General features: G+C 47.0%; 1 protein-coding gene, 2 long non-coding RNA genes and 1 pseudogene across 3 annotated transcripts; 3 read left to right on the top strand and 1 right to left on the bottom strand.

Moving 5' to 3' along the window:
• Window positions 1-13,836: 13,836 nt before the first annotated feature.
• Window positions 13,837-14,502, top strand: LOC149360999 (uncharacterized; the record flags this gene model as incomplete). The annotated part of the gene is made up of 1 exon (XM_089567972.1): window positions 13,837-14,502. A coding segment is annotated over exon 1 (666 nt), but the record flags the coding sequence as incomplete, so codon positions are not given.
• Window positions 14,503-14,527: 25 nt separating this feature from the next.
• On the top strand, window positions 14,528-19,874 carry LOC149360998 (uncharacterized; annotated as a pseudogene).
• Window positions 19,875-20,117: 243 nt separating this feature from the next.
• On the bottom strand, window positions 20,118-58,117 carry LOC149360996 (uncharacterized). Its single transcript, XR_016288368.1, has 3 exons — window positions 57,906-58,117; window positions 29,727-29,849; window positions 20,118-20,245 (listed from the first exon to the last, which is right to left on the bottom strand). It is a non-coding gene; the product is annotated as an uncharacterized LOC149360996 (long non-coding RNA).
• On the top strand, window positions 34,947-42,198 carry LOC149360997 (uncharacterized). Its single transcript, XR_016288893.1, has 3 exons — window positions 34,947-35,230; window positions 36,037-36,217; window positions 41,237-42,198. It is a non-coding gene; the product is annotated as an uncharacterized LOC149360997 (long non-coding RNA).
• Window positions 58,118-72,089: the final 13,972 nt, after the last annotated feature.

Here is a 72,089-nt window from a genome sequence, read left to right as displayed (position 1 = left end):
CGCAAACCTACCGAGCTGTTGCGTCGCATGACCGCCCTGGCTGGAAACTTGGCTACTTCCTAGGACACCGCGCTCCTGCGGGAACTCTTCCTGCAGCGCCTGCCTCCGCAGGTGCGCATGATCCTGAGTGCGTCTTCGTCTCAGACCCTGGAATCCCTGGCTACGCTAGTGGATAAGATCATGGACGTCGGCTTTCTCTCCGTTGCAACACTTCATCGCCCTCCTGCCCCTCAGCTATCGAGCCCAGCTCCTGACGATTGCTATACCCGTCTCACTGCTGCTCATGAGGAGCTAGCCCGGAAGGTGGCGCAGCTTACAGCTGAAGTTACAGCCCTTCATGCTCGCCGGCCGCATTCGTCGTCTCCACCCCACTGTAGCAGCCCCAGTTTTTCTGGCAATCGTTCTCCACCCTCGATCACCCTTTGCTGGTTCCACCGCCGGTACGGCTCTCGTGCACGCCAATGCCGCCAGCCCTGCTCCTTCGCGGGAAACGGTCCGACCGAACACTAATGGCGACCAGTGTTCTCGGCCCGCGATCCAGTCACCTTTTCCACGTCACTGACCGTGTAACCAAAGTCCGCTACCTCATCGACACTGGTGCCGAGATCTGTGTTCTTCCGCCTACATTGGCTGAGCGGTGCCGTCCTTTAGACTCTCCTCCTCTGACCACAGTCAATGGATCCACTATACGGACATATGGCCAGAAGTCGGTAACGCTTGACCTTGGACTCCGTCGTACCTTTCGCTGGGAATTCGTTAGCGCGGACATGCGTTCGCCAATCATCGGCGCCGACTTTCTATGGCACTACAGGCTCCTAGTTGACATGCGGCAAAACAGAATAATGGATTCAGAAACTAGCCTAGTCGTCCAAGGCGTCTCTTGCCGCGCTCCACCACTCCGGCTCCTCCAGGCGCACAGCACCGTTTCCGACCCTTGGTCCAGCATCCTTGCTGAGTATCCAGATGTCTTCCGACCCCCGTCCCTCCAAGCTCCAGTCGCTCACAACGTGACTCATCATATTGTGACGACTGGGCCTCCTGTGTTTGCTCGCGCTTGTCGCCTAGCACTGGATCGCCTCGCTGTCGCCAAACAGGAATTTGAGCATATGCTAGAGCTTGGCTTCATCCGCCCCTCCTCCAGTCCTTGGGCGTCGCCTCTCCACATGGTGCCCAAAAGGCCGGCGACTGGCGGCCGTGCGGCGATTACCGGGTCCTCAACAAGGCCACAGTCCCTGACCGCTACCCGATTCCCCACATCCAAGATTTTACATCGGCTCTACATGGCTGCACAATCTTCAGCAAAGTCGATCTTGTGAAGGCATATCATCAGATTCCTGTGGAACCGTCGGATATCCTGAAGACCGCCATTATTACACCTTTTGGCATGTTTGAATATCTGAGGATGCCTTTCGGTCTTCGCAACGCGGCCCAGACTTTTCAGCGTTTCGTTGACCAAATCCTACGTGGCTTGACGTGCTGCTTTGCCTATCTTGACGGCATTCTCATCTTCAGCCCTACGGCAGAGGCCCACAAGCTCCACCTGCGTCAAGTGCTCGAAAGACTCAGCTGCTTTGGTCTCGTGGTCAACGGACCGAAAAGTGAGTTTGGCGTTGCTGGGTTGGACTTTCTCGGCCATCGCGTCAACGCCCATGGCATTCGCCCCTTACCAGCCCGTGACACCGCCATCAGTCAGTTTCCCCGGCCCACCACCACCCGACAACTGCGCGAATTTCTTGGCCTCGCCAACTATTATCGGCGCTTCATTCCTCACTGCGCTGCAATACTGCAGCCTCTCCACGACCTTCTCTTGGGCCACAGCAAACCGACCGCTCTTGTTGCTTGGACCGATGCTGCTGACCGCGCATTCAGCGGCATCAAAACAGCCATTGCCGGAGCGACGCTCCTGGTTCATCCTAAATGTGACGCGCCCTCGTACGTCATGGTTGACGCATCGGACACTGCTGTCGACGCGGTCTTGCAACAGTTCGTCGCTGGTGTTTGGCAGCCAATTGCCTTCTTTTCCAAGAAGCTTGCGCCCCCTGAACGCCGCTACAGCACCTTCGGCCGAGAGCTACTAGCAATATATTCAGCCGTGAAGCACTTGCGACATTTTCTCTAGGGACGCAGCTTTCATATCCTCACTGACCACAAACCTCTGATGTACGCGCTGGTATCCAGCAGTACCTCCTACGCTCCTCGCGAAATCAGGCAGCTCGCCTATACATTTCCGAATTTACCTGCGACATTCGTCACGTCAGCGGCAAGTCCAACATAGTTGCCGACGCTCTTTCTCGTGCTGAAGTCAATGCGACGGACAATGAACGGCCAATCATCGACTTCACAGCTATGGCTGCTGCTCAACGAGCCGATGCCGAGTTGCAACGGTTTCACACGCACGACACCTCTCCGGTGTTGGAGGACGTCTTGCTCCCTGACTGCGCCGTTCCCCTCGTTTGTGATACATCAACCGGTCGTCCTCGCCCCTACGTGCCTCCACCATACCGACGAACCGTCTTTGATGCCCTCCATTCTTTGGCCCATCCTGGCATTCGCGCAACACAGCGCTTTGTCACGGCTCGCTATGTCTGGCCTCGCATCAACGTCGACGTTCGCCGCTGGTCGCGCGTGTGCCTGAGCTGTCAGAAAAGCAAAGTGCATCGACACACTGCGACTCCGCTTGGCATGTTCCCGTCCCCGGACGCTTGCTTCAGCCATCTGCACGTCGACATTGTCGGTCCCCTTCCTCCCTGCGGGAAGCACCGCTACCTGTTAACCTGCATTGACAGGTTCACGAGATGGCCTGAAGCGATGCCCCTTCTGGACGTAACGGCAGAGTCGATCGTAAGAGCACTCGTCACACTGTGGATCAGCCGCTACGGTGTCCCTTGCACCATTACGACTGATCGAGGTCGTCAATTTGACTCCACCTTATTTGCCAACCTATCTCGGCTCCTCGGCGTCAATCACATCAAGACGACCTCTTGCCACCCGATTTCCAACGGTGTCATTTGAGCGTTTTCACCGGCAGCTGAAAGCTTCACTTCTGGCGTCTGCTTTTCCTACGCCATGGATTGAGCACCTACCCTTCGTCCTGCTTGGTCTCCGCACTGCACTTTGCAGTGACTCTTCTACCTGTGCAGCAGAGCTAACGTTTGGCACTACTCTCCGTGTCCCTGGCGAATTCTTCGAGCCCTCACCACCCATGCCTGCTGATGTCTCAGATTACGCCTGCCGCCTACGTAGCGCTATGAGCACTATCGTTCCACCACGTCAGGGCCAGTATTCCCGTCGTGTCCACGTCCCCTCCGACCTTCAGCGGTGCACTCACGTCTTTGTTCGCCACGACGCCGTACGCCCGCCCTTACGGCCACCATACGATGGTCCGTACCAAGTGCTCCGGCGTGCTCCTAAGCACTTTCTCCTGCTCATCAACCGCCGGCAGGACACAATCTCAGTTGACCGCCTTAAACCTGCTCATCTTGACACCGACGTCATCGCAAACTGTGCCGCTGCATTCCCTCCCAACTATGCCAGTCCTCGTCATGTACGATTGGCGCCAGGAGTATCCGCTTTTCGCCATTCACTCCTCGCTCATGGCTTCATCACTAGAGGGAGGGCCCTGTAGCGTGCCATTACAGAGGCTAGAAGGTTTTCCTAGTGTCGTGAACGGCCGCCGTATCAAGGGGCCCCTGTGAAACCGGTTTGGATGCACAGCGTAGATGGCGCTGCAGCTGCCAGGCGTGCGGCTTTTGGCGCGCTATGCAAGCCGCGCCGTTCGCCCAGCCAGTTGGCAAGTGCGCACGGGCGATTTGTGACATTGAAGGTGATGCCACACATCACGCAATCACATGTGCATCCAAACGCATTCGAAAAAATGCGAGTAAACCTTGCATTTCAGTTGTTCAGTCAGGAGGTACTAAAGGGTATTTTCTTTTACCGGGACCATTTGCAAAGGGACAACGTCAGAAACATCGAACCGACAGAACGGTTTGTAAAACTAATGGAAAGACTAATTTTTATAATGCCATCTAGAATCCCATCAAAAGGCCTTCGCGCTGATTCAAGAAGTGCACAGTTCTTGAATGAGTTCATTGTTTTTCTCAAGGAATGGGAGGAACATGCTGCACAGTATGGTGGCGGCTTTTTAAGTGCAGGAACTGCCCTTGGGCTGCGTGTAACGCTGCAAAGCACACTGTCGCTTGTAAAATACCTGACCACGTCGCTGCAATACAAGTACTTGTTGACTGCAAACCTAAGCCAAGACAGGATGGAGAATGTATTTGGGATTGTGCGCCAGTGCTTCGGTTGCAATGATCATCCAACTGTGGGGCAGTTTTTGATAATTATCAACAACCTTTCTTTCTACAGCCTCGCAAAGCCTCCAAAAGGAGCAAACGTACCTGCAGAAGTCGTGACTGCCCTCTTGCAACCATCTGTTGTTCCCAAAGAAAAAAATGAACGAATAACTGAACTTGTCGATAATTTACTGGATGGCGGAAACTTGGCTTCTGCTGCAGAGCTGCTCGAGGAGCACAGCAGCCTGAGCGTTCATCAGGGCTGTGTAGACAAAAAAAGTTACAGCAGACTAATTTTTTATGTAGCTGGGTATGTTGTAAGAAAAATCGTTAAAAGATTTTCTTGCCCCGAATGTGCAACTTGTTTCAGCACTTCGCCTTTGCAAGCCGAGTCAAACAACAATGCCTCACTTACTCGAAATTTTGACCATGGAGGCTTAGTTTATCCATCAAGGCCAATTGAACAGCTCATAGCTAAGCTTGAGGACGCATTTACGGTGTTTTTCAGCCGCAGTGAGCTACACGCAGATAGCATGGTCAGCTTTCTGCATTTTCTTCAGGGACGTGAGCTTCAAGGTGTGGGCTGCGCGGAGCATGGATGTCGAATTACGACAGAAGTGGTCAAGTTTTACGCCTTGACAAGGATGCATTTCCTTGTAAAGTCGGTAAACAAAGAGCGCGGCGCGCAGCGAGAAAAGAAAAAGTTGCTGAAAATGAGGCGCTGTCAGTAGCCTCGCACAGGGCGCTTCGCATAAAAAAAGGCATTAGTGCAGTGTTGTCATGGAACCTTGTGTAATAAAGACGTTCCACGCTGCAATTTGTGCCGCTTCCTTTTCTCATTTCGGTATCATGTACAAAATGCGTTTTTACGCTTCTTTACGGCGCAGTAGGTGAGGCCCGATGTGACGCTTGCATTTGCTCCTACCGCGGCACACTGTCGGTGTTACAGCTAGCCCGTGTCAAATCTAGATCAGGAGAGAACCTATGCCAGTGTTTGCACCGTCTTTAACACTTTAACGCCTTGTCAAAGCAGTGATAGCAACCCACACACGATCGACCGACTGAACCAGCGAGCACTACCCATAGGGGCTTCTTGCGCCCGCCCGCACGCCAGCGGGCGGCAGCGCCATCTGCCTTGAGCATAGCAAGTTATTTCAGCTGCGCCCGCCCGGTCGCGACACTAGGAAAACCTTCTAGCCTCTGTAGTGCCATCGTGGTCCGGCAGCAGAAGACGACTACTGACCCGTACGCCTGCCAAGCACGCGCAGACTGGATTTCGTGGCTGCTTAACTGCAAGGCCGGTGGAGAGCTGTTCCATTCTAGCCTGGCTGAGCGCGTCCAGCCGAATATATTTGTGGAGACCCGACGACGACTTGTGTCTATGATTCGTCTCCACAGATGTATTTTAGTTTCTTACCCATAATTTGAAAGTAGAAAATGCAACAAAAGTCAGGCACCTATTGTCCTTAATGACTGGAAATGGTTGTGTCATGCAGGGCAACAGAGAAGCTCCAGCCATCACCGAACAGGAGCGAGCTCCCTCAGTTTGTGTCGACCTCGAGCAGGCCGGCATTCACAAGGTTGCCTGAGCCTTGCCATTCTACCATTTTTCCTATTTGTACAGTTGAAATGAGCACCAATGTGTCACGGAACGATCTGTAATGTGCGCTATTAAGTGGTTCTGCTATCTTTGCATGCATTGCAAGGCATGCCAACAGGGGAACTAAAAAAGAAGAAACACCGAGAAATGCCAACACTGTCTTCTTATCAGGCTGCCATGGTTCACCTTTCAGTCGCACTGTCTGTTCACCTTCTTGATGCATCACCATCAGTACACCCAGATATTACTTTACACCAGCTATTACTTTAATTATACCTGAAGTTGTCGGCCGTGTCTTGTATTCCCACAAAACGCAACAAATATGTTATTCTTGCACTACTTCTACTTCACATAATGCCGTTTTTAAGCAGTGCCAGTGAAATGCACACTGCATTGTGGGCAACACCAAACTTGTTTGCTGTACGGTACAAATGTTGAAGCATTCCGCCTTGCGTGCAAGTTACACGAGAGAAAAACAACAACAGACAAAAACAAATGCTGCATCCTGTTTCAAATCTTTCAAGTGAAAAGGCCATCTGCCAGCCTTTGTCACTTTTATTCCCAAAACTCCATGTTCCACATTTTTCAAAGATGAAAAATGGAGCCTGATCACAGTTGTAGGACCAAGTGGCCCCAGGCGGAAAACGTTGCCTGTAGGCTCCTGTCAGTAAGCACAGCAGAAGTCCCTCCTCCGCAGGAGGACTGGAACCAGAGTGGTGTCTGAAGATTCAGGTGCAGGTGTATTCTTGTGCTTCTTTCCTCAAGTGTTGTGAATGTTTGCAGCGTTCGATTCCATATGCTTTTTTTTTGTCGCGTTTTCTAGCTCTAAAGTATTAGACAAGGTTTTTTCCTTCCTTCTGGAGCCTCCTTGCTTCTCCAAGCCAGCCGGTGGTCACGAACACACACCCGCACGTAGCAGGATCCCTCGCAGTTTAACTGTGACAGCAATGAAACGATGTATGCATACTCGCACATCACGATCAATGATTTCTTCTCTTCATTAATTTCTCCATGGAAGAATCATTTCGGCCAGCACAGGAAAGGCCCAGCAGCTCGAAAGAGAACCATGAGTTGTCTCAGCCAAGATCGGCAGTTTGTGGTCCCATTTCAGAGCCCATGAGCAAGGCAAGGGTGCAAAACCACCGGCTCAGAAAAATCACTCATGCACTCCAGTGGAAAACCTGTATATTCAACAACAAGCACTGCCAATAAAAGATGCAATGATGAGAGCAATGCCTCTTTGAAGCAAAAGTTCTCGGAAGGAAAATGTTCACAATTTTGACCCATATCTGTGGGTTGCATTCTCGGAGGTGGGCCGCATTCTCACGATGACTGTTGACTGAACAGCAAAAACGAAAGAATTGCTAAGTGCAGCTGAAAGACATCTAGCATACAACGAAATATGCATGTCCCACAAATGTGCCAAATATGGATATGTTTTCAATTTGACGAGAAGCTATTATGTCTTTAATATGCATCATTTTTGTCACTTTTGTTTAAGGCGCCGGTTCTCAAAATGATTCCCTGCAAACATACTGACATTAAAATTTCAATTAAATATTCAGGCGCCATCTCCACATCCGATCTTAAATAGAATGACCATGTCACTTACCTTCAAACGAAATCATTCTGTACACTAGGATACCCAAGAAGGTCCTTGCAGCAGTCAACATATGAAATCAAGCTAACAGCTCATAAAACGTTCATCAGGCCAATCTTGGAACAATGCAGCAGTCGTACGGGATCCGCACACCCAAGCCAATATAATGAAACTCGAAAACATTCAACGAAAATTTGTTAGATTCATTTTTAATTCTTATAGCTGGAAACATCAAGTGCCGTTTTAGATAAAGGAAACTTCGGAACACTGCAGGGAGGAAGGCATCGTGAAAGACTAAAATACATGCATCTAAGCTACCATGGTAAGCTAAAGCTAAACAGAGATCTCCACACTGAACGCATCACTTGACGCCCGACACGATCGTATCATGCTAAGGAACAAATACTTCGCATTCAGGACTGATAGTTTCAAGAACTCCTTCCCATGAACCGTTCCGGAATGGAACAGCCTGAGCATAGATGCCATGGAATGTTATTATGCCTTGGAATGTTAACATTCCAATCTTTTTTGGAGATGCTCTGAAACTTTTTTTGCTACAAGCAAGGAATTTACTTTTTTTTACATTTCGCTTTCTTTCAACTTTTGGTCTTGAATTGTCCACCATTCTTCATTTTGCCCGGGCAATCGCACATATTTCAGAATTTTGCTTCTACGTATGCATGTCTGCATTCATAAAGTATCTTGAAATGGCCAAGCGTCCGCTAAAGCTGGCTACCTGACGGACGTGCCTTCTTCTGCCTATGTTGTACACAGTCGCCGACTGATTTTTCGGACTCCGAAAATTCGGACATGCTCGATTATTCGGACTGCTTCGTGGCGCCGCCACTCTCCCCATAGACCGTAATGTATAACAAATGCCGAAAGTTCGAACATCTAGCAACCTCTCGTTTGATATTTTGGACACTCCTTGAGCCAACTAGACCGGCAGCACATGCCCCACCGACGCTGACCGATGCGTGGTGAGATTTGCTCAATGCCATTTTTGGTTTGAGTTGAGCCTCCTTGCTGCCCCATGAGGTGGCAGAACTGCGAATTCCCGCTCATCATCATCGTTTCCGCGTGGTTCGGTAGAGCGCCTACACCAGTTCTGGCCTCAGCTTAGTAAGCCATCTCAAGGCAATCCAGCAGCGGCTTTATTTGTTTATCCGTGTGCGACGGTGGTGGTCGGCCAAGTTTTTAGTTTGCGCCATTTGTGAGACTGGTGCCTGTGTGACTGTGCTAACTGTGTGGTGGTGGTTTCTGTGTCGAGTTTGTGGTGGTTCAACGTGGCATACGAAAACATCGTGTCAAGTGTCTAATAGCGCCGACAGTGCCCGCGCAGCCTGCAGTGGGGAAAGCCGGCAAGCATGGTAAATATACCACAATGTCAATGGCGAAACAGATTGCCATTGTGCAACAAGTCCAGAGCAGTCAGTCTCAAAGTGAAGTTGCCCGAGAATTCAGTATTTCAAGGCAAACGTTCTCAGATTACATCCGCAACAAGGCAAAGATTCTCGGCGAAGCGACGAAGTCTTCCTTCAGCTTGGAAAGAAAAAATTTTAGAGACGGCAGCCACCCGAAGCTCGAAGAAGCTCTCCACATGTGGTTGCGTGCCATGTTCGCCAAGCAGATTCCTGTCTCTGGAGACCTGAAGCAGAAGGCAGAAACGCTTGCTCTTCGGATGAACATCGAGGGCTTCATGTTCAGTGACGGGTGGCTCCGCAATTTCAAAAAACGGTACGACCTCGGTTTCAAGAGGATGTGTGGCGAGAGTGGTGCCGTCGACCGGACCGATGTAGCATATTATTGCTTGGAGACTCTGGAGTCGGTGTTGTGCCAGTTTTCGCCGGACGATGTTTTTAACTGCGACGAGACGGCTCCTTTCTATAAGATGCTACCCGAAAAGACCCTTTCTGTGTCTGGCGATCCTTGCCACGGCGGGAAGCACAGTAAAGAGCATGTCACCGTAATGGTAGGCAGAAACATATCGGGGACGGAGAAGCTTCCGCTTTTGGTGATCGGAATAATCGAGAAACACAAGGCGTTTCAAGGGTGTGAAGTCGCTGCCCGTGTGGTATGAAGCCAACACACAAGCATGGATCATGCAGCAGCTTTTCAGTGATTACATCCGCAAACTCGACAGGAAGTTTAAGTCGCAAAACCGGAAGGTACTCTTTGTAGACAATTGCGGTGCACATGGGCATATCCACGGTCTCGAGCCCATCAACTTGGAATTGCTGCCACTGAACACCATGAGTGTCCTCCAGCCAATGGACCCGGGCGTCATAAAAAATTTCAACGTCCTGTATAGGACATGCCTCCCGAGCCGCATGATCCTCTGCGTCGAAACCGGCACGCAGTACGCGGTTAGCCTTCTGTCGACAATAGACATGCTTGCAGATGCCTGGAAAGCGGTGACCCCTGTCCCTCAGCAGAACTACTTTCGGCAAGCTGCATTTGTCACACCTGATGAAGTGGATGCCGTGGTGCCCCAGGATCTGTCGCCATCCGATGTGCTCCCTACTGACGCCGAAAATGTTCTTCGGGACCTGCGCAGTGGTGGCATTGCGATTATGGACACCATTTTATCTGACACCTCAGATGCTGACAGTGCTGCGCTGACATGCACAGAACTCGACGATGATGAGATCATTCGGCAGGTTTCTGCTGCCCCGCCGAAGGATGACTCGGAGTCTGAAGATAACGCACCAAGTGCGCCACTGCCGTTGCATGATGAGCTTGTACAAGCAGTGACTGCGCTCTCAGCCACCTATAGTGACCGCACGACCTTCTCCGAGATTCAGGCTGATCTCATTGCATGCAAACAGAACAGGGTACAACGGCGCATTCACGATCTCTCCAAGCCTACTCCCGAGACCGGATAAGTGCATGGAAATAAACGATTTGTTTCTTTTTCTGAATTTGTTTTTTCGGACACCTGTTTATTCCAACATTTCCGCGGAGGTCCGAATAAACGGTCGGCGACTGTACTTGCAAAGTGGTAATCTATCTTCAATGTGCACACCTGGCGCATCACTCGGGTACAAGGCCTAGCTCTATGTGAGGAGCGCAGCACACTTCGTTATTGTTTCTTCTTTTTTGCTTATAATCATTGCCTAGTGTGATACTTTCCTGTTTTCAAGTGCGCTGTTTGTTGGCGTTCTGATATCGCATTTTCTTCATTACTGCACTGTGAGTTTGTTCCTTTCAATCTGCTTTTAATATAACCCCCACTCCTGCCAAAGGCCTTTTTTCAAAGGCTGACAGTGTTCCTGAAATAAATAAATAATAAATAACGCAGAAGCAGCGCTCCTTTTGGTGCAGTAGATTTTCCCAAACACGTCATTAAAGCGGTTCAGCCGCCAAATTTTGAGGCCATAAAATTTTGTTATGGGCTGCTTATGTATCTAAAACCCCTGTCACACAGGACGTTGCATGTCATTCGCAGCAAATGACATTACGTGTTAATGGCGTTTTTTTTTGCTGCTACACGGTCACAGTCAATGAGATTCACAGCTAACGTCATTCGCCCATTGAATGAGTTTCCCGAACTCATGCAAGCGTGACCTGTGTAATCTCAACGACAGCGGCTTGGTAAAATTTGGCAGAATTTACAAGTGAAAACAAAATATAATCAAAGTAAACGCTTTTATTAATTGCTGTAATGAACTTTTGAATCGTTTTTCGATGTAAAACAGGGTATTTGAAGCGATTTGCACAACTATACTCTCTTCCCAGTCGCCGACGGCTACTATAGAGACGGCCATGTTTATTTACAAACCGTCCTCGCTGTCCTCAATCTTTCTTTGAACAGCGTGATCAGAGATTACCATCATGGAAGACAACTCTGCAGCTTTGCCAGCCCAGCACAAGACGCACTGGACCGGCGACGAAACGCGGGCGCTGATTAAAGTGTGGCCAGACCACCTCAGCGATTTGCGCCGCGCAAAGCGCAACATGCGCGTATATATTGCTATCAGTGAGTGCCTGCAAGTGCAAGGGGTTGACAAGACCGTAAAAGAGATAAAATCGAAGACTGAAAACCTTGGAAACAGATACCGGTAAGTGGCGCCTTTCATTTTATTTTGCCCTACAGTGCGCTGCTCATTCACCGTGCTGTTTTCAGATGCGAGGGTGCACACCTGCATCGTCGCACGCTGTTTAGTGTGGAGTATACACCAACAGACGCAACTGGCGGTTGATTTTTTTCGCGTGCCAAACCTCTGTGGGTATTGAGCAGCTTGTGCTGTAGCGCCACGTTTTAAAACAGTACGGAAAACATTTGTCGTTTTGTGTTTCGCCGTTCACTCGGCGGTAATTAGAATGTGTCATTCTATATTCATGCCTTTAGTCGTGATTGAACATACACCGCTACGTAGTAGTGATATCTGCATTTACTTTGGTTTGGTTTGGTTTATGGGGGCTCAACGTCCCAAAGCGGCTCAGGCTATGAGGGACGCCGTAGTGATGGGCTCCGGAAATTTCGACCACCTGGGGTTCTTTAACGTGCACTGACATTGCACAGTACACAGGCCTTTAGAATTTCGCCTCCATCGAAATTCTGCCACCGCGGCTGAGATCGAACCCGCGTCTTTCGGGTTCGAGTAGCCGAGCGCCGTAACCACTGAGCCACTGTGGTGGGGAAGTAAATGCGCACCCACCACGGTGGCTCGGTGGTTCATGCATTCGTGCATAATTTTTATCGTACAACTTCCATTTTATTTTAATTTTCTAATTCTTTTTGCAAGGCATCTTGGTTTTACATTGTGTCTCAGATGACAAACTTTTTCTAAACTGTTCCCCGTGGCGACTGCTTGGTGCATAAAACATGTGCACATGTATTAGTTTTGCACAGAAGCATTGTGCTGCCGAAATATTTACTTGGAATTCACTCCCCTTGACTGGTCCTAATGGAAGCAGTAGTAAAAGTGTAAGCACTGAAAGTACATACATGCAACACATTGCTGGGCAGATCAGCAGTGACTGCACGTTGAGAAGAGGCGACGGTTTTCCTAGCAGCAGTCATGTAGAGTCCTCTGCAGCTTATAAACACCACTGCTACAAAGTCATACATTTCATGCAGGTTGCTGAGCCGAAAAACAACAGGGCAAGGCGCCATGACATGGTGTTTTTATAAAGAAATCGCCAGGTTCCTTGGCCGCCTGCCTGTCAATGACAGCAACCTTGTAGAGGAGACCATGGGTGGTGATGGTGCTACTGTTGAAATGGCTAGCTGTGCGTTCGCCTGTCTTACTGCACGGTTCTTTCCTTTTGCCTGCTCGAAAGTTTGCATAGCCCCCGAAACTTCTTCAGGCCTAAGCCATTTCTTGCCTTCGTGTAGGCGAATGTGCTCAAGGCCTTCCGCACTAAGGCTCGCCTTCATCCGGTCAACTAAATGAGTCCAACCACTTCATCCTTTGTACTCGCTTGACTTGAACGGAGGTAGTATTCGGAGTAGGTATTTACTCGTGATGCAAACTGTGCCCGTTTCCTCTTTGCGCTTAGACGTTCCTTCAAATCTTTCTAAGTACTTGGGCGGGCTTAGCTGACGCTCATTCAAGACCGCTGCCTTCACTGCCTCGTAATCACAGCATGCTTCATCTCCCAGTCCACACAAGTACCTGACTCGCCCCGTTAGTCGGAGTCGCAAACATTCATTCAACTTCATCAAACCACATAGGTAAATCTGAGTCGGCTGGCAGCCTTAGTCTCTTAAGGACTTCAGCACACTGAGTGGTCAGGTCCAGGCCTGCCTGCCGCTGCTTGTTTAGACAGGTGAGGACTGCCTGGCAACCCCAAACTCCAGTGCAGCCCTCCTCATTGCTATGCGCTCCTCTGAGTCCAGTTTGAGTCTTTGCAGCTCAAAATCTAACTCTACGTGCCGCAAAGCATAAGCTTCCGTTCTATGTCAGCTGCTACCCTGAAGAGCTCACTGCCTGTCTTGACTTGAGTTGTCTTGCCCTGGGGCGCTCTGCTTTCTACTCCATTAACCACTTCATCCGTGGATGTTTTCTATGCTTCCACCAACGTTTTTAGATTAGGTCAGTTGGAAAACTCCCCGTCGGAGGCGGCCCTAACTCGTATCCTAGCTGAGCAGTGGCGCTGGCATCGCGTTGAGATTGGCGTGGAAAGAGGCCGTCGCCCGCTGCAGCCGTGCCAGCCGAGTTCGGTGCTTTGTTTGCTGTGCATTTTTTCGGTGTCGATCGCTGGTGCGCGCTCAGAACAGTTACTTCGCTCGCACTGTGTCTTTCTGTGTTTCTTTCTAGGAATGTGACATGATGATCGTGTGCCGGCCTAATCTAAAAACGTTGGTTGTAGTCCAAGCTTCACGCATTATCAACATGCCAACGTCGTACAGCGCGCTGGGCTGCCGAAGTGGATATGCTTCAGAAGAAAAAACGTGCGGTCTGCGCCACTTCTTCAAACCTCCGAATGACCCCGAAGTGCTCAGGGCGTGGGCAGCTGCCATTCCACGAAAAGCCTTCAAGGTGACAACAAAGACGTACATTTGCGATGTACATTTTGAGCCGGAGGACCTGATCACTTGCTACGAGCACACCGTTAACGGTAGCACTGTTCGAATTCCACGAGGACGGTGGACTCTTAAGCCAGGTGCGGTGCCACGAATTTTTCCAAATATTCCTGTGCACATCTCAAAGCCAAAGGCATCGAAGCCGGGAAGGAAACCCCCGAAACGAAGAGATACAGTGAATCACGATGTTCCCTTGTCGGAAAGTAATAATGCGTGCTACATAAACTGCGAAAATGTCGTTCCCGATGAAACTGGGACCCCTTCCGAAGCAGAATTGGAGTCAGATGAAACAACTTGGATTCCTGCATTCCAAGGGCGCTCAAAGTTTCAGTCCTGGAATGTGGAGCTCGTGACCGAGGAAGTAATTTTCTTCAAAACTGCTGCAAGCAACGGTATCGTTACTATTGACAGGGCTGTAGTTGTGAAGAAATACTTCACTGTTGCTGTGAGCTCAAGGGGAAAGCTTGTTCCTCCGTGTGTATATACCAGTAGAGCAGTTTATGACGGCGTTGCATGTTTTAGCAGACCGGTGCGATTTTGGCGAATTTAAGCAACGACTTATCAGAGACAGGTTCGTCGTCGGACTGACAGACGAAAAACTCTGAGTCGCTACAGATGGACTCTAAGGTGTCTCTTGCATCCGCCGTTGCAAAAGCACGCCTTAGAGAGACGGTTCAGCAGCAGCAGGACCTCCTTCGCAACTCCACGGCAGCCCAAGCCTCGAGGGTACCTCTTCCCTGTGAAAATGTGACAGTTGGCTCCGCAGCAACAGTCGACGCCGTGGGACGTAAAAAGCCTCAATGCGGGAACGCCGGCACTTCAGTGCGTCATGATGGACGCTGCATCTACTGCGGTAACTCCTTGCATCCACGAACATTTTGCCCAGCAAGGACAGTTAAGCGCAATTACTGCGGAGTAAAGGGACACTTTGCAAAAGCATGCATCAAAAAGACTTCCACGGGCAATGAACGCAAGGTACGAGTTTCTTCCGTTCAAGCGGACACGGCACAAATTTTTGTGGGAGATATTGGAACGCCAGGTGTAAAAGCGCGATGCATTCAAGTATGTGTTAACTCTGTTCCAGTGTTTGCAATAGTTGACAGTGGGGCCAAAGTTACCGTGCTTCTGTAATTTTTTTCCTGGTCTCCCTGTTAAATTAACGAGAGCAAACGAGGTTTTCTCAGGTGCGAGTGGGTCACGCCTCAATGTTTTGGGCAAATTCGAGGCAGAAATCGCTTGGAAGAGGAAACGTTCTCGCCAAACATGTTATGTCGTCACCCCGATACGACATGTTCTTCTCGGTTTGCCCGCTCTGGAGGCACTAGGAGCCGTGACGTTTGTTGATTCAGTCGTGCAGAAGGGTTCTACCGGTAGCGTTCCAGGCCCCGAAGTGTGCAGTAATCTGGGCGCAATGCCAGGAGAGTATCAGATTCAGCTTCACCCAGATGCGGTTCCGTATGCTATAACTGCTCCACGCAGAATTCCAATTCCGCTCAGGTAACGCGTCCGCTTTGAACTCGAAAAAATGGAGCGAATGGGCGTTATTCGCAAGGTTGACGGGCCTACGGAGTGGCTTGCCGGCATAGTACCAGTGGTAAAGCCGAGTGGGGATGTCAGGATCTGTGTAGACCTTACACAACTGAATAAGTGTGTTCTACGAGAGAAGTTCGCCCTCCCCACATTGGATCAAGCTCTAGGTTCTATAGCCGGTGGAGAACTTTTTGCTAAACTGTACAACATGAACTGGTGGGCGAGTTGGTCTGACATATCTAGTGAAGCAGCGCAACGGCACAGGGCGAAATGGGAGAAAGGGACAAACACAGGGACGAACATATCAGGTTGATAGGCTTACAGACGCAAAATACCCCCTTCATATTCTGGCATCAGTAGCAGAAGGGATTTTGAAAAAGCTGAAGGAGGGCAACGCTGTCCCTCATTCCAAAGAAAGAAATCTGGCAGTAATACCTTATGTCCATGTTGTGTCCCACAATTTGAAGAGAATAGGCAAAAAGGCTGGAGTAGATGTTTTTTCGGCTCCTGTCACACTGAGTGGCTTGTGTGCGAGAGTTAATCGCCCGGATAAAAGATCGGAATCTGGTCATAATTGCAAGAAAAACCACAGGATGAAGTATGTGCCATGCCAAGACAACGTGGTGTATTCAGTCCCGTTGACGTGTGGTGGTCCATACATCGGCCAAACTGGCCGGTGTCTAAATGAAAGAATTAAAGAGCATGCAAACAATGTTAAGAACGTGGCCCGCCACATAGGTATTCACTGTCGTGACTGTTCATGTTACCCAGAATTCAAAAACAGCCAAGTAGTTACCAAACACAAGGATAAGCTTACACGAGAGATTATTGAGGCATCTGAGATCATGAAGCTGGGTGCGAAGTGTATCAGCACTCCTTCCGTTGCCATCTCGATGAAAGAGCACAACTTCCTGATTTCAAATGATCGATGCACACGCGATACAGCTGCATGCGCAAAGTGACTGGGATTGATACTTTCTGCTGTTCTCTGTTTCTTTGTTTTTTCTAAGGTGCAACAGAGTATATATATGCTGTTAGCAAAAAAAAAAAATCAGCGCTGTGTTCGTCCCTTTCTCCCCTTTGGCTCTGTGCCGTAGCGCTGCTTCACTAGATTTTTTCTAAACTGGACGCTAATTCTGGTTTCTATCAAGTACGCCTAAGCAAGGCTTCGGAGGAATTTACTACCTTCATTACACCATTTGGGCGGTACTGTTTCACCAGGTTACCTTTCGGAATTACTTCAGCACCTGAGTATTTCCAGAAAAGCAAAAGCAAAAAGGAAGTGTGAGTTCCCCAATGAACATGGTCAGGAGGAGCCAGGTATGTCAGTCAGGGACGTGCCTGCCAATGTAAACAGCTGCTCGGCCGAGGCAAAAGCTGAACGCCAGGTGCCTTCAGCTCCAGTCACCGTGACCAGGTCACGAAGAGAAGTTCGCCCTCCCGTTCGCTGGGGATATGATGAGTAACCTTTTGTGTGTGTGCGCGTTCTCTGGCTGAGCCATGCGGAGTGTTTATGTTGAATAGAACAAAACTGTTGTTGTCTGGTTGTAAAGTTCGCACATTTGCCTGTGAAGTAGTTAGTGTCACAAATGTGATAACGGGATTTCTGATGTAGTCCAAAAAGGGGATGTGCTGACATGCGTCTGCGTTCGAGTGACGTGAGAACTGTGACGTCATTGCCTGTATATATTTGGCGACAATAAACGTACGGGCGTCTTTTGCTCTGGGCGAAAGACGCCCAGACACAGACCTCGCTTCTTCTCTATGCATCTCCACTCGGTTGGAACGCTCACCCCGATAGCGGCCAGACGCCGCTACGACATCCAGCACTGTCTACTCTCTCTGCTGTTCTCGCAACTCATACGATTACCACTACTGTAAACGAAGGCGACCCAAATCCGGACATACACCTCCTGAATCTGTGGGCTCTTCGTCGCCAGGCTGATCATTACGCTTGTCATCACCCCGGGGACCCCTCGGCTCTTCCCTCTCTTCACCGAGCTACCGCACGTGCGCAGCGTTATGCAAAGCGACCAGGCAGGCAACGCTGGGCTGCATGGTGTGCCCGCCTGTCCTCTATGCAGGGCAATCGACATCTTTGCATTGTGTTTCACGCCATGAAGCGCACTTCTCAAGTAGCTGATTACACAGCAAGCATTCGCCTCGCGCTGAATGTGAATGAGGATACATTTGCACAACAGGCGGCCCAACAGTTTTTTCCACACTATCACTTCACCACTGCATCTCCTCTTGACTTATCAGTTACAGAGCCCTCAGATGAGATTACTTCTGACTTAACCATGGCAGAATCGCTGGCCTCCATGGAACGCTTCAAAACTACCACTTCTCCTGGGCACGACGGCATACCTAACTCTTTGTTCCGTAACTTGGAAGAGGCTGCTTTGCAAACCCTGCTTGATACTTCCATCAAGTGTGGCATTCTGGCGTCATGCCTGGAGAGTGGAAGCATTCTACTGTGGTCCCAATACCCAAGTCAGGTCAGCCTCCAGTATCTCTCTCGGCCTTTTGTCCAATTTCTCTCACGCCTACCATCTGCAAGCTTTAACAAACCTTCTCGCCGCACGCTTGACGTGGTGGCTGGAATCCCACAACTGTCACCCCGATTCCGAAATCGGTTTCCGTCCGCAAACTGGAACGGAGGATGGTCTTGCCACTTTGGTTGGTGACGTGCTTCAGCACTCTCCACAGAGTCACCTTGTTCGAACCGTGATCGCTACATACATAACAAAAGCATATAATAACATCCTTCACTCTGCCATTCTTGCCTTCCTCCAAACTGTTGGTCTCCCTCACCGGTTTCTCCTCTCCATTCACGCCTTTCAAACAAATCGAACCTTCAGTGTACGTGTCCACGGAAAGCCTTTTGGTAACTTCACTTCCAATAGAGGAGTGCCCCAGGGCTCCGTTCTCGCCCCCACATTATTCAATGCGGCTTTTATTCCCCTCGTTCGAGCCCTAGAGACCATCCCTTCTATCCGTGTGCTTGCGTAGCGTACGCCGATAACATAACCTTGTGCTGCTGTCACCCATATGTGTCTATCCATCAGTCGGCCCTTCAGCATGCACTGGATGTCTTGACATCTCGCCTCCCACCTCTGGGTCTAACCCTCTCGCCTACTAAATCATGTTTATTCGCACTCGAAACAAAGATGGCTTACAAAAAGCTGCCCCTTTAAATTTTACAGTAGACAGTTCTCCGATTCCTCTGGTAGAAACTGGTCGTATTCTTGGCCTCCTCCTTCATACATCTGGGACTGGCATCCGTTGGCTGACAGCAACCCGTAAATCGGCTCACGCTACTATAGGTCTGATTTGTCGCATAGCTATGCGATCTGGTGGCGTGCGTGCTCATACCGCCTGTCAGCTTGCGCGCTCTATCCTTCAGCCACGGATAATATATCAGGCACAATTTCATCGTTTCACCCGCAGACAGTGGGACTCCCTTGAAGCTCTCAGTGAACTCATCGACCAGTGGGTGGCAAACAGAGATCACAGTCTCTACAACTTCATCGTTTAAAGACGCTCCCTCCGTGGTCATGCTGCCAGCTCATAGACAATCGCCCCACTGTTTCTCCGTCAGTATCAGCCACGTATCTGCCTGAAGGGTGCATGTTGTAGACCGATACATCACATACTGCAGAGCGGGGAGTTACTGCTGTACATAGTCCCTTCCTTCCGCATCTCAACTCTCGCGCGACATACACTGCGGATACATGCACCCCCCTGGCATTGGAACTTCAAGCCATTTACAATGCCACTGCTTCCCTTCCGCTCACTCCCACATTCAATGCAGTTCATCTTTACACCGACTCCCTCACCGCACTTAAACAGCTTAAGGCTGTTCGACGCATATTCCAGATTACATAATCAATTCACCTTCTCTGTGCAAAGTACCCATGTCCTGTGCGCATACACTGGATTCGCAGCTATGCTCACGATCCACGTAACATTCAAGCAGATGCTGTCGTGTTTGTCGAACAGGCGACACAAGGCAGCTCCAGCAGCCCTTGCCTCCTCTAGGCATACAAGCCGGCCGCTTCCACAAAAGCTAGCAGGCTTCTCCCACGAAGACACCTGACCCCTACAGCCCCGTCGACTGACGCATTCCCCATTCCCTCTGACTAGGCACCATACCGTGACCAGCTGCACGCCCACAGCAGCGGAAGTGTTTTCTTCTACACTCTCTCTCTCTCCCCCTCTACTGCAATAAACCTCCTTCAGTCTCCACCCAGCAACCGTGTTGAGAAGTTCCTCGCATGCGGAGCTCCTACGCCCCGCATCAACACAACTTTTTAACAGACGCTATGACTCACATTGACACATCAGATGACCAGCCACCTTCCCCTCTTCCCCCAGATCCATTCCTGTCCTTCCTGTCCCATGTCTCCGATTCACAGGCTCTGCACCAGCGAACACGCGCTCTAATTCCTCCCTGTTTGCATCCTCTCCCCCGTAGTCTTACTCGGCAAGAGGAGGTATCAGTGCACCGGATTCGGGCAGGGGTGGCTCTGACCCCATCTGTCCGTCATCGGTGGCGTGATAAAGATCTGCCAGCAGCTGACAGGTGACACTGCGGCGCTGCTCCGGACATGTGTGATGTGTGGCACCAGTTGTGGACTTGCCCAGCGACGGCCCCTATTAGAAAATGGCTCCTCAGGGAGGTGGGCCTGCGGCGAAACCGCGAAGGAGACCATGTGAGGTGGACTATGAACAATCAGTTCACCAGCAGCCTATGCGACTACCTCGCCGAGACTGGTCTCCAACCCTTCTTTTAACTTCATATATCCTACATTCCATTCCTGCTTTCTCAACTTATCCCTCATGGCAGACTTCTCGGGAAAAAAAAAAATTGTTTTGTTTTACTTGTGACGGTGCACCTGCAAATATAGCTATGCTTCAAAAGCTAGGATGGGTTTTTACAGACATCACCTGCCTGAGGACAACATTCCCACATCCCGTCAACCAAGCTTTCCTAGATCCGTGTCACATGCTCAAGCTGGTAAGGAATGCTTTTGCACACATGAAATACTTCACTGATCACAACATTAATGTTGTAGCATGGGAGTATACAGAAAAGTTGCACACACTGCAAAAAAAGGAAGGCATACACCTCGCAAACAACCTAAGAAAGCCACACATTGAGTGGCACAGGCAACCAATGAAGGTTCGTCTGGCAGTACAAGTGATGAGCACCAGTCAGTAGCGACCGCTCTTGCCGAGTGCAGAGCATTACACAGAAGAGTTTCCAACTCTTGTCAACGACATATTTTATGCCCTAAATTCCCGAAGCATGTACCAGAAGGATTGGAAAAAACCAATCAATGGAAGAAACGCAACAGAAATACAAAACATGTTTGAAGTTGCAACTCGTACCTCTCTTCTTTGAGACTCAAGTGCCTGGAAACAGGCATAAAATTATTGAGACAAGCCGTAAGACAGGTTTTCTGGGCTTTATCATATGTATGAAAAGTCTGGTTGCCCTGTATAACTTGCTGGCTTTGCAAAACAAAATACTGAAGTACACTCTAGCATATCAAATTTGCCAGGACCATCTTGAACTTTTTTTTTGGCCTTATCAGAGCACATGGTGGCCACAATGATAACTCCACAACACAGCAATTTCAAGCAGCATTAAAAAGAATACTAGTGCAAAATGAACTTTGTGATGCTGTCTCTGGGGGTTGTCAAGTTTTAGAAAGTATTACTATCTTTTCGTGCAATGCCACTACCAGACATTCGTCAGCTGAGGTAGTGAATGCCTCCCCAGCAAGGAGCCGGCTTACAGAGAGTGAGAAAACTGAACAGCACCGCATAGCAGCTGAGCATGATTATATAACGTCCGAAGAAAACATCAGCGATTTTGGGAGTCGAGTAGTAGCAGCATATATTGCTGGCTATGTTGCACGCAGGCTAAGCTTACAGCTGATGTGTGAGCAGCGCACTGCAGCCCTGTTTGCTCCTCGCACAGATGCAGCTGCATCGTTTTGTATGCAGGAAGAGTAAAGGAGGGCTCTGCTACCCATCAGACAATGTGGCAAAAATTTGTCAGCAATCTGAATTCCCTTCACTGCATATGAAAAAACTGGCTTCAAAGACTCTTTCACACGACCCGCTACATCAGTTACTGGGATCTTCGCAGCAGACAGAGGTTTTCAAAGCACTGCAGGCACATATGTTTGAAAATGATCCCCTGGAGAACCACTACATTCATCTGATCAGAAGTGCTACCTTAATATACGCCTTTTTCATGTTCACCAGCAAGCTACACAAACTTTCCTTTGCTTAAAGGTACACAAACTTTCCAAAGCAGCCAAGTGCGGCAGATGTTTAAGAAGCTCACACAGTAATAAATTCCTTGCTCTGCTAGTGTTTAATTCAACATTTATTTCAGCAATGACAACTCTATCATTTTTATATTCCCAACCTGCTACGAAAGCATATGAACAAGAATGTCAGACATATTAACTCGAACTTGAGACGCACATGTAAACAGCATCATTCAAGCAGTGTCAGCAAGCGTATCAAGAAACAAATACCAAGGCAGTACAAAAACTAAAGATCCAAACCATGAGAGGGGGCTAGAGATGTGTGGTTTAAGTGTTTGATTCTGATCCAATTTTATTACAACCTTACTCTCACATTGCCACAACGTTATGGCCGCGAGCCTGTTAGTTTTCTTCGCTATTTGTCATTGCCACTGACAGTTGTCAGTGAAGTTTTGTGGATATCTGCCTCATACAGCTATAGTGTTGCTCATTTCTGGTGCTTCATTCTTTGCACTCACGATAACGTGTGCGATATTTTTCTCGAGTTAGAATACTCTGACAGGTGACCTTTTCACATGTGCACGTGTGTGCATATATATTGTGACGGAGACGAAGCTGGCAGTGGCGTGGGACGGAGCGCTCGCGCTAGGCCAGCGGCCATTAAACATCTCATAGCCATTGTTCACCACGTCTCATTCTTCGGCTGGCCGCCGCGTAACATTTGGTGTTAGGTGCTGGGGTCCCTTCATCGCCATCCTGGTCCCGGAGCTTCAGTGTCCTGCGCCTGCCGTGGACGTCGGCCGTGAGTGCCTGGTCCGCGCCGCCCGGCCATGCCCCAGCCCGCCCGACCTGAACCGACCTCGCCGCTCGCCCCAGCCCCGTCCCCCGCCCGGACCACAGGACATGACGACCCGAGACCCGACCGACCCAAGACCGAAGACCCACACGTGAAGACACCGCCCCCTGCCCCTGCCGTCCGGTGCGTCCAAGGACCTCGGCAGTCAGCTCCTGGCACCCTCCGGCCCGGATGCTTCGTGGATCGGGACTCATTCTCTCATCTTTCTCATCGTGGCGGCCAGCACTGCACCATCTTCTACATACTGTTCAACCCCCCACTCAAGACCATCGCCATTTCGCCGTCTGTTCGTCACCGATCGGGACGATCGCTCGGAGGCCCCGGGTAGTGTGACGAAGACAAAGCTGGCAGTGGCGCGGGACGGAGCGCTCGCGCTAGGCCAGCGGCCATTAAACCATCTCATAGCCATCGTTCAACACGTCTCATCCTTCGGCTGGCCGCCGCGTAACAATATAAGAGTTACGACTTTTTTTTTCTGATTAACCTGCAACAGGTACTGTTGTACATTGGTATCATCGGCGAGCCCCAGTTGTAGTGGCCAGGGGCGGGTGTTTCGGTGTCAGAACATTCCCCCAAATTTTCTGAGCGCTACATTCCTCCCCTCCCCGCCTCCTTTCGGCCTTTTTTCGCACATGCTATTTACACACCGCATTGATAAAGTAAAATGTAGAAACAAAAATAAGAGTGTTGGTTTATTCTCGAAAAGATTGATGTACGCTGTCACGGCTCTCTAAGAGGAAGCAGAAGTTATTGCATAAAAGAGTCTCATGACGTATTGCACTCCTTTTAACTTCTAGGCACGGTTCACCCAGTTAAACAGACCTTTTCATGTCAGCTTACTTTTTCACCCTTTGCATTGTCCTCAAATGACTACAAACTATAGCGAAAACAAAAAGTGTTTATTTTAAAGGGCCGCCTCTGAAGCCAGGTGCAGGTTTGCATGCATGGAGTAGAATTTTTGACAAATGCCATTTGTTCGCAGTTGATGACTTTGCAGTAGAGCAGAAGCTTTTGTGTTGTTTGTATCATGTGAAAATATTGTAAATGCCGCGATTTTTCGTATGAGAGTGTTTTTGTGAGAAAATAAGTGCTCTTTACGAATTAAGTCCTCGGTACCCTGCGTGCATTCATATCTTTATGTAGATATCACAGTGAACGAAACTAACCCTTCAGCTTTATTAAAGAAGAAAAATCATTAAGGTATTGTCTAAAGGCATGGTTTCTTTCTTTTTCTTTTTTTTTACTGGCAGCGTATAACACTCCCCAAAAAATATTTCTGCCCATGCCACTGGTAGTGGCTGTATTGTGAAAACAAGAATAAAAATGTATTCATCTGCCTTGGCGCACATATCTACGTTAAGTTTAGAACAAAAAAAGAGCGCGTGCGATAAACCAACACGTTAAGTCGGGATCAAATTAATTGCAGGTATAACCGGCAGGAACTACAACGAGTGCATAAAGGTATAGACAACAGTAGTCCCATATAAAATCAACGGTAAATTTTATATTCGACCGAACGAGCCCCTGCATTCTTTACTGTGTATTGCATGTGATAGTCGCCACTTAGCGCAGCTCAGGTTTTTCGAGTCATTTCTGCAAAAATATTTTACAAAATTTTATAAAAGCTTTGGGCAACATTCTAAAATTAACGAGATTTCACATACCAATCGCCCGAAAGCACGGCAACATCCGCCACGGAGGCTAAACGGCTTTGGAGTTTGGCTGATCTAAAACTCATGGGATCGAAGTTCCTCGAACTCCGGCTACAGTGGCCGCATTTCGATGGAGGTGAAAAGCAGAACGTCAGTGTGCTGTGTAATGCCAGCGCACGTCAAGAACTGCTGTTAATTAATCCGAAGCTCTCTTTTACAGCGTCATGATAACCTGTGTCGCTTCAGGACGGCTCGAACCCCGCACAACATGTAGCGAAACACGGCAACGCGTAGCAGTATACTTTGGAAAATTCTTCTTCATCCATGGCTTGAACACGGTGCACGCGCACTCGTGCTTCACAGTTTCCCACCACGCTACAAAGCAAACACAGTGGACAAAACCGGCAGCAGGAAATAGGTACAGACAACGCGGTTAGCGAAAGTACGCTCACGCTACGCTGCAACCTGCAGCTGCCCAATACATAAATAGCAACTATGATGCCGTTACCAAGCTGCGCCCGGACAAGATGGCCTCTTGATAGAGAAAAATCACGCTATTTCCTCCACACTTTTCTCCCAGGGTGTTGTGTGGGAAAGGCCTCTCCTCAGTTTTTCCTTTCTCCATGGCGTCAGCACTACTAGCCCTCCAGCCAAAAGGCTTTGCGTGCTGCATATGTACTAATTATGAGTACCAAAAGAAAGCGCTTGTCTCTTGGCGAAAAACATGAAGTTTTGCGTCGACTGGACTCCAGGCACCATCAAGTTGACGTTGCAAAAGCATTTGGAATTGCAGTGTCATCGGAGAGCCAGCACCAAGCGATCACGGTTGCATCGGAAAGTGTGCCCCACGAGCAAACGCTGTGCACTGGGTATTTCAGCAAAGTTGATGGCACTGTTGCCACATGGCTCAAGGATTTAAGGTCCAGGAACATTCCGGTTTCTGGACCCATGATACAATAGAAGGCTGTGGAATTCGCGTCACTTTTCAGTGTTACCGGCTTTGAAGCAAGCAGTGGATGGCAGCATTGCTTTCGGGCGTGCTACGGAATCGGATGGAAGGAGGTCTCCAGTGAAGCAAGGAGCACGGACACTGCTGCTGCAAGCACAAGGCATGAAGAAAAACTGCGCGACGTCATCAGCGTCTACAGCCCGGACAACGTATGCAACGCCGACGAGACTCACGTATTTTACCAGCTGCTTCCGGACAAACGGATGTGCTACAAAGACGGCGTGTGCCAAGGCAGGAAACACTCAAAACTCAGGATCACAGCATTGTTTTACTGCGACGCATCGGGCACCCACAAGATGAAGCCTTTAATCATCGGTCGATACACCCGCCCAAGGTGCTTTAAAGGGCTTGCATCGCTGCCTAGTGATTAGGCCCATAATTCAAAGGTCTGGATGTCGCGTGACCTGTTTGTGAAGTGGATTGTTGGCGTGAACAATGAAATGGCCAAAAAGAATCACAAGATTTTGTTAATTTTGGACAATTGCTTGGCCCACTTAGTCGACACTCGTCTCAGCAACATCCGAGTCGAGTTTCTCCCACCCAACTGCACATCAGTGTTGATCTTGGCATCATCAAAAATGTAAAGGTGCACTACAGGCGTCTGCTTGTGCAGCGAATTCTGATAAATCTGAGAATGCAGAAGCCTGACCCAGTTAACGTGCGACAGGCAGCTGAAATGCTCACAGGCGCTTGGTGGACTGTGAGGCCAACAATGATTGTGAACTGCTGGCAGAATGCAGGTCTAAAGGCTGCAATCTGGACAGCTGCTGATGCCATTCACGGAGAGGAGGAAAATGACAGTGATGAAGAGAGCACTGAACCCGGTGGCTGGAAAGAATTGTTGGAAGGACTGGGTGCGGACAGCCCTTTGCCTTTTTGAGGACTATACCTCCTGTGACTCCCAGGTTGAGACATGCGCCACACTGACTACAGAGGACATTGTAGCAAGCGCACTGCCTCAGGAACAAGAGGAGGGGGAATCAACCGAAGAAGCACCAAAGATTTCAGCTAGAGAAGCATTGGTGCACTTAGAGAAACTGAAGACCTTTGCCGCCCAGCAGACTGTTGTGCCAAAGAAGGTTCACGAGGGCTTGGACATAGTGGCTCAGTTCACAACCGCTGCAGTCTTGAGTGGACAAGTGCAGAAAAAGACTACTGCATTCTTCAAAAGATTCTAAGTATAGTGAATATCAACCTGCAAATAAATGGGTTGATATCATTTGAACACCCTGTTCTTCCTTTAGCACGTGATCACAAGCTCCAACATGCTTATTTCAGTTGAGTGAACTTACACTTAAACTTTTTCCTGAGGTCCCCTGAAGTTTGCTCAACCGAAGTTTCACTGTACACCCTTACCATTGGTTTTTCAAAACCCCCTGATGAAACGGCGTCAGAGTGATGGCATTCAATTCTTTCGATTCGACACTTTCTCCGATACTACTGAACATGGGGCTTATGCATCACTGCAAAAAAGCCTAAACAGGTCCCAATCCACAGATTGAAAAGAAATTCAAGCAAGCCGCTCTTCCCTTACTTTCCTGCTGCCTGCGTGCTCTCTCCGCTCAGGACGTGGAGAGAGGAGAGAGAACGAAGAGTCGAGAAAAGAAGCAGAGCGGCTCCAAGTGATTGGTCCGAAATGATGTCACGTGCCGTGACATCAGCGCTAGTGCAAGAGCCGTGCGAGTCTCCATACCGCGTCAATTGCTTCATTCGCGCCTCCATTGTTTGTGGATGTGAGCGATGTGAGTTGTGCTTCATTGCTTTGTGATAAGTGAAACCAGGCGCCATTATACGGCACAGTTCAAGCGAAAAGTTATCACTGTTGCGAACAAGACTGGGAACAACCTCGCAGCAGCCAGGTGCTTCGGCGTTTCAGAGGTGAACGTGCGCAGGTGGCTACGAAACGCCAGCAGTTTGGCAGCGTGTTCAAGTTGGCGGAAAGCCTTTATGGGACCACAACACGGATGCCATGCAGAGCTCAAGAAAGAGTTGGCTCGGCATGTGAAGGATGTCAGCAACAGACGGGTCGCCGTCACCGTTGAGATGATACAGATGAAAGCCAGGGAACTGGCCTTTGAGCGTGTGATTAGTCACAATTTTCAAAGCAAGCAAAGGCTGGCCAAAGCGTTTTATGAATAGCACGGGGCTCTTGCTCCGGTGCCGGACTTCAGAGTGTCAAAGGCTTCCAGAAGACTTTGAAGAGAAATTAGTTTCATTTCAGCGTAACGTCATCGGGCTGCGACGCCAACGCGGCTACAGCCATGGACAGATCGGGAACGCTGATCAAACACCAATGCATTTTGACCTGCCAGTCAACCACATTGTCGAAAAAGTTGGCTCTCAAGACGTGAAAATTAGGACGACGGAAAATGAGAAGCAACGGGTGACCGCAATGTTAGCTTGCACTGCGGACGGTAGAAGGCTTCCCCCCAACATTATCTTCAACCGGAAAGCATTGCCAAAAAAAAAAAGAATTTCTTCCTGGTGAGATCATCAGCAGTAATGAAAAGAGGTGGATGACTGTGGACATGTTTAACGAATGGCTCCGCACCATTTGGTTCCGTCGTCCTGGAGCGCTGCTCAGGCCACGTTCGATGCTGGTTGTGGACACGTTCATGGGTCACACCACTGACGCCAGCAAGGCTTTGATGTGCAGACAACTGGTGCTACCTCGTAGTCATCCCAGAAGGGATGTCCTCTCAGCTGCAACCTTTGTGTGTCTGAATAAGCTTCTGTTCATACAATGTTCGTAAATATTACTGTGAGTGGATGGAGCAAGGGGGACCCGCAATGACGCCCACTGGGAGGCTCAAGCGAGCATCGCTATCCCAGCTTGCGCGGTGGACCCTGGACGCTTAGTGCGCTATTGCGGATGATAGTCAAGAAATGCGGAATTTCCAACAACCTTAACGGCACGGAGGACGACATGCTGTGGGAAGAAAGCGACAAAGAGGCCAACGACTGAAGAGGCCAGTGACTGATTGTCGCAGCACTCGTGTGTTGCAATAAATGCAAAAAAAAATTTTTTTACGATTTCATTGTTGTTAATTGGGGGGGTCGTCTTACACTCGCGGCCATCTTAGATTCGCATGAATACAGTAATGCTTTTTTGTTGCTTACCAATTTCTTCAAAAGATTTTATGCATCCTTCGCTATGCCTGGTCAAGGAAAGCCATCGGTAGACAGAGCTGATAATAGCCAATCAGAGCACGGGAAAAAATTTGGATCTGCAAATCACTTTTTCACAGAAGATGGCCCAACTGAAATTTTCTTCTAGTTTTCACAGAAATGCCTCAAGATGGCAAAACACTCCTGTGATGGAGAAGATGCTGCCCACGAGCTTGCTAAGAACATGTAACAGGTGGAAAGTACATACTTGTCGCCACCTGTGCGAAAGTTAAAAACTGAATGGGACACACTTACACTAAGGCCGAATGACTATGAAATCTTGCCAAACAAGGACTCCGAAAAGCATGCAAGATAAGTTCTGCTACAAAACAAACAAATGCAAATGTGGGCGAAAAACGTCGCTCACACTGAGCCTGCAAGCATCATTTCTGCTCGATGCTGACTGGGCTTAAATTTAACAATTTTTTTTTTTTTGAAGCAGCCATGCTGGCTGTGATTTAGAGGAATAGTGAACAAAAAATTTTCTGCCAACATTTCTGGCCAAAATCACAGCTACGGGACTGAGAGTGACCAAAACAACACTCTTTCGAAACACAAATGAGCAGATTTTAACGAATATTTCTCAAACCGCAGCACCTAGCCGCCGTCTATGAAAGCGCCCACAGTAAAGGATGCAACATCAACCTTACCCATAGCGAGATATATCACCAGCATGCCCTGCATGGAAGTGAACGCATCTTATGTGCTTTTGATGCACTGTACAGTCATTTTCGTTTGGGTTCCTTGTGTCTGTGCTTCAAGATCCTCTGTCTGCATCTCGTGGTTGTATACTTTGGGTGACTACTTGCCTGATTCGGTCACGATAGGAAAGCCACATTGTCTGCACCGATGGTGAACCAAAAAAAAGAAGCGCTTTGTGGAGACGGCACCGGTAGCGCCATCTCGTGCACGCCAGACGAATGAGCAGGCAAGGGTTCCCAAACTGCACACTGCCAAGCTAGCTTGCCCAGAACACTGCTGAGGGTAGGCTCAGCATCACGCCCGCAAGCTCTAAGTGGCTGTGCGCTGAGAGCGGCCGCTCACAAAGCATAAAAATACAGCCATCTGCTCAAAAATAACCGGAACAATGACTATATACTTGCATAGTCATAACTTAAGAATGAAAATCTGGCACTCTCTCAAGTTTTCAGTGTGCATCTTATACAGCAAGAGACATACCTTTTTTCCCCAACTGACCTTTCAGAGAGGTGGTGGAGAGGCACCCTGCAACGTGTCCTGTCCTTGATCACTGGAGGCAGGTGGAACGAGAGGCAGTGAATGGCAGCCAAGTCACAGTGAATGCCGCATCCCAGATGCAACCTGCACAACAGGCAACAGACAGCACATGAAGAAAAACGGAAAGGCTTAAATGACGAAATGAAAATCACATGTACAGGGTCGTCCACTCTTAGTTAGAATGCGCTAGCGAATGGCCGCACTCTTCAGAGGGCCACCGCGTGCGACACAGTCGCTCATTGCAGCAAAGTGGCGCAGGAGAAGGTGTACCTGGACGTGGTGCTTCGCGTCATCTGCCACTTCGCTTCGATGCGCAGCCGTTTCGGACGCAGTGACCCTCCAAAGAGCACGGCCATGCGCTAGCGCATTCTAACTAAGAGTGGACGACCCTGTACGTTCCCTCCCTGTCCAATCATGAAATCTTCCCCTACGTGCATGGCTCACCTGTCATTGGTTCGAATCATTTCCTGCATGCAATTATCCCTTAGATGATGCGCGATGCTACCAACAGTCTTCTGATTGTTCAGGTTTGTACAAAAAAAGAAAAGCTAAATGCCTCGAATTGAGCCTATCCACAGAGCATAGGAAAGAAGTCTAATCCTCCACAAAGCACCACTCCGCTTTCTGCTTTCTCATCTCTGAACTTTACACTGCAGTCATGCTTCAGTGCGTTTGGGTAAAGGTGGAAACCAAGCAGTTTTCTCAAAAGTCATGAGAAAATGCTACTCCAGCATCCATCAACACAGCACAGTTCAAGCAAGGCAGCAGTGAGGTCTAGTTGGTTTTGCATACGTGATGGTATTAACGCACTACACCAGGAAGTAGATGACACAAAATGGCGCACACAGGACAAATGCACACTGGCAACTGGGTCTATTCAGAAAAGGGGGATCATTAGTATATTTCATGCACATGATCAGTTCAATGTATTGCCACGTATCCTTGTAGCATCCATTCGTTCGTGCTCAAGGCCGCAGGAAAGGGGTGTTATCATTTTTGTTCGTGACTAATCTCGATTGATCACAGGTATGAAGAGCTGCATCTACGTTTTTCCAGATTACTGTAGCTGATCTTCGCCTGTTATCTCGAAGTTTTCTTGCCGGCTTTAAATTGAGCGATGCCGTGAGCGGCGGGCATTAATAGTTCGACGACTGATGAGCCCATTTGTTGCTTACACCGCTGCCGGGTGATTCAGTTCTTTTGCGGGCGCAAGACAGCCCAAATAAAGAGCTTCATTTGCAAGTCTTGTTGCTGACTTCCTGACCGCTGGACTGCCGTCACTACCACGTGAAAGTATTAAAGCGAACTCATTACCATCAGCTGTGTCATATCCCTACAGTCCTTCGCTTATTTATTAGTTTTCATCTCCGCAACGTGACCAAGTGTGTGCTTAGGCACTTGTCTATACCGCCCTCCGATATCTCAAAAGCTTATTTTATTCCCCTCTCCTTTTTTTCTCTCGTACAAGCTTGGCCTCCCTTTCATGAAGGCAAATTGATTGTCAACAGCCAGTATTTTAGAAGTTTTCCAGGAAGTTTTTGGTGGCCTGCAATTCACATATAGCTTCCAAAGAAACCTGTGGTTAGATTCTTCAACATAAAGAAAAAAGGAAGTAAGAATCAGAAGTGTTGGGCACCCTTGACAAAACCAGAGAAAAGCTTGCGAAGCTATCATTCAGCCCATTCTAAGCTAGTGAAAAAGGAGTTAAGCATATAACAGTTTGTCACAGTGTGTTAAGAAATCATGTTCTCATCAAGTAGAGTGTAGCATCGATAGACAAGTTGAAAGGCTGAGTGGGAACGCGGATGCAGTTATAGCATCCGTGACAGATAAACCCTTACAAAAATGGATATCAACTTTCTTTAGAATTTGTATTAACATTCTATTGACTCTAGTAACCTTGTAGTAACTTTTACATTCTATCAACAATTGTTCATACAACGTTGATAGAAGTTACTTCTTTGTATGTACTCCTGTCAATAGAAAGTTACTAGAAAATAATTTTTACATTCTATGTACCTTTGTCAATACAATGTTGGTAGACTGTTACTTCTTTGTATTTACTCCTGTCAATAGAAAGTTACTAGAAAAGCTGGGTGCAGTTTGACACGTTGAGAGAAGTAAATGAACAAACTGCATGGTGTTCGAGGTGATTAACGCTATCTTGTTCGCATAATCGTGACGACATCTTACCTGATTGCATGGTGGAATCTGTTGCAGCTAGTCAACAATTTCATAATATCGAAAAGCGACCAACATTATTCGCAGCAAATGCGTTTGGAATGTAATCAGGATATGGGAAAACGTTTTAAAACAGAAGATATATTCCATTTTAATACTTTATGTTCTTTACGGACTGCTGTGAGCAGAAATACTCTAGAAAGTGACAAAACATTTTTGGTCATGCGAATAGATGCCTCAAATCATGTACTGTAGGCGAACACTTCAAAGCTATGAAAACAACCTTGAACACGAAACAAACATTACACTCACATTCCCTTAGCCAAGCATATTCTATTAACATTCGTTGATAGGAAGTTCATACAATTTCCTTACTGCTTTCTATGTACTGCTGTCAGTAGAAACATACTATAGACACCGACAGAACGTTTTATAATGAGAATAAATGCCTAAATTAATTAAGTACTCTAGCCTAACATGTCAATGCAACTAAAGCAACCTTGAACACGAAACAAACATTTGCAGTCACATTTTCTTAGGGCATATTTTATCAACATTTGTTGATAGAAAGTTCATACAATTTTCTTACTGCTTATATACTGCTGTCAATAGAAATATACTACGAACCGAGAAAGCATTTTGGTGATGCGAATAAACAAATAAAAGCCAAAAATAATCAAGTACTGTAGCCGGCAACTTCAAACCGGCAACCTAACCTTGAAGACGAAACAAAAATTTGCAATCACATTCCCATAGCCGTGCACGCTGTGGATTTTTAGAAATTTCAGTTCAATTTTCTCAATACTAGATTTACTGCTTTCGCATTTTCGAGTGCGGGGAAAAGGGCAAAGTTCATAACAGAACATTTATCCCGAAATTCAGAAACGTGCCTTGAATTGAAGACATTTATTGACAATTTTTGATTGTATAAAGTCTACGAAAAAAGTTACCAGCAAACGAAATAATTTTGGTACAAAGTGAATGAATTCATAGAATACTCAAGTATTATTGCCTTGCACTTCAAGGAAATTAAAAGAACTTCAAGAAAAAATAGGAGCTAGTGACATATTGTGTTACATAAGCGCAATGATGACTTCGTTACAGCGAATCAGTTTCGCTGATGGCTCATTCTACACGAAAACAATGCTTTCTGCTGCGTATTCGTCCTTAAATTCTGTACTCAGGCAGTCTTTTAACAGATTTAACCTTTCAGAACTAACAAAGAATTTCAGCAGAGCTGTACAACAACTCTGCCAATTCGAAACACGTTGGTGTTGATATTGTTGTAATTCTTGATAGGTCATATTTTAACGTGCAGTTGAACAGTGATATACCGTACGACGGTGCTAAAACACACTAGCATTAAGAGCGTTTCGCTCTGAGGTTTCAGAGGGATTATTGTTGCGAGCTACAAAAAAATTCAAGTTTAGCATTGCACCGATGTGTTTCCACACTCATTGAATGACACGTTCTCGCTAGCCCAAATGGCGCCCAAATTATGTCACCAGCTTCCTGAACCTGCACCGCAAGCACACTTTCCCTGCACACTGCCCGCCATGCAAAAGTGCCCGGTACACTATGCCACTCCACGTGGGAGCGCCCAATTTAAACCCTCGCACTACCCTCCTCCTCGAGCGACCAGCAATGGCTGATCGCACGGGACTGAAAAACCCCGCGCGAAAAGGGCCGCACCGCTTCGCGCTCTGAGTAAATTCTGTGTAACGTGTGCAGGCTTACAGCTTCGAGAACTCAAGTTGCTTCGTTCCTCAGCGACTGTACATGCGAAATTTCAGGCAAGGCAATATTAATTTTTATTCATGTTCGGCAGCCGATACTATAAAGAGAAGTATAGAGAAGCAAAACAGGTAACAGCGGCCCGCTGTACTCAACTGCGGTAACAAGGGCTTTGCATGAGGAAGGTGCACGGCAATTGGAGCACTATAAGCCCTCATTCTTGACTTGTTACATTTTTCGGTAGTACTGAGCCACAGAGGAGCTTCCAGTATGGAAAAAGCTAGGGTGAGAGCAGCCCCCACTTTGAGCACCGCTAAAACACAGGCGCAGTGCCTCTTCCGCATCTTCACTTGCATCTCCTTCAACGCAAACACGGTACGAAGCTGTGGCGAGGGAAAACGTGGTGAGAGCTGTATTTTCTATCTTCCCGTAATGCAATGACTAAGGAATCCTGGAATAAAGTGTTGGGTTTTAACGTAGTCATACGGAGTAGACGCGCGAAAGCATGTGTTCAGTCTTCGCCTTTTCTTACTGCCATCAGCGGACGTGAGGCCGAGCCGAGGACCGCATAAGGCAGAGGCAAAAAGCAATCAAGGAAGCACACAAAAAGACTACGGTAGCGCGACTGTCGGCGGGGCTCGCTCGAGCAAAGAGCGTGCAAGGTGTCCAATGACGTGATATAAACACACACAAAACAGAGGCGATGCTGCAGCGCAGCCTTGAAAGTTTCGCGCGTCACGCTAGAGCGGCGTGCGAACGCTCGTGTTCCCTAGGTACACACACGTACACTAAATCGCATGAGCCAAGCTGTGTAGAGTACGCTAAGCCACACAATATGCGAAAATAAAAACCGAAACCAGTAGCGTTTGGCAACATCATCATCATTCCTTATTCTGCGACGCAATTACGGGGAGCTGAGTTATAGCCTTAGAACTAGGCAGACAGTGCAGCCGTGCAGCGGCTGCGGCTTTCCTGGCCCCAGATGCGTCGCCTGTAGCTGCCCGGCATGCTGCCCGGTTTTCCAAGCTTTCGTTCGCAGCGCCGCCAGAAACAGATGCTTGTGAGTAGTCGCATTTTTTCACCGCAATCATTCCAATTTGCTGACTTTGTAATTGAAACAAAATATTTTGTCGTTTAATGCAACAAGTTTGTGGCAAAAAGGGCTTTATCAATTCTTTTTTTAACGCGTGTAAAGTTAGGCGACATTAGCGCCACCTTTCCGTTCGCTGGCGGCGGATTGCGAGTCTCATGTTGGGCGCGCGCTACACTATCTTTTTTAGGACGCTGAAACGACTCTTTGTTGGCGGGGTGCGACGGTTGTGATGTGGGTGCGTTTCTTCAGTTTGTTTGTGTTAAATGTGCGGCCTCGTTAGTGTTGTGGTAGTGTGACTGAACTCGGAAGGTGACAGATGGCTCCAGTGCTGCGGAAGACGTTCTTACGCGCACGCAGTGCTCAAAAACTGCTCTGACGTACTGCACGCAACCACGCCGAGAGCGGCCGGCGCCCGATGCCCGATAGAAGAAACGGCTTGCCGTGAACGTTGACAAATGTAAGTACAGAACTGGAAAATGACTTCTGCGATGTGTCGGGGGTATGATTGAGGGCTGCGAATGCATTTGGGTTGGTCTTCACGTCTTGTTCGCAGTGAGGTGCAAAATGCGGGCACCACGCGATCGTTTGCAGAGAGAAGGTGTTCTGACACGCTCGCTTGCCAACTATGCAACTTTTAACCCGCCGCCTCACGCTGTTTGCGTCAGATCCTCGGCGCAGGAGTTATGTGATAGAATTTGGTTGCACGCCGAGAACTATGGGGTGCTGCTTGATTCGTTATTTCGACTGAACAGGAGCAGCGCGTGAAAAGGAGACCATAAGAACGAAAAGTGCTTGTAGCGGCGTGCGTCTTTTGATTCTGCTGCCTGAGTGTTTACTGGATAAGGAGCATTGCCCGTTCTACGTCGCAGTCACATCAAGTGCTGTGTTTCTTGATAGTTCTGGTCAACGAAACGACGATTAAAAATAGCAGAACCATTCCATTGCAGTGCAGCTGAGGTAATCGCACAATGGAAGGTTTGTTGTCATTTTATTTTTTTACGTTCACTACATTTATGTCATTCCCCCATTTTCAGTCTGAAGCGATAAAAGTATAACGTGATTCGCGAATAATAGCTTTAAGAAAAGTATGACAAGCTTTGTAAACCATTTTTTTGCTAACTATTGGAGGCATAGGTAATTAATAATTAGCCTCCACTCATGAACACATTGGACTGAACAGCTAGAGGTTTTAATGGGATGTGGCTTCTGTGATGTTTATGAAAGCATGGCTCTAATGCAGCCTTTCTTCAAATGCACCTGCAGTCAAGCCCTGTACAGCTGCTCCACCGGTATCATCACGCTACTTTTGCACCAGCTTTCATCTGTCATCGAGCCAATGCTACCTCAACCAGAGGCAAATGACATCAAGACCTGCTGGTTCAGCCTATCAGCCATTGACACTGGATATCAAGCATGTGCCACTTGTAAAAGGATAGGTAGACAAGTGGGTATATTTTCCTTGTCTTTTTTAGCCTGCCAAAAATCTTCTGGTCCAGGCTCCCTCTCTCTTTCGTTTTTTTTTTCTTTTAAAAGAGGACCAAGAGAAAGGGAAAAGATATTGCGGGCGTCATGAAAGCACTCCCCTAGTCAAGTGCATTGTGTTATAGTGTGAAATGCTTTCTATAGTTTTTTCCCTCATGCCTCTCGTGCTTGGAAATCTTGACCACTGTATAGACCAAATTAAAACAATTATCTGCTTCATGACCTTTATACAGCAGTCTAAAAGCAGCAAATAAATTTTATAGGTTTACTTCAGCAGTACCTACCTCTTACAAGGTATGGCATGTTTGAAGTGAACCAGTGATGTGACAGGCATGGCCTAACGGTCAATGCATAATTGAATATTGGCGTTCAAGTGGAGCACTCTGCTTTAGAAGCATATTTGTTGCTAGCATCAATAATTGATACCTTACCAGGTTATCCTTGCATTACATGAAACCCTGCAAAGCTTATATTTTAGCTGTACAGAAGAAAGGTGCTTATTCGATGTCATGAGCATTGCTGAGGTTTTCTTTCACACTCCCTTTGTCACAACTGACTGCACTGTACAGTTGAAATGCGTTTGGAATTGAGTATTGGTGCATTGTTTTTTTTATTCATGCCGACGTTCAGTTACTGATTGCATTACACTAGCTGAGCCTAAGTCAACAAATATTGCTGTGACCTTAACAAGACCCCTGGCTTTACTTGAACCGATGCATTTGATGTTGCCTTTCTCCCGTGCCATCAAGGTTTGTAATAAGCTGTGTAAATAACTTATTTTCTTTCTCGAGGTATTTATTGCTGCAATTAGTGACAGGTAATTTCCTAAAGAACAACCTAAGTGCACATTTTTATCTTCTTTGGAACACTTGTTTGCTTGTTTCCCTTGTATTCTTAACTTAAAACAGATATGAGCAGGCCTCAGCACTAGAGGGATGTGCTGCGGGACAAATAAAAAACTACCAGTCCAGCTGCTCCCTTAGGGGCACGTTTCTGAGGCTTTTATCGCTTGTAGTTCTATGCAGCTTTACTTACAAGTATTGTATCTGACGCAGTGTGTGCCTTAATATTTTGATTCATTTGCTTTAGAGTGTGCCACTCTTGCCCTGACGAACTTGCTCACCTTTGTACTCTTTGTTCATACATTTTCCCCTAACACCTGGTATAGCTCCAAATGATACATTATCTACAGCAACATGTGCATTATATTGCAATGTCTTTGTACCATCACTTTTGAAAACAAAAGCTGCCTGAATTTTTGTGCAGACAAATCAGAAACACAAAATAATTTTTATATTTTATGGCCTGCATGTTATCTTCATATGACTGGAATGGCTAAATATCTCTTCGTGGTAGCCTAATTTGGTCATCATCATCATCAGCCTGACTACACCCACTGCAGGGCAAAGGCCTCTCCCATGTCTCTCCAATTAACCTTGTCCTTTGTCACTTGCCACCACTGTATCCCCGCAAACTTCTTAATCTCATCCGACCACCTAACTTTCTGCCGTCCCCTGCTGCGTTTGCTTTCTCTTGGAATCCACTCCGTTACCCTTCAGGACCAGCGGTTATCTTGCCTTCGCATTACATGCCCTGCCCAAGCCCATTTCTTCTTCTTGATTTCAACTAAGATGTCATTAACCCGCGTTTTGTTCCCTCACCCACTCCGCCCTCTTCCAATCTCTTAACGTTACACCTATCATTTTCCTTTCCATAGCTCGCTGCGTTGTTCTTAACTTAAGCTGAACCCTCTTTGTTAGCCTTCACGTTTCTGCCCCATAGGTGAGTACCGGTAGGATACAGCTGTTATATACTTTTCTCTTCAGGGATATTGGTAAGCTACCAATCATGATCTGAGAGAATCTGCTATATGCGCTCCACCCCATTCTTATTCTTCTAGTTATTTCCCTCTCATGATCCGGATCTGCGGTCACTACCTGCCCTAAGTAGACATATTCTCTTACTACTTCCAGCACCTCGCTACGAATTGCGAACTGCTGTTCCCTTGCTAGGCTGTTGAACATTACTTTGGTTTTCTGCATGTTAATTCTTAGCCCCACCGTTCTGCTCTGCCTGTCTAACTGGTTGATCATGCTTTGCAGTTCTTGTCCTGAGTGGCTTAGCAAGGCAATGTCATCAGCGAATCGCAAATTACTCAGGTATTCTCCATTAACTCTTATCCCTAACTGTTCCCATTCCAGTCCCCGGAATACCTCCTGTAAGCAGGCATTGAAGAGCATTGGCGAGATCATGTCTCCCTGCCTGACACCTTTCCGTATTGGAATTTTATTGCTGACTTTATGGAGAACTATAGTAGCTGTGCAATCGTTATAAATATCTTCCAATATTTTCATATAACACTCTTTCACACCCTGATTCCGCAATGCCTGCATGACAGCTGAGGTTTCCACTGAGTCAAATGCTTTCTCGTAATCAATGAAGGCTATATATAGGGGTTGGTTATATTCCGCGCATTTTTCTATCACCTGATTGGTAGTGTGAATGTGGTCTATTGTCGAGTATCCTTTACGAAAGCCTGCCTGATCATTTGGTTGACTAAAGTCCAAGGTTTTCCTGACTCTATTAGCGATTACCTTAGTAAATACCTTGTAGGCAACGGACAATACGAGGGGGTACCCAAAAGAAACCGAACTAAATTTTTTGGTCGGCAAAGCTTCTGTGGTATCGCGTTTTGCCACTAGGAGCGCATAGAACGAACATTCCAGAGTCAGTAAGCCGAGTGCCGTCGTTGAAGGAGGTCAGACTAGTTTAGGCAGAGTTTTAGAGTGACGACTGTTTTGTGTGAACGTCGTTTTTGCAATGGCTGATTTTCGTGAACAGCGTGCGCCGGTAAAATTCTGATTTTTGGTCGGAAAAAATGGAAACTCTTGAAATATTAAGAAAGACGTATAAGGACGATGCTATGGGGACAACTCAAGTGTTCCTGAATCGAATCCTGAATCAAAGCAACAATCATGCCAATGGAAAACTTCAAATTCACCTCGCCTCAAGAAAGCTCGTCAGGTAAAACCAAACCTCAAAACAATGCTGATTTGTTTTTTCGACGTGAGAGGTGTCGTCCATTGAGAATTCGTTCCGCAGGGTCAGGCTTTCTACTTGGATGCTTTGAAAAGATTGGGCAACAGTGTGCGGTGGAAGCGGCCACATTTGTGGCGGTCGAGTGACTGGTTTTTCCATCATGGCAATGCCCCTGGTCACACAGCCCTGTCTCTACGACAATTTTGGACCAAAAATGGCATGACCCCTATTCCTCAACCCTCATACTCTCTTGACCTTGCCCCGTGCTACTTTCTTTGTTTCCTAGAATGAAAAAATAGGTGAATGGAAAGCGTTTCGCTGATTTTGCTGAGGTGAAGAAAAAAACGACGGAGGCACTGTCAAGCATCACAAAAGATGAATTTAAACAATGTTTACAAAAATGGAATGAAAGATTCGACAAGCGTATCATTGCAAGTGGGGAATACTTTGAAGGAGATTGAAGGTCTGTGCTTAAAATGTGAACAAATAAGTTCAAACAAAAATAATTCCGGTTTCTTTTGGGTACCCCCTCGTAAGCTGATTGGTCTGTAATTCTTCGAATCCTTGACGTCTCCTTTCTTATGAATTAAGATAATGTTAGCGTTCTTCCAAGCTTCTGGTACTCTCGAGGTCACAAGGCACTGCGTATACAGGGTGGCTAGTTTTTGTAGCACAATCTCTCCTCCATACTTCAACAAATCTGCTGTTACCTGATCCTCACCAGCTGCTTTCCCTCTTTGCATTGCTCCTAAGGCTTTCTTTACTTCCTCCTTCGTTACTGGCAGGATGTCCCATTGCTGTGCTCGACTGCCTCCCTCAGTAACTTGATGATTACATTCGCTACTGTATAGATTTGTGTAGAATTCTTCGGCTAATTCAACTATCTTATCCATATTGCTGATGACATTGCCCTGTTTGTCTTTTAGCGCATACATCTGGTTTTTACCTATGCCCAGTTTTCTCCTCACTGATTTTAGGCTAAATCCGTTCCTTAGAGCATGCTCGATTTTCTCCACGTTAAACTTTCTTATGTCGGCTACCTTGCGCTTATTTATTAACTTCGATAGATCTGCTAGTTCTATCCTGTCTGTGGAGTTAGAAGTCCTCATGCTTTGGCGTTTCTTAATCAGATCTTTAGTCTCCTGAGATAGCTTGCTGGTATCCTGTCGAACCATCCTACCACCTACTTCTGCGGCGCACTCTGTAACGATAGCTCTGTAACGATAGATTATCATTCATTGTTTCAACACTGCGGTCGTCTTCTTCAGTTAAAGCGGAAAATCTGTTTTGCAGCGACAGTCTGAATTCCTCTACCTTCCCTCTTAATGCTAACTCGTTAATAGCCTTTCGCTTCACCAGTTTCCTCCGTTCCCTCTTCAAATCTAAGCTAACACGAGACCTTACCATTCTGTGGTCGCTACAACGGACCTTACCGAGGACCTCCACATCCTCTACGATGCCAGGGTGTGCACACAGAATGAAGTCTATTTCATGTTTAGTCTCACCATTGGGGCTCTTCCACGTCCACTTCCTGTTTGCTCGTTTGCGGAAGAAGGTATTCATAATCCGTAAACTATTTCTATCTGCGAACTCTACTAATAACTCTCCCCTACTGTTCCTAGAACCTATAGTCACCTACCGCCTTGTCTCGAGCCTGCCTAATTAGGTGTAACACGTTAATGTCAGTTCCTGTGAATATCATTCAGTCTTCGAATGTGGGGGCAGAATTGAACACAACAGCCTGTTATAGCTTTTTCTTGTTCAAGGACGCATTACATTTAGTTCTAGTCTTGTGACTGCTGCTTATGCTATTACTCAGCAGCCTTATCAAACTCACTCGGAGTGCTGCATTTTAGTGCACATTTAACTGATTGTTGCTGCTCCGTGTTTGATTCTATTAGAAGTTACTATAACTGTATACTTTGAATGTTTTCTTGTGCAGTTCTCTTGCTGCTGCATTCTGCCATGGAGAAGGCTACCTGTTCGTGCACACGTCTCATCACTAGGACGCTACCTCTTCCACTGGTGATGCAGACAAGTAACGACAGGGTTAATTGGAGAGGCATGGGAGAGACCTTTGCCCTGCAGTGGGCATAGTCAGGCTGATGATGATGATGAACAACAAGCAGGCTGCCTGATATTGAGGACAAGTGTCAGGATAGTGCACCAACAAAGTCTCTTAAGCATTTCTGTGCTGATGCATTTTTATTAAAATCAGCTCATAGCTTAATATCTACATCCATGGGGACATTTAGCATATGTTTGGCATTTGTTTGACTTTTAATTCGCTAGTGTTTGCAGCCTTTAATGTTGGTCTTAAGACAGTGTAAGCATTGTTTCACTGTGTGGGATTTTTTAGCTGTTTTGGAGAGATGTGTGTGTATGCATGCAGTTTTTTTCCACGGGTTTGTTATGTGGCTCATGGAACTTTCATGTTACAGAAGAAATTATTTCGTTTCTGTGTTGTACAGGAAAGTGAGCAGTATTTATATGCACCAGGTGTTTCAGGGAAGAATAAGTAGTTTTCAAAAATATGGCTTTTGCTGCATAATATTACCAGTGTTAGCAGACACCAGAAAGCCGGTGAGGTGTATTTAGTAAGCTGGTTAACTAATTTCTGATAATTAACTTTTTAACTAACACAGGTTTGCAACTGGTTGCAGTTAGAGACTTTTAGCCAGTTGTTCGTAGTAGCCATATCAGTTTCTGGAATGTACAAAACATGATTACTTTCGTCGCTGTGGCTCGACAAAATTTGGCTGCATCGTGCGAAAATACATGCGCTTTTGAAAGCACACAGGGAAAGAAACCCCTCCAGTGCATGTAACTGCTACAAATCTCTAATGGCAACTAGACGCCTAATTCTGATAGTGAAGGAATCATATTCTTAGCAGTAAGAAACACACACAACACCAAGACACACACACACACAGGACACCCGCTAGACTTCAACTATCTTTACTGGACACTTGTACAACATAAATATGTATCACTGAGCACACGCAGGTGCCTCGTCATCCGCAACAGGTCTAACTACGCCCTGCCCTCTGCTGTAAGGCATACGGTTGCGCCGATAAACAATCTCTTTTTCTGCCAACACTAGGGAGGGAGTGCTTACACATGTCACCCGCCTCTTGAATCGAAAGACTTCGATAATTTTTCTTTCTTTTTTCTCGGCTCCCAGGCCTTTCGTATTCAAGAGGCGGGTGACGGGTGTAAGCACTCCCTCCCTGGCATTGGCAGAAAAAGGGATTGTTTATCGGCGCAACCGTATGCCTTGGAGGAGAGGGGAGGGCGTAGTTAGACCTGATGCCGATGACGAGGCACCTGCGTGTGCTCAGTGATACATATTTATGTCGTACAAGTGTCCAGTAAAGATAGTTGAAGTCTAGCGGGTGTCCTGTGTGTGTGTGTCTTGGTGTTGTGTGTGTTCTTACCGCTAAGAGTATGATTCCTTCAAGCCGTTACCAACTAGCCCAACTTAATGTTTTAACAAAGTTTCTGATAGTGAAAAGGTTCATTAATAAAAATTAGCTAACCAGTTTATTACGTAAGACTCTTCACAAGTTTTCTGGTGCCTGCCAACACTGGTAATACTATGCTGAAAAAGCCATACATTCATCTCAAAATACCTGTTTTTTGAAAATTACTTAGTCTTCTCTGAAACACCTCGTATATATGTAAGAAAAACCTAACGGGATTTAATTGACGATGTTTTGGTTGGAGGGCCAGTCGTTTTCAAGTGTACTACAGCATTTGAAGCGCACAGCTTTTGTTTCGAATGCTATACTATACTCGAAAAAGGCTGGTCCTCCAGCCGAAACATCGTGAATTAAAACCTGTTATGTTTTTCAATTGCTGTGTGTCAGTCATTGTTACTCAGAGGGAACTGAGGGGAAGCGTGCCGAAGGCAATATTCTGTTCCTCTATTGTTCTCCATAAAATATTTTGATGCATCATGCATGTGTTGTAGCGCGTATGTACACTTGTGCACAATAAATGTAATAATTTGCATTTTGCTTCTATTATTCTTTAAGCACTCCAGGATAGTGTTCACAAAATGATTTTGAAGTGATAAAACTATGTTGGTAAAAGTGTTGTACTGTGTAGTTAACATACACTTTTCCGAAAGTTGATGTAGGAATTATACTTTTTTCGTACTTGAGTCTTTTGAATAACGGTGGCCAATTGTCGGAAGACCGTTGATAGGGCGTTGGTAGACATTGTCGGTATGTGGTTGATAAGAAGTGTAAAGACTTTCTATGTACTTGAGTCTTTTGGATAACGGTGGCCAATTGTCGGAAGACCGTCAATAGGGTGTTGGTAGACATTGTCGGTAAGGGGTCAGTAGGAAGTGTATACAAACTCGATAAGGGGATGATAGGAAGTATAAAGACTTTCTATGTACTTGAGTCTTTTGGATAACGGTGGCCAATTGTCGGAAGACCGTTAATAGGGTGTTGGTAGACATTGTCGGTAAGGGGTCAGTAGGAAGTGTATACAAACTCGATAAGGGGATGATAGGAAGTATAAAGACTTTCTATGTACTTGAGTCTTTTGGATATCGGTGGCCAATTGTCGGAAGACGGTTGATAGGTTGTTACTACAATGTACAAAGGCGTTTAAAAGACTTTCTATTCAATGTTGATAGGTTCTATTAACAATTGTCGAAAGACTTTCTAAAGAATGTTACTAAAAATTTTTGTAAGGGAAAACCCACAGAAGCAGCTCAGTAACTGGTGAATCTTTTTCACTGTCTTCACTGCCCAGCCATCAAAGAACAGGAAGACCACTGGGAGTGTGCCAAGAGGGAGGGTGCCTGCCCGTGGACCATCTTCAACAATAGCAAAGGAATGCAGCAAATGAAGAATACAGGGCATGCTACAGGCAGGGTCGTCATTCCACATGCACACAATGTTTCCGATGCTTTAAAGAAAGGAGCAAGTAGGCATGATGTTCCCCTGGTGTTTACCAAACCTTGAAAATTAATGAGCCTCTGCTATAAAATCAATAAAGATATGAGGAAAAGAACAAACACGTGCGAAATGACACACCAGGTAAAATTTATGGAATGTGATTCAGGTATCGTTTATAAAATTACCGAAGACACTTTGGAAATTCTAAAGTGTGCTTGGCAAAAGCGTTGCGGTCAAACCACGAGGCAGCTTTCCCGAACCACTTGGCGTGTGGCGGGCTTCCTGCATGTGCGGTTTTTATTGTGTTTGGTGACTGCGGTCACTTTTTTGATTGTAGTGTTTTAGAGCGCAGCTCTTTGGCACCCGTTTCACAGCGGCGCCGTCACCACAGCCCATTGGCATTGCCGTTGACGTCTTACACTCCGATCATTTTAAGGAAAGAAAGTGCGCAAACTGGCTCCCTGGGTCAGTGGATGCCTGAATCGCACTGTTGTGAGCCCTTGCCTAGCAACCTCCGTGGTGGACACCGAAACCGCACCGTACAGGAAGGGAGGAAGTGGGAGTGATACCAGTTTCTTCATTACGGCCCCGTAATGAAGAAACTGAAAATTGTATTTGAGGAAAGGAAATTAGGCAGTAAATGTCTCACATATGTTGGTGGACACCCGTCATCAGTTTGTAGAGGAAGGGAGGAAGTGGGAGTGAAAGAACAAAGAGGGGCCGTAATGAAGAAAATGAACTTGAGGAAGGAAAATCTGCACGGAGGAGAGGCCACAGTAGGCACCATTCCAGCACACAGATGGACACCGCGAACACCATGGACCGCGAGCACGAGCCATTAAAGGCTTTCGCCTTAATATTCCCTTGTTATACGGCATGAGTTACATATGCCAATCTGGCAGATGTCTGAACACAAGGTTAAGAGAGAGCATAGCTATAATCTAGAAGAAATCAAGAACCCTGGACACCTTGGCCCCCATTGCGCAAGGTACAAGTCTGCACCATGCTTTGAAAGAACTACCATCTTAGCTTTTCAGTGCACCACAAAAATGTGGTGGCTTGGAATGCTTATGCTGAGGTAATAATGCACAACAGAGCGCACTAAAAAGAAAACAAAAGGCACTAAAGGCAATGTAGTTGCTTTCCCATACACTACGAAGAAAAAGTTTCGAGACAGTGAACATGACATTGGGCCATGCTTGGCAGCTTTTCTATGAGAATGCACTAAACACTTGGAAGCATTTCAAGAATGCCGCCAACATTTGTTTTCGCTCTTATATGAAGAATGCTGCAGCTGAATGTGTCGGGCATGAAATGTAGCGACAGCTTTGTCCTGTTTTCACACCACCGTACTGTGTTGCGATTTTTGTAATGCCACATCGAACCCCCAGTTTCTATGTCATCAACCCAGCTGGGATATCGAGCACCGATTTGCATCTAAATGCTGCGACTGCAATTGAAGCCAATTAAAGCCAGAAAAAAAAAACTAGGAATTTACACTTTTGCGCTGGCACTACAAATTCTGCCAACACCATCCCCAGAACATATGCGTTCTCATGATGCGACATGCGAATCAAAGTTCTTGCTCAAGCACAACCGCAAGCACGCATGCTTGAATCAAGATGCCTGGTCGGGTTTAGTTGGTAACGAATGAGTCAGTTCAGAATATATGGTGCTCGTGCCTTTTCTTTTTTCGGAAAAAACAAGCTGAATGGGGGCAGCACCACAGGTAGTGTAAAACACTTATCTAGAATGAGCTCAGTATTTTACAAATTCGCTTAAAAAACACAGTTTACGGATGTCTTGCAAGCACTCAAACTTTGCAAAGCAGAGACGGCTGGCCATTTTGTCCTCCCCTCTTTGCCACTGCAGCGCAAACTTTCAGATGCTTCAAAAGCCGGAGCGTGGATCAACGCTAAATTGCGCCAAGCCCTTGTGGCACCGAATGCAGCATTAGAGAAGGAGAAAACAATCATACTGTTCCCGAAAGGAAAGACTGCATTTCAATTCAATTCAATTCATTGTATTTCCTTTTTCAGACGGGGAGATGGGACAAAAAGCCGTGACAACAGCTTGACGTGGGTCGTGCCCCCTTACAAATTGGCAGTCATACAGATACCGTTGTGGCACAAGTTGTGACACGTCAAGAAAAAAAAATAATAATAAAGGAGCACAAAAGTATTAGCAACCTTTGAGCAGTCACTCAAAACACAGCAAGTTTCGAAAATGAATGCGAATAGACATAAACAGTAGTCATCAAAAAATGTTAATTAGGAAAGACTAAAAACATGCTACACACTTAACATAGGTAAAGACAATAGAAATAACCTAATCTTAGAATTCGGGTTAGAAAAAAGATCGAACGACTCTTGTTCCAACCGATGCTCCAACAAAGAGGGGAGTGACATAGATTCTTTGCAGTAGTTTGCTCGTGGTGTGGGCACATTCCACATTTCACTACGACGGGTACGGTGACAAGATTCATTTATTTCCAGCTTCGCGATTTCCGCTAAGATGTTATCATTATTTTTAACGGATGTCTTGAAGCATACCAGTAATCTGCAACTGTTGGTTCATGCATTGGGGGAGACAGAAATGTCTCCCCCAATTCGAAGCCTATGCCAGCGTTTAAACATCTGTTTTCTTCACCAACTGGCCTCATTCACCTCATGAATCCAGAACCCTGGCAACAGTCAACAGCTCTCACAGCTTTTGTGCTCGTCTCTGGCTTCCAGACATTTCACGGAGAGCAGGGGGGTTCCGCAAAAGAAGCAAAGACACATGAAAGGAACAAACAAACATTCGGGCAGTGGGTTAGGATGAGGAATCTTCAACCGAACTAATTCCCATTTCAGTCCCGGACAGTACGGGACTGAAAAAGGAATGCGCCCAGTGTGAAGTCCCCACCTGCCAACCCTCCCCTCTCTACGTGTATGGGAGAGGAGGGAGGTGCCACACTCAGAATGACTCAGCAAAATGAATGAAAGAAGTGATCAGATACAAGAACAGAATCAGAATTGGAATCAACTGGCAAGTGAAAGAAAAATGGCATAGCATTCCTTCGCATCATACGATTTGATTGCTTCCAATTTGTTTTGCCAATGCTGTGCCAAAATTGATCACGACACGAATATTTCAGTAGATGCATGCAGTTCGTTAAAAATCCCAAAATTAGGCTTTCATGGGGATGAAGCCATTTACAGTACTTAAGTCGACTCCATCTCAGTAGTTCCTTACAGCACTACCTAAGCTGCAATGAGTGTTGAGGCGACATTCCGACGTTGCAGAATGGAGCACCAGTATAAAATGGGCATACGGGATAGCACACACTAAAAAAAATAGAGTGTTTCATAGTGTACATACACTAAGCGCTACTTTAAAACGAGCCTTGGCGTACATATCTGCTATTTCCCAAGTCCAGTGTGTGTGGCTTTTGCGAACTCTAAAATCATCATCATCAGCCTGACAACACCCACTGCAAGGCAAAGGCTTCTCTCACGTCTCTCCAATTAAACCAGACCTTTGCCAGCTGTGGCCAACGTTTCACAGCAAACTTCTTGACCTCATCCAGCCACCTAACTTTCTGCCGCCCCCTGCTAAGCTTGCCTCCTCTTGGAATCCACTCCGTCATAATTAAGGACCAGCCGTTATCTTGCCTTCGTATTACATGCCCCACCCAAGCCAGTTTCTGCCCCTTGATTTGGACTAAGATGTCACTAACGCGCAAGTGTTTCCTCACCCACTCTGCTCGCCTCAGGTCTGTTAACGCTACGCCTATAATTTTAGAGCGCAGCTCTTTGGCGTCCGTTCCTGGGTTTCGCGTCGTCGTCGGCGTCGGCGTCGGCCTCGTAACAAGCTCCGCCCCCAATGTAACGCTTTTCAATTGGTCGAAATGCTCGTGACGTCACAGTGCGCGAATTTCAAATGGGGCCAATTGTACTTTGCCTAGTAACCATGCAACCAATCAAAGGGATCGTATAGTGATGCTGCAACTAAGTTGGACTGAGTTTACTTAATTGATTAATTAATCAATTAGCCTAATTAATATAGAGGAGAATGAAGAGGTCAGAAGAAAAGAAAAGAAAGACGCGCGCCGCAGCGACAACAGCGTCCGCGGAAGGAGACGCTGCTGAAAAAAAACAGATAAGTACGAAGCCGCGTTCCCTCCACCACCACGCACTTCCCCACTCAGTAAGACGTTGCTCGTTTCATATACGTTGTGTCGAACATCCTAGACAGTTCCAACAATTGACAGGTTAATGACAGAACACGATGGAAAGAAATACAAGAATATAAATATGAAATAGCGTAATTAACATTTCTAGTTAGACCGCATAAATCAATAAAACCGAGAACGAAATTGGTCGAGTTGGGGAATCGAACCAGGGTCTCCGGAGTGCGATACGAGCACGCTGGTATATTTGTCGATGCTAGAGCGTGTCCCACCAGGCATCGGGTCCAGGAGTACCGCCGCAGTGCCGAAGGAGGAAGGAAACGTGGGCCGGAGACGGGGAGTAGGGGAAGTGAAGGAAAAACTGTATTCACATATTTACATTATTTACATAGAGCGGGGCTGAGAATGGCTCTCAGTGGAAGGGCAACGTCTTCGTCAACCGTAGTCGACTGGAGCTAGCAGGCTTTTCTTGGCCACACTCACGGCCGAGTTAAATATCGTCCGGTTTCCCCAGATCCCTGGCTGGGGAATAATGGTCGACGAGCACTGTCCAATCGGATGGACCGAAGGGGACGTTCTTGTCACCACCCACGGCTGGGCAGGTGCGAGCTTTTTCACTCTCCCACAGCTGGGCCGATGAGAGGGGGAGAATGCTGACTCATCCAGCACTGCGGGAAAGGAATCTCCCGAAGTCCTCCAGCAGGGGAATGAACTTGCCTCCCCGCCGATTGCCCAGAACGCGAGTCGGGGACACAGAATTCTTCAATTATCCGCTAGCGTGACCGGCGCCGCCAGGTCGCCTCCGCATTCACGGTGGTTGCTCGGACAATAGCTCCTGGGCCTCGCCTGCCTTCGTCGCCGCTGCACTCTGCTCAAGGAATTTCGCTGGGATTACTGCTGACAATGGCCTTTGACATTCCTGCTACACTAATCCGCTGAGGCTCGGAGGGGCATTCCAAGCATCCAACTTCCCATGGTCGTCGCGAGGTTGTCGACCTCGATGAATGTTCACTGTAGCTGCATGATCGGGCCCACGTGGTCCGAGTGGACACAGGTGTGACGGGAACACACAAAGAGAGTTAAGGGGGGGGGGGGGGGGTAGAAACACAACAGCACGTCCGCCGCCCGAAGAGGTCTCGTAGTGGTTGCAGCCAACGCTGCTGCGCGCAGAGACCTGGAGTTGTGTCCGTTCAGCTTTTGGTCACAGCTGGGCCTAAAGGTTCTTCTTGCTTCGTTGACAACTGTAACGGTCTCAACCAGCAAGGTACACAGCCCAACAAGCAGAAAGCGCCAAACCGACTTCAAGAACTGCCAAGCTGTTTTCGGTCAACAAAACCTCTTTAGAAAAAATGAGCTGTAGCGTGAAATTTACGTCCTCCTCCGAAAGTTGACATGTTTGACCAAACCAGAATACACAGAGCTTGTTTAGCCAAAAGGGAGGAAAATTTCCTAAAATTTTGGGGGGGTGCCGTAGCACGGTGTATGTCACAGAAAGCCACCGCCCGTGAGAGCACAAAGGGAAGGTGGAGCTGCTGAACACACATACAAAACAGACAAAAATGATTCCCGCTAAAGCAAAAAAAAAAACAAAATACAAATTTGCATAGCGGATTAACGTCCGTGGAGTCAGGAAAGGGCATTACACGGGAAAGCTTCGGCTGAGGCCATCAGCGTTTCCATTACCTCGCACTTTAGTGCAACGCATGTAAACTGAGTCCGGCAATGCCAACCTCCAAAATTTCGCTCTCATTTCGCATAGGAGAGTGTAATGAACAAAAGAACAAAAAACAAGCATTAAACTCAATATGAGATTATGCGTCATATCCGCCCCTTGCGCGGCCGCGGTCCGACAGCTGCTTTAGCAGATGAGACATTGCATAATGCTAAGAATTCCAGCTTGCATTTCTGTACAGGAGAGTTAAATGAACAAAAGAGACAAGCATTCAACTCAAGACGGGATTATTCCTCGAATCCGTCTGCAAACAGCGTTGCGATCAGAGGAATTTACTGCTTCCTATTTTTCAGCCGCCCCCTGCGCGGCCGCGGTCCGATAGCTGCTCTAGCAGGTGCAACAGGACACAAGGCTAGGAATTTCAGCTTGGGACCCTTAACTGTTCTTCGTCCAAGTCTCGCGGTTCTGAAGTTTAGCTGACGCTCAGAAAGCAGAATGCGAGAAGGGAGCGAACGAGTGCGAATGCCGTGCCAGCGTATCCGTCTCTCTCGGATTGGGTGCGCGCGTTGCGTTCTCTTGGCTTGTGTTCCCACGGGGCGGGTGCGAACTCTTGAGCACCGAGGCGCCAAATTGGGGCGGCTACGCGGTTTGGATTTCAGTCGAGCATTCAACAAGGGCCGCACTTTCCCCTTAATTAACTCTTCCCGTTTGGCCCCCTCTGTGCGCTGCCGCTCCGTGGAAACCTTCGCAGGTGGTTTGCGTGGCGCGTCACTAGCAATCGCTGAACCATTACAGGTAAAGTCGCTGGCGTTCGCCTCATGATCAGTTTGTAAAATTGCCTGTTCTAGCTCACCACCGTGAGAATTTATCAGGCTTACTGGGTCATGTTTGCCCTCGTCACCCGCGTGCTCTGCTGGCGCTGCGAAGTCTGGAGCCTTCGAAATGGTAAGGACCTGCGCAGCATCATCTCCAAAACAAAGGCCTTTTTCTTTGGGCAGCCTATCCAAGCGATTTGGGAAAATCGAGGGATGCTGCATAGGCAGGTCTTGGGAGACGGCTGCCTCGGTCAGACGCAGCTCGAGTGGGCTCTCGATCGCGACGCGGGCAGTAAGGTGGTCGTGTTGGATACCTTTCCTATCCTTATACTGGCGGTACCGCAGGTCAGAACGGAGCTGGAAAGGTATGTTCTTCCGTGACACACCTATGTCACTTTGGTGACTCAAGTTGCGTAGAGATTGGTCTTTCTCTTGCTCAGCGGTGAACGTTTCCCTGTCCACACGAAGGAGTTCGAGAAAGCCATCTGAGTGGGGCAACACTAGATTCGTAATCAGTTCCTCACCTAGCCCCAGCTCATCACTTGCGCCCGATTCGGAAGACTCACTATAGCTTGCACTACTATCGGTGCTCTTTACCCCTGTGCTAAAAGTGAGTAAGTCCTGGGCTGGCTCGTCATTAGGTAGCGCGGAGCCGTCACGGGTAAAGTCGCCGGCGTTCGCCTCATCGCCAGTTTGCAATAAAGCCTGCTCTAGCTCATCACCGTGAGAATTTACAGGCTTCGGGCTTACAGGTTGAGGTTTGCCCTCTTCAACCACGTGCTCTGCTGGCGTTGCGACCTCACGAGCATTCGAAATGGTAAGGACCTGCGCAGCATTATCTCCAAAACAAAGGCCTTTTTCTTTGGGCAGCATATCCAAGCGATTTGAGAAAATCGAGGGTTGCTGCTTAGGCAGGTTTTGGGAGACGGCTGCCTCGGTCAGACGCACCTCGAGCGGGCTCTCGATCGCGACGCGGGCAGTGGGCAAAGACACGCTGGTTTCAGTGGAGCCTAACTCAACTTCTGGTGTTTGGTCGCGAGCGGCTGTCGTTCCCTGATCGTTGAACTGATCATTGTTTCGAGGCAGCGCTGAGGCGCATTCCTCGCTTACAATAGAACTTGCAGTTGCCGCTTTCAGCGCGCGACTGCTTTCTGGAGGACTACCTTTTTGCGCTGCGCCTACGCCTATCTGGGTTGCAAGGAAAATCTGCGCGGCATCGCGCTTTTCATCTAACGCCGCGCTCTGGCTTGGAGCGCCACAGTCGCTGTCAGGTGGCAGACAACGACGCTCTGTGCCGCAGATTATCACATCAATTTCCCGACTGTCACTGTTCTTCTGAGCAACTACAATGTGCGTAGCTGACCAAGCGGGGCTCTTTGGCTGGTCGCTGACGCACTGATGGGGGCGCTGCTCGCTGCTATCACTTCGGATTTTAGACTCGGTCTGTACACGAATTCTGAAGTGTCGGAAGAGGGCACTTTTCGCTTTGTCGTAGTTTCTGGCATCCTCATCGGACAGTCGCGCTAATACGGCGCTGACATCGCAAGGAAGGATGGCCAGCAACATCATTGACCATTCGCCCTGATCTAGTTCCTCTTCCGCACATATCTGTTCAAAACTCGCGAGGAACGTTCTGAAGCTCTCGCCTCTCTGAAAAGTCCGCAACCGATCTCGGGCCCTTTTCCGTCTGAGAAATTGAGTCGTACGTATGAGCTCCTGCTGCTCTCGTTTACGTAGTTCCTCGAGCTCAGCGCGTCTCTTACGGCATTGCTCCTGCCATTCTATTTCAACCCTGTCGGCCTTCTCCTTGCGCTCTTTTTCAATCCTGTCAGCCTCCTTCTTAGCGGCTTCCTTGCGGTAAAGGCGTTCTTTCTCTACCCTGTCGGCCTCCTCCTTAGCTGCTTCCTTTTGGTAAAGGCGTTCTTTTTCAACCCTGACGGCCTTCTCCTTGCGTTCCTTTTCAACCCTGTCGGCCTCCTCCTTAGCGTTCCTGATTCCCTCCTGAATGACTTCCCAGGTCTCCCAAATTTTGTCACCCTGCTCCTTAGCACCACATTCCTTAATAGCCTCAATCAGCTGCGGCTTTCTGTGACTTTTCCTGGCCTCAATACCCAGCTTTTCACACAGCAACATCAACTCTGGCTTCTTTAGCCTGCTCAAATCCATGGCAACTTCCGAACGAGGACTTTCATAAAATAAGCTGCTACGTGAAATGCTTAAGCGAGCACGTGCAGAAAACAATCTACAGGAAGTGATAAATTTCCAGAGTATCAAGCCTGGCAGATTCTTAAAGAAAGTCAAGCGCTCACCACTGCTGAAGCCAGGACCAAGCGTGGAAGATCCCACCGCTGCCAACCAGTTGGTATATTTGTCGATGCTAGAGCGTGTCCCACCAGGCATCGGGTCCAGGAGTACCGCCGCAGTGCCGAAGGAGGAAGGAAACGTGGGCCGGAGACGGGGAGTAGGGGAAGTGAAGGAAAAAGTGTATTCACATATTTACATTATTTACATAGAGCGGGGCTGAGAATGGCTCTCAGTGGAAGGGCAACGTCTTCGTCAACCGTAGTCGACTGGAGCTAGCAGGCTTTTCTTGGCCACACTCACGGCCGAGTTAAATATCGTCCGGTTTCCCCAGATCCCTGGCTGGGGAATAATGGTCGACGAGCACTGTCCAATCGGATGGACCGAAGGGGACGTTCTTGTCACCACCCACGGCTGGGCAGGTGCGAGCTTTTTCACTCTCCCACAGCTGGGCCGATGAGAGGGGGAGAATGCTGACTCATCCAGCACTGCGGGAAAGGAATCTCCCGAAGTCCTCCAGCAGGGGAATGAACTTGCCTCCCCGCCGATTGCCCAGAACGCGAGTCGGGGACACAGAATTCTTCAATTATCCGCTAGCGTGACCGGCGCCGCCAGGTCGCCTCCGCATTCACGGTGGTTGCTCGGACAATAGCTCCTGGGCCTCGCCTGCCTTCGTCGCCGCTGCACTCTGCTCAAGGAATTTCGCTGGGATTACTGCTGACAATGGCCTTTGACATTCCTGCTACACTAATCCGCTGAGGCTCGGAGGGGCATTCCAAGCATCCAACTTCCCATGGTCGTCGCGAGGTTGTCGACCTCGATGAATGTTCACTGTAGCTGCATGATCGGGCCCACGTGGTCCGAGTGGACACAGGTGTGACGGGAACACACAAAGAGAGTTAAGGGGGGGGGGGGGGGTAGAAACACAACAACGCTAGCCACTCCGTAATGCCAGCTGAATGGTTTGGAATGAACAAAGGCGCGTCTAGCTAATACGGCGTCTTCGTTCACTCCCATCTTCCCCCTTTCCCTTACGGCGAGGTGCAGGTGTCCACCCAGATATGCGAGAGAGATACATTTCCTTTCCTCAAAAAATAAATTTACCGTCCAGCAAGGCGTACAGCCGAATTGGCGATGGCGTTCTGTGGACTCCCTGGCAGCGTTGCAAGACGCTGTCGCGTTCCACTCTTACAGGCGAAGCTTAGCATGTTAACCACACATCAGTAACACACGCAGACAGCCAATGGACGCGTCATTCGCTGGCAGCACTTGATTCATCATTCACAACCACATTCTTAACGTACGCTTCCTTGCCGCACATGCCAAGGACGTACACCACGATCACATTCTGCGCCATTCCTCTGTACTTTGCTTTGCTGAAACCTGGATGGATCCCGAAGAGCCTCTCGAAATCATAGATTTCCTATACTGCTGTGGTGCTCGCAAAGACCACAACAGAGCGGCGGGAGTCGCTATCTACTTGCGCACAGGTCTCTCTGCAATACCAGTCGAAATGTTTGGCACGTCACATGAAGTTGCCGAACTGTGCGCCGCAAAGTTGCCCAACGGCTTGCTGGTAGTAGCTGCCTACTTCGCCCCTACCGCACTCACGAAAGACGTCGTGCACTTCCTGCAACTCGCATTAACCGTCCATCGATCCACACCGATGTTAGTAGTGGGGGACTTTAATGTTGACATAAAGACAAACAGCAATTTCCTAACACTTATGCGGGAGAACATCCCGTTCCTCTCGCTCGTAACGCGTCCCACGGCTGTGACAACCTCGCGAGGCACTTGTATAGATCTCGTCTTTGAGAATCAAGCATTGGTGTACCAAGTCGAACATATATCAGTCTATTTCTCCGACCACAAAGCTTCCTTCATGACTGTCAAGAACTGTTAGTGGAGTCTTTGTTAAAGGAATACGTGTGAAAAATAAAAAAAAAATCTGTGATAGCGCATACATGTGTTGCTCGATTTCTTTGCCTCAATCTATCGAAAAGGTGAAACAGCTTATTTGCTGCGCTCAAATTTCGCATTAGGAAGTAACGTAATCGTCGGTAATTTTTTCTTTCCACAGCTCGCTGCGTTGTCGTTAACATGTTAGCCTCCACGTTTCTGCCCCGTAGGTGAGTACCAGTAAGATATAGATGTTCTATAAGTTTATCTTGGGGGACATCAGTAAACTACCATTCATGATCAGAGAAAACCTGCCATATGCACTCCACCCCATCCTTATTCTTCTAGTTATTTCCCTCTCATGATCCGGATCAGCGATCACTGCCTGCCCTAAGTAGACATATTCTCTTTCCACTTCCAGCACCTTGCGACCAATTGTGAACTGCTGTTCCCTTGCTAGACTGTTGAGCATTACTTTGATTTTCTGGATGCTAATTATTAGACCCACAGTTCTGCTCTGCCTGTCGACATGCTTTGCAACTCATCTCCTGAGTAACTCAGCAAACCAATGTCATCAGCGAATCTCAAATTACTTAGGTATACTCCACTAACTCTTATTTTTTTAAATTTTATTTCGATATACTGTCAACCCCAACCGGGGTTTTTACAGGGGTGGGCACACTTGAAAAAATACACAACTTCCAGATAAAACAGTTATAGAACAGTAAGCAGTTACTGAAAAGGATGAGTCCAGTTAAAGCAAACAGAAGACAAACAAATTGGAGGGCACCAGTTATATAATGCAAAGTACATATCACCAATATTTTAACAAAATTTAGTCAGTTTTGTGGCAATATACTCTCCTCAACTGAATAACTATCCTCAACTGTTCCCAATCCCGGCGTTGGAAAATCTCCTGTAAAGAGGCAGTGAATAACATAGGCGAGATCATGTCTCCCTGCCTGACACCTTTCTTTATTGGAACTTTATTACTGATTTAATGCAGGACTACGATAGTTGTGCAGTCATTGTAGCTATCTTCCAGTATTTCCCATAACACTCTTGTACAACTTCATTCCGCAATACCTGCATGACCACTGAGGTTTCCAGCGAGTCAATTGCTTTCTCATAATCAATGAAGGCTATATACAGGGGTCAGTTATATTCTACGCATTTCTCTGACACCTGAATCATTGCGTGAATATGGTCTATTGTCGAGTACCCTTTTTGAAAGCCTGCCTGATCATTTGATTGATTGAACTCTCAAGTAGTCCCGACTCTATTAGCGATTACCTCAGTAAAAAAAATTCAAGGGGTACTTTGTTGACCAAAAGTGCGGTGAGGCGAAAGCCTTAAGCGCAGTGTTGCTGCTTGTGTCACTGATGTGTGGTTAAGATGTTAAGCTTCGCCTCTAAGTGTGGAACGCGACAGCGTCCTGCAACGCTGCCAGGGAGTCCACAGAACGCCATCGCCCATTGGGCTCTACGCCTTGCTCGATGGTCAATTGGTTTTTGAGGAAAGGAAATGTATCTCGCTCTCTCTCACATATTTCGGTGGACACCTGAACCTTGCGGTAAGGGAAGGGAGGAAGATGGGAGTGAACAAAGACACCCTATTAGCTAGACGCACCTTTGTTCATTCCAAACCATCGAGCTGGAATGGCGGAGTGGTTAGCGTGCTCGTCTCGCACTCCACAGACCCTGGTTCGATTCCTGAGCTCGACCAATTTCCTACTTGGTTTCATTTATTTATTGTGGTCTGATTAAAAAGGTTAATTAGGCTAATTGGTCTTTACCATTGTTCTAATGCCATCCATCATGTCCTGTCACTCACCTGTCAAGTGATGGAACTCTCTAGAATGTTCGACACAATGTCTAGAAACGTCTAACTATTAACGATGGTTAATGATAGTTAAGCATGACTTGCACATTTCGTGATACTAGTTAATGTATGGTTAGTGATAGTTAACGTGACCTTAACTAGCACACTGATTAATTAGTGTTAGTAAGGTGCAGACGCAGTGCACAGTTCCCCATGCCACTTCTGAACTACTGCTAATTACCAATTAGTAATTAAGTGCAATTATATAATCATGTTCCGATGTCATGTCATGTTATATCACGTTCCGATGTCTTTCGATTGCACCCGATTAAGTTTCGATTGGCTATTGATTGGCATATGCCCATATAAGGCATGCATCCGAAACATGGACACATTTGCTAACACGTCTTGGTCACGACAGTATGAGGCATTGAAGGCTTTCGCCTTAACACCTCGTAGGCAACGAAGCTGATCGGCCTATAATATTTATAGTCCTTGACGTCCCTTTTCTTAAGAATTAAGATAATGCTAGTGATCTTCCAAACTTTTGGTACGCTCGAGGCCACAAGGCATTGCATATACAGGGTGGCTAGTTTTTCTAACGCAATCTCTCCTCTGTCCCTTAACAGATCTGCTGTTGTCAGATCCTCACCGGCTGCTCTCCCTTTGCATTGCTCCTAATACTTTCTTTACTTCCTTCCTAAAGTACCTAGGTAGCCAAACTCCTTCGCTAGCAAGCTGAGAGAAAGCGCGCTAACGCAATCTGACTGCAGGTATAATTGGCTTTCTTGTTAGCCTACGAAGGAGCCCGCGAGTCAAGCGATAAAATGTCGATTTCCAGCTTCGTCTACCGCTGCACGAAAGGCATTACGGTCGGGAAGCAACCGTCAACACGACAAAACACCTCAAAGTTCGAGCGACATACGAAACCGCTGCATTCATCCCCACTAGCCTCCTCTATGTGTAACTGAAGGAAGCACACTCAAAGCAGACAAAACAAGACAGTAGCTCACCTGCCGCTCTAAGGTCGCCCAGGGATAAAACAGAAAGCATGTCCAGGCCAGAACAACACCCGGTCAGCGCCTTGACAGAGCAAACACGTCGGACGGAGCCATGCCATCTGAACGCTCGCACGCATCGCAGCACGCAACTCGCTTCTAATACGCTTCCATTGTTGACATCACTTGAAACACGTGTTTCGGACCGCGCCGCTGCAAACAACCAAAACAAAAAATTACCGACGATTACGTTACTTCCTAATGCGAAATTTGAGCGCAGCAAATAAGCTGTTTCACCTTTTCGATAGATTGAGGCAAAGAAATCGAGCAACACATGTATGCGCTATCACAGATTTTTTTTTTTATTTTTCACACGTATTCCTTTAACAAAGACTCCACTAACAGTTCTTGACAGTCATGAAGGAAGCTTTGTGGTCGGAGAAATAGACTGATATATGTTCGACTTGGTACACCAATGCTTGATTCTCAAAGACGAGATCTATACAAGTGCCTCGCGAGGTTGTCACAGCCGTGGGACGCGTTACGAGCGAGAGGAACGGGATGTTCTCCCGCATAAGTGTTAGGAAATTGCTGTTTGTCTTTATGTCAACATTAAAGTCCCCCACTACTAACATCGGTGTGGATCGATGGACGGTTAATGCGAGTTGCAGGAAGTGCACGACGTCTTTCGTGAGTGCGGTAGGGGCGAAGTAGGCAGCTACTACCAGCAAGCCGTTGGGCAACTTTGCGGCGCACAGTTCGGCAACTTCATGTGACGTGCCAAACATTTCGACTGGTATTGCAGAGAGACCTGTGCGCAAGTAGATAGCGACTCCCGCCGCTCTGTTGTGGTCTTTGCGAGCACCACAGCAGTATAGGAAATCTATGATTTCGAGAGGCTCTTCGGGATCCATCCAGGTTTCAGCAAAGCAAAGTACAGAGGAATGGCGCAGAATGTGATCGTGGTGTACGTCCTTGGCATGTGCGGCAAGGGAGCGTACGTTAAGAATGTGGTTGTGAATGATGAATCAAGTGCTGCCAGCGAATGACGCGTCCATTGGCTGTCTGCGTGTGTTACTGATGTGTGGTTAACATGCTAAGCTTCGCCTGTAAGAGTGGAACGCGACAGCGTCTTGCAACGCTGCCAGGGAGTCCACAGAACGCCATCGCCAATTCGGCTGTACGCCTTGCTGGACGGTAAATTTATTTTTTGAGGAAAGGAAATGTATCTCTCTCGCATATCTGGGTGGACACCTGCACCTCGCCGTAAGGGAAAGGGGGAAGATGGGAGTGAACGAAGACGCCGTATTAGCTAGACGCGCCTTTGTTCATTCCAAACCATTCAGCTGGCATTACGGAGTGGCTAGCGTGCTCGTATCGCACTCCGGAGACCCTGGTTCGATTCCCCAACTCGACCAATTTCGTTCGCGGTTTTATTGATTTATGCGGTCTAACTAGAAATGTTAATTAGGCTATTTCATATTTATATTCTTGTATTTCTTTCCATCGTGTTCTGTCATTAACCTGTCAATTGTTGGAACTGTCTAGGATGTTCGACACAACGTATATGAAACGAGCAACGTCTTACTGAGTGGGGAAGTGCGTGGTGGTGGAGGGAACGCGGCTTCGTACTTATCTGTTTTTTTTCAGCAGCGTCTCCTTCCGCGGACGCTGTTGTCGCTGCGGCGCGCGTCTTTCTTTTCTTTTCTTTTCTTCTGACCTCTTCATTCTCCTCTATATTAATTAGGCTAATTGATTAATTAATCAATTAAGTAAACTCAGTCCAACTTAGTTGCAGCATCACTATACGATCCCTTTGATTGGTTGCATGGTTACTAGGCAAAGTACAATTGGCCCCATTTGAAATTCGCGCACTGTGACGTCACGAGCATTTCGACCAATTGAAAAGCGTTACATTGGGGGCGGAGCTGGTTACGAGGCCGACGCCGACGCCGACGACGACGACGACGCGAAACCCAGGAACGGACGCCAAAGAGCTGCGCTCTAAAAAAAATGCAACAAACTTCACAGGAAAAGGATGAATGACAACTGTTATGCATTACCCATAGATGAATGAATAGCTCCCTATGTATCGGGGCAGTGGCGAGCGTCACCTCGCTGTTGAGAGTTCTGTCTTGTTTTGTTTTGTTTTAATACAGTTATTTAAGGCAAGTCAGTTATTTATAGCATATTCGATAAACAGCACTGGTGCGCACCGGTGCGCACCGGTGCGAAATATTATGTTTGATAAATTGCACCGGTGCGCACCAGACATCTTCGATAAATGGTGCGCACCGTCTGGGGCACTTTTTTGTTGCCCCATGGCGCACCGACAAAATCGGCGGTGCGCATGGAAGCAATCCCAGCAGGCGTTGCAGCAGACAAGCAGACGACACGGGAAAGGCCTGATCTGCTTGCCGCGATCGTTTATGATTTCCTTTCAAGCACTTCTGACAGCGAAGATGAAGAAATACTGGCATTGATAAAAAAAAAATGACGGCAATGAACGTCCGAACTTTGTGAACTTTATGCACAAATAAAATTATGGTGCAAAACCTCATTTCAAACTTGTACGACTAGGCAGTTGCGACCGCTGTCTATTGGAATATCGGTCCGCGGCAAGTAAAGCACATATACGCTCGAGACGCGCAGCTTGCAGTTGCTGCAGCGCGTTAAAGCATTATATGGTGTTGCCGTGTGCAATCTATATCATTTCCCTAACATCATGAAATTTGGGTACACTTGAATTCATATCCTGGATAGTAGATTTCAGTTGTCTTGCGACCACATATTGCGTAGCTCGAACCGCAATACGAGCGTGCCGACCTAGGGCGTACTGCGATTTTCTTTGACCAAAAGCGACTCACCAGCCATAAGCCCATTTGACATGGTAAGACGGCGCGCCTTGCCGTCCATAGCGATATCAAAGATTACCGCTGACATTTCAGAAGAAAAAGTTGCCTCGGGCTGTCGCTGCATGCGAAAGCGCCAAGAAAGCAGACGACGGTATTCGCAATTCCGGGCCAACGCCACCAACGCACGCAAGGCGGCGCTCGGAACGGGTACCGGCGCGATGCAGTTTGTATTCGATGTTGCCCCGGCTTGGAGCTCCACTACCGCGGGTCCTTGAGCACCGCAGTGGTTTTGGGGCAATTCTGGTGCGAGTTTATCGAAGATGCCATTAAAAGTTTGCAGAGTAGTCTGCCTTGATCCATCGAGACATCGCACTGAAAATAGCGCCGGACATGATCATGGAGGAAAGTCGTTCCTCCAAGTCCTAGGTGATGATGATGGTCATGCCAAGCCCATTGTTGCCCACGCCAACCGCAGAGCAGCTGTTGTCATGACAACTATGGAAACAAACGTTGTCGCCGGCATGGTCGCCAGTAGTTCCAAATGGCGGCGACCTGTTGCGTAGCGTGGCAGCGTTGTCGTGGCTCCATTCGCTTCGCTGGCTCTGATTATGACTGTCGGCGCCGGTTCAGAAGCAAGGATGTCTGCCGCTTGGATAAGTTTAATGCAGGTCAGTGAACGACATTCGCAATGTAAGTGTGCTTTTCGATGACTTCGACAGGCCGCCGCCGCACTTCTGCAGTAAGCCTGTGGTGGGATCATAGTGGAGGGCTGGCACAATGCCACATCTGGCCACCGTTGTTTCAAACAAATGTCAAAGTTGAGTTCGAACGGATCAGTTTATGTAATGCACTCATGCAGCTTGCAAGCTTTGTCAAGCTGTGGCGCTTTGTAGGAGAGGCTAAAAGGCGGGGATCAGTGAAGTCGCAGTGACATTTGGGATGTCACTGGAACATCGCAGTTTTTGCCTTTTCTTTTCACAATGAAAATTTTTGAAATGCAAGAAAACAATTAGTCATATATGCCCATGACAGGTTCACTAAAGCGCATTCCTGTTATATTTCTGTACTGAAGTGTAACAATTTAGTCCTACGGTTATTGTTCCATTTGCTGAACATCTAGAGCAGTTGTTATAGTTGAGGAACTAATAAACTAGTATTTTGCTCCATGGAAGCTGAATACATGACTTTACATATGATTTCACAAATTTGCAAAATATGATTGTGTGGGCCACGTGTGGAGAGATCTTTTTTTTTGTAGTGCTTCCTTTGTGTGTATCCTGTCACGTATGCATCGCTCTGACAGAACTATAGTGAACTAGACAGAACGGATTAAAAAAAAAACAGACCGTCATGTTTTATCATATGTGTGCGAAATCTCGGTAATGGTCATGAACTTTTGGTCACAAAATCGCCATTCATACTGTGAACAAGTGTATGGCTGAAATGAACTAAGCATTTTGCTTTATGAGGGAAGATTTTGTATCGAAAAGCTGTGCAATTATTTTTCGATGTCGTACATTTAATCGCCTTAAAGGTAATGCCCCTTTGATCCAATGCTCTGGTCTGAAATGTGTTTTTCATTTTTTTTGAAGCAGTCCAGAAATTCTTTCAGAGTGTGGTTTTTCAATGGCTCCCCCCCGCTTTTTTTTACCTTTACCTTTTTCATGACCACAGACCCTGGGGTCTTTCTTCCTTAAGGGGAACAGAAAGAAGATCAAAACGAGGTCATATGAATGGTGCAGGTAAATAAGCTCGGTAATGCTGTTTTTGGCTAGAAATTTATTCACACACACAGCTTTCTGCGCTGGCACGTTGTCGGGGTGAAGCCCTATATGCTCCACTTTCCACAACTTGAGTCATTTTCATCTCATTCAGTCATGCAAGTGTTTTAGAACTTCTTGGTTAACAGCAAAACAGCTGGTGAATAGTTGAAGTGTTCGGAACGGCCTTGTGGCAATGAATTCTGAGATCATTCTCATCTATTCCAAAGGCGAAGGTAATCTCAGATGGACAGTGAAGACAACTTCATCCAGTTATTTATTGTTCTCAGCGATACTGATTTTCGGGATTTTGGGGGGGGGGGGTATGCTGAAGTTTGTCGTGCAAAACCCTGAGAAATTTGAATGTAAAAATTTCCCTGCTCCACAATTCATACTCATGATGTCCGAACTGAGAAGGTCGGATTGCCGCCATTTCAAAGTGAATGGCGCCCAAAGTCTGTGTCCAAAATTCGCCGCCCACGCACGCAGTTTAAGGTGGATTCACACGACGGACCGCTTCACGGACCAATCGGTCACGTGATGTCTGACGCGCGGTCCCCCCGTCCGCGGCGAGCATTCACACGACGGGAGGAAGCAGCAGACGACAGCGCGGACGAGCCAGTCGGATACTCTCACCCCCAGTGCCCGGCGCGCCGACAACGCGCGCCCGAACGCGCGGTCTCGAGAGTAGTTGCCAACATGGACACCGAGCGGAAGCGTCGTTTGGCCGCCTTGGCTGTCATTCTCGATGTTACGGAAGATGACGAAAAGACTGCTTCATTTGCACATTCCAAGAGGTCATGCTGGGTCAAGCCATGGCTAACGAGAAAATCGCTAGGCGTTCAGAACCAGCTCTATGAGGAGCTGCTGGCTACTGACCCAGACGAATACAAGCGTCTGCTTCGGCTCAGCAGCGACCAATTCTACCAGCTCTTGGCTCGTGTACAGCCAAGGATCGAGCGCCAGGACACAGTGATGCGGGGTGCAGTGCCAGCAAAGACGCGACTTCAAGTTACCCTGCGTTTCCTGGCATCAGGTGAGCGATATCGCCGGCCGTACGGGAACAGAAGATAGCCTCGGGAAGTTTCGGAATGTATTAGCGTATATTCCCGGATTGTGCACAGGCGCTACGAGGAGCAAGCGATGAATAAGGAAAGACTAGGCAGAAAACGATAATTCAGCATCAGATCAACCAAGACAGGGAATGATTGCCAGACGCGGCCGTAGTATTTATTATGCATGCAACCAGCTGACATGCTTCTCACTAGTGAGTCAAATCAACGAGTTTCATGAAAGATATGTCTACAAATTTACAATAATTCGAGACGTTTATAGCTCATTATTACTGGATATGCCTTTAAAAAGAAAGGTTGACTGTAGCAAGTATATATTGTTAATTTAATTAAAAGGGGGATGGGAGACTTGAAAGACAAGAGTTGAATTGCGACTGCTGGTAGTGTTGAGTACAGGCACACTTCTCGATAGCATAAAATTCTGTTCTTTCGCCATCTCAACAGCTGAGCTGGTTTTTCTTTCACTTTAGCTTGTGATGGTATTGCACTGGTGTGGTGGGTTTTTGCTGACATTGCATGTGACTTATTCAATGCTTTCTTTGCTTTTCAGGGGAGTCTCAGTTTTCCCTTAGCCACCAGTTCCGGCTAGGCCATTCCACAGTAAATGGAATTTTACTGGAAACCTGTTTGGCCATATACCAGGAGTTGAAAGCTGACTACCTCAGTTCACCAAAAACTGAAGAGCAGTGGAGGAAGATTATTGAGGGGTTCACTGAAAAATGGCAGTTCCCAAATTGTTGTGGTGCCATGGACGGCAAGCACGTCTGCATCATAAAGCCCAAAAAATCTGGATCTGTTTACTTTAACTACAAAAAATCATTCAGCGTCATTTTATTCGCTCTTGTGGACGCAAACTATAAATTCATTTACTTAGATGTGGGTGCTCCAGGCTCACAAGGGGATGGGGGCATATGGCAAACAACCCCTTTGCTGAAAGCAATTGAAAAGAAGACAGCGGGACTGCCACCTTCAGTGGAAATAGGGCACTCCCCCGTACTGAACATGCCTTCAGTCATCGTTGGAGACGATGCTTTCCCGCTTTCGGAGAATTTAATGAAGCCATACGCCGGGCACACCTTGCCGTTGGAGAAGAGAATCTTCAACTACAGGTAATCAATCAGCCTGTTGTATATGGAATTATTCTGCATACTACTTTGTGCCTTGGCTCTGCATTTCAGAGCTTGTTCTCACTTCTATTGAGATATATTTGAAACTGTGAGCTGTATGCACTACTTTACAACTAAGCTATGATGACTTTCTTGTGCAGGCTATCAAGAGCACGCCGGGTGGCAGAGAATGCCTTTGGGATCCTTGCAAATCGGTTCAGGTTCCTTCATACCACCATAGAAGCCAAACCTGAACGCATCAGCACGTATGTTTGTGCCGCATGTGCCCTGCACAATTTCTTGGGCACAGATGTGCTGTGCAGTGCAGAATCTGGTGGACCAGTGCCGCAGGAAACATTTTTCCCTGTGCAGCTTGCTCAAGGTAGCCGCCCAAGAGCAGCTGCTCGTGCAGTGCGTGATGCTTTGTGTGGATACTTCAGTGCGCAGGGTGCAGTGCCATGGCAGGACGACATGGTGCATGCAGACGTCAGCAGGCACAGGCATCCTCCGAAGTGACTCTGCAGAGGAGCACTCTAGCTCTTTCTCTGTGCACTCTGTCAGTACAATTGCTGTTATCACCCTCAACTCAAATTATATCAGTGTTATAATTTCAGAAGAGGGCGTTTTAAATCTATTGTTAAAACTGGATGTTAAGAAATCACCTCGACCAGATGATATTCCAAATGCCTTTCATAAACAGTATGCAGAGTGGTGTTCCAAGTATTTGCGCGTCCTGTTCACTCGATCTTTGAAAGGAGGTGTTTTACCGTGTGACTGGAAAACTGCTAGAATTAAGCCTTTGTATAAAAGTGGAGAGAGGATGTGTATTGAAAATTATCGCCCTGTTTCACTAACTTCGACAACATGCAAATTATTAGAACATATCTTTCATAAGCATTTAACTAGTTTCCTCGACGAGCATAATGTACTGGCAGATGTTCAACATGGGTTCAGACGAGGGTATTCAACATGCACTCAGCTGGTCTAGACGATCCATGATTTTGCAACAGCAATCAACGAAGGAAAACAAACATGTTATGTTCATGGACTTTCGAAAAGCTTTCGATAAGGTTTTAAGGCCGAAGCCTTTAATGCCTCATCGTTGTAAGCAGGAGCTGTCGACAGAAATGTCACGCTTTTCAATTGGTCGAAATGGTCGTGACGTCACAGTGCGTGAATTTCAAACTGGGCCAATTTTACTTTGGCTAGTAACCATGCAATCAATTAAAGGGATGGTGTGGTGATGCTCCATGTAATTGGGACTGAGTTTAGTTAACTGCTTAATTAACCGATTAGTTTAATTAACCTTTCTAGTCAGACCAGATAAATAAACAAAACTGAGTAGGAAATTGGTTGAGTTGAGGAATGGATCCAGGGTCTCCGGAGTGCGAGACGAGCACGCTAACCACTCCGCTATGCCAGCTCGATGGTTTGGAATGAACAAAGGTGCGTCTAGTGAATACTGTGTCTTCGTTCACTCCCATCTTCCTTCCCTTACCACAAGGTTCAGGTGTCCGCCGAGATATGCCAGACAGTTACATTTACTTTCCTCAAAAACCAATTTACTGACGAGCAAGGCGTACAGCCGAACGGGCGATGGTGTTCTGTGGACTCCCTGGCAGCATTGCAAGACGCTGTCGCATTCCACTCTTAGAGGCGACGCCTAACATTTTAACCACACATCAGTGACACAAGCAGCAACACTGCGCAGTAAGGCTTTCGCCTCACCGCACTTTAGGTCAACAAAGTGCCCCCCTGAATTTTTGCATAAAAAACTACTTCATAAACTAAGTTTTGTTACAAATAGTAAACAGATATTAACATGGATATGATCGTACCTGTCTGATCGCCATCAGCTTGTCGAACAACATAAAACATGCTCCAATCACGTTCCTGTCAATTCTGGCATTCCCCAGGGATCCATCCTCGGCCCCCTACTGTTTTTAATATTTATTAATGATACGGTTAATGACCTGTCAGTAGGTATTAAGTTACATGCGGACGACTGTGTGCTGTATGAGAAAATAAGTTCAACTGATGATCAAATTAGGCTGAATAATGATTTTGAAAAAATAGTTTCTTGGTGTGCGAAGTGGCAAATGTCAATTAATTTTGAAAAAAAAACCATATTCATGAGAACAACACTTAAAAAAACCTGTTCTATATCACTACACTGCTAATAATAATTTTCTTCATGAAGTTACAGAATATAAGTATCTAGGCCTATGGATTTCAGATAACCTTTTTTGCTGTTGCTTTTGCTGTTTGTTTGTTTGTTTGTTTGCATGCTATGTTACTCATTAAAACACAAATTCTCTCAATAATGCAGAATATTTATTCATTTAAAAAAAATTGCACATTGCGAGCACATCACTCATTTAAAAACTGTCAGATGAGTAGCATTAGAACTCATTCTGCACTCATGCAATAAATATGAGTACAAAGTGAATATTAAAATAATATACATTGAGGATTACAAGTACAATGTAAATAGTATCACAGTTCTTGAGTATACTGTCAGATGAGTAGCATTAGAGCTCATTCTGCACTCATGCAATAAATATGAGTACAAAGTGAATATTAAAATAATATACGAGGGGGTACCCAAAAGAAATCGGACTTATTTTTGTTTGAACTTATTTGTTCACATTTTAAGCATAGACCTTCAATCTCCTTCAAGGTATTCCCCACTTGCAATGATACGCTTGTCGAATCTTTCATTCCATTTTGCAAAACATTGTTTAAATTCAAATTTTGTGATGCTTGACAGTGCCTCCGTCGTTCTTTTCTTCACCTCAGCAACATCAGCGAAACGCTTTCCATTCACCTATTTTTTCATTCTAGGAAACAAAGAAAGTAGCACGGGGCGAGGTCGGGAGAGTATGAGGGTTTAGGAATAGGGGTCATGCCATTTTTGGTCCAAAATTGTCGTAGAGACAGGGCTGTGTGAGCAGGGGCATTGCCATGATGGAAAAACCAGTCACCCGACCGCCACAAATCTGGCCGCTTCCACCGCACACTGTTGCCCAATCTTTTCAAAACATCCAAGTAGAAAGCCTGGCTAACTGTCTGACCCTGCGAAACAAATTCTCAATGGACGACTCCTCTCACGTCGAAAATCAAATCAGCATTGTTTTGAGGTTTGGTTTCACCTGACGAGCTTTCTTGAGGCGAGGTGAATTTGAAGTTTTCCATTGGCGTGATTGTTGCTTTGATTCAGGATTCGATTCAGGAACACTTGAGTTGTCCCCATAGCATCGTCCTTGTACATCTTTCTTAATATTTCAAGAATTTCCATTCAACTTTTTCCGAGCAAAAATCAGAATTTCACCGGCGCACGCTGTTCACGAAAATCAGCCCTTGCAAAAACGACATTCACACAAAACAGTCGCCACTCTAAAACTCTGCCTGAACTAGTCGGACCTCCTTCAACGACGACACTCGGCTTACTGACTCTGGAATGTTCGTTCTATGCGTTCCTAGTGGCAAAACGCGGTACCACAGAAGCTTTTCTGACCAAAAAATTCAGTTCGGTTTCTTTTGGGTACCCCCTCGGACATTGAGCATTACAAGTACAATGTACATAGTATCACAGTTCTTGAGTATACTGTCAGATGAGTAGCATTAGAACTCATTCTGCACTCATGCGATAAATATGAGTACAAAGTGAATATTAAAATAATATACATTGAGCATTACAAGTACAATGTACATAGTATCACAGTTCTTGAGTATACTGTCGGATGAGTAGCATTAGAACTCATTCTGCACTCATGCAATAAATATAAGTACAAAGTGAATATTAAAATAACATACAATGAGCATTACAAGTACAATGTAAATAGTATCACAGTTCTTGAGTATTAAAAAATAGTTTCATAACAATGGGCACCTTGCCTTAGCATGAGCACTATCACAAACTTTCCATGCCGTACCACTGATCACAAACACAGCATCTCCAGCACTTGTTATGTAAAACAAGATAAAAGTCGGACTGAAAATGACGTTAATTTGTACACCCTTCGCTAACTTGCGACTGCAGAATTATGGTATTGCTTCTGTACACTTGACAAAGCTACCTGTTCCCAATGGCACATCAGAACCCTCAGTAATTCGAATGCAAGGGGATGAACAATATCTCTTAATAATGTGGAGTTAGGCACTGTTTTCTTACTATGTATTCTCTTAGTGAGCATTTCAGTTATATGAAGTAAAGACTTCTCTAATTGCATAGACAAGTGTACAATGAAATGTCACTTTCCATCACGGCGAGTCGCTTTGGTGTGTTAAAAACATAATAAAATGTAACAATGTGGAGTTTGCGCGAGCTTTTCTAAAAAAGTTTGTTTGACATTTCGTGAGTTCAAATGAAGCGAGTTAATTCAATCAGCGTGAAAACTGGACATTGTGACATTTTATCATGGCACTTTGGTTCCCTGGGGTGTCACATTAAAGCAAAGTAAAAAAAGATTACTTAAAACTGGCCAAAACACAACTGCTGTCAGCACTTCATCAGGTATGGCACTTTAGTTCCTCTGGTATCACATTGAAGCAAAATGAAAAAAGATTACTTAGAACTGGCTAAAACACAATTGCCACCAACACTTCATTAGGTATGGCTCTTTGGTTGCTCTGGTATTAGAACTGGCTAAAACACAATTGCCACCAACACTTCATTAGGTATGGCTCTTTGGTTCCTCTGGTATCATAGTAAAGCCCAGTCATACCCGTGCCACACGCTCACAAGAAATGGCAGTAAATGCTTAAGGCCTTAAGTTGTTACAAAGCTGCATACTTTTCTACGTGTGGAATGGGAATGAGAGTACGCATTGCACGGGCGAATTAGTTGTGGCGAACTCAGTAGGTCGCGAATGGCAGTAAGGCTAATGCCATTAAATTTATGCGTGTGGCACCACACGAATGTCATTTAAACTTAAGGCAGTAAGCACTTAATGACATTAAATCTGTCCATGTGGCACGGGTATCAGAAAAGGCCACTGCAGGCAGTGGGGTCCTTTGTACCAAGACAGTTCGTCTTTTTTTTTGACTGGGTCCTAAGAAGAGAATGCCTGCTGGCCAGTAAAAAAAAAAGACAGTCAGTTACTATTCGCAACATATTTTTCTATAACTGAGAGTACCTCTCTCTGGCACCTGATGAAGTCAACAGGAGACAAAGACCGCATCAGTGCTGCTGAGCCCTTTGCAAAGTGCGCAGCAGCGTCCTCTTGCTCCTGAAAGGCAGCTGCAATTTTTTCAATAGCTGCAGTTCTTTTGACCATCGTGTCAGTCTGCAATTGCCCACGATTTGCCGGCCTTGAGGCACTGCTGTGTGCTAGTACGGGACGGTCAGGCTCTCCATTGCTGGCACCAGGAGGTGGCTTGGAAACTCTCTCGACGTCAGGGGATGTACCTCTGTCATCGGGCTGATATGAAAAACACCACATCACTTTCAGTAATATGCTAATGCTGCAATGTTTTTGTAGGCTGAGCGCTATCAAAAAAAAAATGGGAGCATGTTCTTAACGCAGTGCAAGTATGCTGTATCGATTTTGCAGTACTTGAAACACAAGACACGAAGCTAGCACCACAGAGATTGATAAATAGCTGTACACATTGGCAGAAGACAACCAACTTTTATAGCTTATTTAATATACTATATGGGCTGGGTAAATTAAACAGGCAGTTGTCACTTTGGAAGACATTGGCACAAAATGGCATACTTGTTTAATGCAAAACACGGCCTGATGTGTTCTGATATGTGGATAGTGCATGAGGCAGCTGTAATGTTACCGCTTCGAATTCCTCGCCGAAAGCTTCGGTATACGTTCTGGACGATGCCGTTGGTTGTGTGGCGTCCAGAAACGCCATAGAGTTGAAGAATTTCCATTTCCCAGTGTAGGTTTCGCTAGCGGCCTGACCACTTTTCGTGGTTCGTATTTTCTTCTTTTCTGCCCTATAGGTCCTCCTCTTATTGTTGAAGAATGTGCGCAGGAGATCTGCAACAATGAGCAACATTTTGATTTATAACCGCACTCGAGACAGCGCACATTCGAAGCAATATATATTTGCTTGCAGTTGCCATACGTGCGCGTATACACCAGGCGAAAAAGCACAGGCGTGAACAGGCTAGTAGGATCTTCGAGCGATGTTCTTCGGAGCGCAGCAAGCGAAATTTTATAGATCATGTGGTTTCGGCGGGTAACGCTTGCGCTTAGGCGCTGCCGCCAGGCCGCGCGCACGAGAAAAGAACAAGCACCGGGCTCGCGACAAAGCACCTGCGCTGAAATGTTATTTCGTTTGTCACGCAGCACACTGCCGTAGCGAAGGGGACAAGCCTGCTACCGTCTCTGCGAATGCCAGTAACGGCGAACGTACTCCCAGGACAACGCACGTGAGAAACTGAACAAATTACAACGTGAAGGAGAACTAGAGGAAATAGGTAACTCGGGGTTTTTTTAAGACGTACCTGGAGTGTATGGGCCGCATTCCGGGTACTTGAGCTGCATTTCCTCGCCGATGTTCAGCCACAGCGCGGCACGAAGCGCATTATCGGCGTAATCGTCTCTGTGGGTATCCCACAGAGCGGGAAAACTTTCCACAAGGGCAAGAAAAAACAAGGTTGCGTCATCTGTGAACCTGGAACCGTACGAACAAGACGCGCTTTGGCTGTTAGAAAGTTCGCCAAGTGGTTCCATCTTCGCAGCTGTCAACAGGACTATGCAGTTTTTCGCGCTCCCATGTACTTTGGTTCGACCAGAGGCTTGTATTGGATTTTGTAAGCTTGCTCGTTGCCAGACTAAACAGTTTAACCGCTACTGCTTTGAGAGTCACGGCCAAGGATCTCAAGCGATCCGAAGTGTGAAAAGGTCTCTCGGCCATATCACGAATCGCTGCTCGCGAGTGAAGCGGAGCAGCGGGAATCAGTGACGTAGGGTCACGTGATGCCCATCCGCGAGGGCACTTCGCGATTTGGTCCGTCGTGTGAATCCAGCTTTACTTGCAAAATGGGCCGGTGATGGCAGCATCTTTATTTCGCCTTTTGGTGTTTTCCAGCTTATAAAAGCTCTGTTTTCGGTGACAGCGGTTGCTTTGTCATTAGAATACCGTAGTCTATCGAAACAGGTCAACTTCAATTTGTCCTCAGCGCCCTTTTGAGTTTGGTTTGGTTTTGTGGAGTCCCAAAGCATCCCAGAGTGATTCAGGCTATGAGGGGCGCCCTAGTAGAGGGCCCTGGATAGTTTCGACTACCTGGGGTTCCTTTACATGCAGTCACATTGCATAGTACATGGGTCTTTAAGCATTTTGCCTCCATTGAAATGCGACCGCCGCAGCCATGATCAAACCTGCGTCTTTCATGTCAGCTGCCAAGCACCATAACTACTGAGTTACGTGGTGGCTAAGTAGT

This window comes from Amblyomma mixtum, chromosome 2, assembly GCF_055824585.1.
Source record: "Amblyomma mixtum isolate Tamu chromosome 2, ASM5582458v1, whole genome shotgun sequence".
Lineage (NCBI taxonomy): Eukaryota > Metazoa > Arthropoda > Arachnida > Ixodida > Ixodidae > Amblyomma > Amblyomma mixtum.
This window is presented reverse-complemented; position numbering and strand designations above follow the sequence as displayed.